The following is a 72,089-nucleotide window of genomic DNA, read 5'->3' on the forward strand; positions in this document are numbered from 1 at the left end:
ATTGTTCATTACCACCTGTGACTTGACTGATTGAACTCTCCAAATTTCTTAGCGCATTAAACACATTCTCCATTGTCTGTCTCTTTTTGGAAAAACTCTGAAACTGTGCATTAATTGGATGATGATATTGCATTGTTGCATACACACTTGAGGATACATTAAACAGAGTGAAGATCAGACTCGACACACTTAAAAAGGTTTGAGGCAGCCACACGTATATTATCCCTGGCTGCAATGGGTTGATTTCTTTGACAGAAATGTCTTGGTTGGAGTCCAGACATGAATTGATTGAGGTTTGGGAAGATGGCGGTTTTAAGTGGAAACACCATAAGTGATGTAGGGGAACTGGAAGTGACCTTCTTCTGATGTCATCATAGGGGCTGAAATCTGAAGCAACCGCGGCCTAGGCGCCAGAACCGGAAGTGACTTCATCTCGGACGCCAGAACTGGAAGTGACTTCATCTCGGACGCCAGAACTGGAAGTGACTTCGTCTTGGATGCCAGAACTGGAAGTGACTTCGTCTCGGACGCCAGAACTGGAAGTGACTTCGTCTCAGGCGCCAGAACCGGAAGTGACATCTTCATGGATGGGTCAGACAGGTTTTCCTACAGCTGGTCTGCTAAGACAACAGAAGAAGGTTTAGTGCACCCCGCCACACCCTGGCCTGGCATGGAATTACCTTCACTTGGTCCATACAATGTCCTCGTACTCGCATATCCGTGACAACAGTTATCATGGGTCTGGGTTTAAAGATAATAATTTTTCTTCAATTTCATTGGATTTTGTGATAAATTAGGAAAGACCTTTTATTTCAGGGTCATAAATTTACTTCATATATTTATGGGGCTGTGTGGTAACATTATAATTCTATTATTACATTCATCATAATCTACCTGATAGGCTGACAGGTTAAATAGAAAGCTATCCTTTGTAAGGCTTGGTTATGCTGCTTTTAAATGGTAAATTTCTTTTCAGTTGTGTGACTAAAATAAAAACTTTTTAGAGAAATGAGGAAGGCAAAAATGAAGGAAAGCCTGCCAATGGAGAGCAAATACTGTGTGTTTTGTGAAATGTTCTGTTTCTCCAAGACACTCTTGCCAAGTGACTCCTCTTTCATGACCATAGGTTTCTACACACAGATCCAGCAGTGAGGATTCCACTCCGAGCATCTTTGAGCAGTTTGTGAGCTGGCAAATTCACAGATGGACTTCACTTATATGTGTGTGTGTGTGTGTGTGTGTGTGCAGTCTGTCATATTTACATTTTATATATAGATATTGTCACACAAGCGCGCTTAGGAGACTGTCAACAAGCCCAGAGGTGAGTGAAGTTATAACAGACGAAGGGTTGTTTGATGGTATTGATACCTCTCTCTCTAAATTTCCAGAACCAAAGAAGACAAATAATCACTCACCAACAACAGTTCACATTCCAGAAAATGGCTGTCCATCTACTACCTCATCTTCCCCGTCACATCCGTCTTTTCTTGATGACATCACATCTGGTTACCCATTGATGACGTCACTTCTGGCTCCCGATGATGACGTCACTTTCCGGTCCTCCATTGATGATGTCACTTCCGGCTCCTGATGATGACGTCACTTTCCGGTCCTCTATTGATGACGTCACTTCCCTTTTGATCATTAACAGCAGCCATGTTCTTGTATAAAAGCAACCCTTAATCCTCTGTATTGGGTCAACTGTTTTGAATTTTTTGTACATTTTGACCAAAATTGCTAACCACCACAGCAACATACGGGGCCAATCCCTAACTCTTTATAGTTGTTTTGTGACATCTTATCACAATATATACTGTATAATGTAAATATGTTCTGAGATTTTTCAGGTAGGAGGAGAGATGTTTCGAGAGAAGGTATTTTAAAATTTAAGGTAAGGTAAAATAAAAGGTAAGGTAGTTCTAGTCAAGAGTCATGGTATCTGAGGGTGGCAACATGTTGCATGTTGATTAGCACAAACAAGTTGGAATTTCACTGCACTCCCTACACATCCATCCATTATCCAACCCGCTATATCCTAACTACAGGGTCACGAGGGTCTGCTGGAGCCAATCCCAACCAAGACAGGGCGCAAGGCAGGAAACAATCCCTGGGCAGGGTGCCAGTCCACCGCAGGGCGTGCACACACACACACACACACACATACACACACACACCAAGCACAGACTAGGGACCATTTAGGATCACCAATGCACCTAACCTGCATGTCTTTGGACTGTGGGAGGAAACCCACGCAGACACGGGGAGAACATGCAAACTCCACGCCTGGAGGACCCGGAAAGTGAACCCAGGTCTCCTAACTGCGAGGCAGCAGCACTACCCACTGTGCCACCGTGCGCACCCTCCCTACACATGGTAGTATTAATCCTATAAAAAAATAAAATTCCAATGAAATTCTAAATTATGTTACTGAGAAACACAATTCAAAGATGTGCCTCCAAGTCATCAAAACCCCCTAAAGTGTGGTATATAAAGTAATAGAGAAAATTATGGTGTGTGAAATAAGACATTTTCCAAAACTGAAATATCAGGGCGAGAAGGTCCTTAGTGAATGAGGTCATCACTGGGGCTATTCCTGCTACTGGAGATTCTATAAAATGAATTTGTGTCACCTTTATACTTAAAGAATGTCAAGGAAGTGGATGAAGAAGACCGGGTAGCTAAAGGCAGACACAATCTGTACAGACTGGAATTTGTTTTCTCTTTTATAATGGCAGCATGATGGAGATTAGGGTTGGTCAGCGCTTTTCACACCAAATTTGCTAGGCTTGTTGGTAACCTTGTTTGCCAAATATTTTCCTGAAAATTTTTCTGTGCATTCAGCTTAAACAAACTTTTTTTTTTCCAGTAGCCCATGATGCTTTGTGAGGCTAGCATGACATCACAGAGCTAAAGTAACTGATGTTGGATGAGACTGTCCCAAGTATATAACGCTTATCATACTAGTGAGCTAAAAATTACCAGATAACTTGCAAAAACACTTAAGTATAAAATGCACACCCTCTAAGAAACTGGAATCGTGTCAGTGTTTTCATGTCTTAATGTCTTTTTGTATGGACTTTAATGTGACCTGTGCATAATACATAAGCCTACCCCTTGGACAGCATTACCCAGAGTGCTGTGCAGCTGATTCAAACAGGAAGGAGTGAAAAGTCTATACGCTTTAGCATTGTGAGTATTTGGTTGCTGCAGCGTCAGGGGAAAAATAAAAATAAACTTTCTTCTTGGTTCAAGTGATCAAATCTGTGAAGGACAGGTCTTAATGAATTTGTGTTTCCTGATCCTGTTGCCAGTGTCCACAAAAAATGCATTCTTCTGATATTTAATTCTATTCATTTAACCTCATTGGGATGCAGTGGTTAGTACTGCTGCTGCACAACTTGGGTCACACTTTTGGCCACAGTAATTGGCCCAGCATAGTTGACAGATGCTTTCCAAGCCCTTGGGGCACTTAAAAGGCCATTGCAGCAGTACAATCCGTGTTAAAACTATTTCAGTTTCTCCATCCTCACCAGCTTCAGCAAATTTCAACGAACATTTCTGTATTTTTGCCAATATCAAGGTGAAGCAAAGAGATGTCTCTTAGATTTAGGTAATGGAAGATTTAGAGAACGTAAAATGTGTTTATTGAGGTGGTAAAGAACGTGAAATGTATTTACTGAGATGGAGTGCAGCTAAATTCTAGATGAAAACCAGACTGAAATGTTTAGAGATATAATTCTTACTCCACACTACAGGCGTATTTGTCTGCCTTTAGCAATAGCCAGTTGAACCTTCAATAGCTGACGCTGCCACCAGCTTTTATTTAGACATAATTGTGCCCCAAGCTCTGAGGACATCTCAATCAATAAAACGACTGTGGAAGGATAAGATGTGGCACTGACTCAGCGCCCTGTAACTGCAAAGCCAGACTTTTATCTAAGAGATACCAAAGGCAAATACCCTTTGGAATGTGCAGGAAACTGGACTTCAGACTGATTCTACTGGGCTGAGTGTTAGTATACAGGACTGAGGGATTAATGCAGTGGGGTTAACGGACTACCAGCCTGCCATCATGTCAGCCACTTGTTTGTCCGTGGGCTTAGTTTAACATTGATTTGAACTCTCTATCAGGAACTTCTTGCAAAGTTTAATTTTAACAAAAATGAACTACATTTAGCTACAGACTCCCTCCAGAACTACAACTAATAATAGTATATCAAGTGATGCAAGTTTTACATCATTTAAAAATGTTTGTGCTTTTGAAACAGTTAATTCTCTGAAGCCATATAATTGCTACTCCATGTGTGCATTTTTAAAACCTGCTTTTTCCATTTTTGTTTTATCAAACCCCTGTTCACTTCGCTTGCCCACAAACCCCCGGGGCGCCAGCCGCTCACGTTGAGAAGGGCGGGGGAGGAGGAGGGAGGGCTGAACACACGCTAAGGAGATGCGGTCTGATCACCTGCTGGCTTTCTTCTGCTGCTGCTGAGCTGCGTTTTCTGCTTGTCATGCTGCGCGTCGATCGTTTAAAAGCCTATACAGCAGCTGTCCTTTTGTCTCACTGCCTTGTCTTGCGGGACGTCAAAGTGTCTTCCGAGAAGATCACATATTTTTTATTAGAATAGAGAGATTTTTTTAACAGTGAGTCATGTTCAAATATAATATACTGTAATTCCATGTATTTGTTGAGTACATTAAAAACAGAGCCTCAGTATGCTTGTGGTGGTTCATATACAAGAGTGTCCAACTCAACACATGTACAAATTGCACCATTTGATGTCTTATTCTTAGTTGCTAGTTGTGGGAGCTCTGGGCCTAAATTTACTTTTTATTTCTTAAAAGCAACATTTTTGAAGGATGTGCCTGATGGAGAATTAAAATCTTGTCATGTACACACAAGCAGCTAACTTGATGGTGAGTTTGTGGTCATATGTGAGTTGGCATTAAAGTAACTTATATTGGGAATACGTTTTGCGATCAGGAGTGGCCATCAGATGTCTAAAAAACTAAAATATACAGGGTGAGTCAAAATTATATTAAAATTTGAATGGCGGGAAGAATTTATTCACAAAACATACTTCATATGTGCAAGATGATTTACAGGAATGTCTCAACCTGCTCACCAACATGTTCAACACAAGTACCATATGTGGCACATAAATTGTATTTAAGCATTGTGGACGAAAAAGGCACACTGACAGCAGGCAGATAATATTTCTTTAGTTCTCTTTATTATTCATTCGGAGTCACAGTAAGTAGAGATTCAAAGAGCATAACTTATTGCCGCAAAGCTCAGTTTGAACCCTGATCAAAAGTCAGGAGGGGTTTTTTATACTTCAGCATCTCATGATTAATAAGACAGAAAAACATCCTTATCATCTAAGAAGAGTTAAACAATATGTCTGTTGAGCTAAGCATTATCTGTGTTCTCAAAGCTAAGCACGGGAGAGACGCCTTTGCATAAACTTCATGTACTTTCTGCAGCCTTGTGACCTTGTCCCTGAGACATTTCACTCTGAGAAAGGGAAAACAAGAAACAGCTTACATTTTATTCATGTGGACACTATTTCTCCTGAACCCTGGAATAACATATTTTTGTTAGTTCATAAGCCAAAGCATCTCTCACTGGCAAGTTACAAAATAGTTATTATAAAAATTCTAATTTACTAAACACACAAAATACATGGTGCTGAGGAGAACATTCTTCTTCTACAGCATATACAGTACATTGCAGTACCATTAGTGTTAACATAATTTTCACTCACTCTGTGTAAGATGAAGTAATATTTATCAAGGTCAAATTGCAAACCTTCGACTTTGACTCCCCAAATTATAGTACCACTGACTCTGATTCTGACTCCTGAATTTACTATATCGCCAACTCTGACTCCTCTGTTTGTAATAAGACTAAATGCTATGTTGATTAAAAGCACACAACATATGAGAAACAAGGCAGTTCCTCACTGCCGGCGTGAATCATCAGGCTACTTTTTAGCACCCTAACCTGTTAGGGCCAGTTTATACTTCGCGTTCAGAATGCTTACACTCATGCATCATGGCTGCCACGCATTCCCAGCGTTCTTTTGACGCGTGTTCTGAGCACATCATCAGAAATTAACATGATGGGTGTGCGTGTGTGTGTTTTGGTACGTGACATCAGCATCATTGTTTGCTATCAACATAATTTTTTTGCGCCTTTGCTACAACTTCATAACGCTAAGAATTTTTATTTTTAACATCTCTCTCCCCTCAACTCACAACACTGCAAAACCAGATGTTGTTTTCTCCCAGTGATGATTTCTCACACCGACTCCTGGTGGAGTCCTCCAGATTTACTTAAAGTACAAGTGCAAGTATAGACGTACGCCGGTACACATGCATCGCACAGGGTTAAGTTTATACTCGGCCTTAAAGTTTGGATTTAAATGCTGTAATGATGTCACTGTGACTTTTTTTAATATTATTTATTAAATAGTACTTAAAAATTGAAGATGCTTTATTTTTACCAAAAGGCTGAAAGAAAAATTAGTTTCATTGAATTGATATAAGTAAAACTGGAGATTTTAACACATTACTTTACAGCTGTCTTCTTGTTGGTGTTGGTACATTTTTATCGACTCCGACTCCAGTAACTCAATAACTGCTTCTGACTCTAATTAGGACCCCACAGCCATGCCAATCGGTATTTGTGGCTGCACGGATCGTTTTCGTTTTACGAAAGATGATCTTGCAAATTCCAAGAATTTTTCTAAAATTTGTATAATGAGCTCTTGCCAAGTGGTCTCAATGAAACCTGAACTTTCCAGACAAATTTTCTTGAAGAATAACTGTGCCAAAAATCAATAAAATTGGTTCACTTGAAGTCCAGTTGCATTCATGTAGACAAAAATAGGAATTCATTTGCTTAAAGTTTCTTCGAGCCATCAAACAAACAAAGGGTAACAAGGCCTTCAGCCCTAACGGTTTCCTATTGAGATATTCAAATGGTGAAGGACCTTTATAGTACATGTTTAATATCACTAGTAAAATCAGGAATGATGAAGCCCCACTAGACCTTAGAAATGGCAAAACTATTATCTTCAATAAAGAGAACAAGTCAAAGTGTGGAAATTATTACGGCATCACCATGCCTGCCCTCCATCACTGGGGAAGAGCCCAACATGTTGATATGAATCAAACTAACCTGAAACTCTTTTGGATGTGGATGACACCACTGTCCCCAAAGAGACATCCAAACGTACAAACTTTACAAAAACCGTGACTGGACCTGGACTTGACCCGATTTTTTTTTTTTTATAATAACATATAAAACCAAACGTGAAACTGCTGGACACATTTATTGCATAGAAAACAACCTATAAAGTGCCTTCAGGAAGTATTTAGATTCCTTCACTTCTTTCACTTGTTATGTGGCATGCAGCCTTCTGCTAAAACCACATTTATTTTGACCTCCTCAGCAACACTCAATACTACCAGAAAGATAAAGCAAAATCAGAATTTTAAGAATTTTTTATTTAAATATCCATCCATCCATCCATCCATTATCCAACCCGCTGAATCCGAACACAGGGTCACGGGGGTCTGCTGGAGCCAATCCCAGCCAACACAGGGCACAAGGCAGGAACCAATCCCGGGCAGGGTGCCAACCCACCGCAGGACACACACAAACACACCAAGCACACACTAGGGCCAATTTAGAATCACCAATCCACCTAACCTGCATGTCTTTGGACTGTGGGAGGAAACCGGAGCGCCCGGAGGAAACCCACGCAGACACGGGGAGAACATGCAAACTCCACGCAGGGAAGACCTGGGAAGCGAACCCAGGTCTTCTAACTGTGAGGCAGCAGCGCTACCCACTGTGCCACCCCTATTTAAATATAAAAAGCTGAAATATCACATTGATTCAAGTATTTAGACCTTTTGCTATTTCACATGAAAATTGGCTCAGGTGTATCTCATTCCATTGATCATCATTGAGATGTTTCAGCACCTTGTTTGATTTCCACCAGTGGTCATTTCACTGGATTAGGAAAGGCAAACACCTGTCTATAATGTCCCAATTAGTGACAATGTGTATCAAGAGCAAAAGTCAAGCCATGAAGTTGAAGGAACTGCCTACAGAGATCTGGGAGACACAGATCTGGGAAACGCTACAAAAAATTCAGCTGCATTGAACGTTCCCAAGAATACAATGGTCTCCAAAATACTTAAAATGGAAGAAATTTAAACCACAATGTTTCAACTATGACCCCGCCAAACTTATCAATCTAGGGAGAACAGCACTGGTAAGAGTGGTGACCAAAAACTTGATCATTATTCCAGCTGAGCTCCAGAGAACCAGCGTGAAGATGGGAGAAAATTCCAGAAGAACAACAGTCACTGCAAAACCCTACCAACCTGAGCTTTATGGCACAGTGGCAAGTTGACACATGCAAACCTGCTTGGAGCTTACAAAAGGGCACCTAAAAGATTCTCAGAATGAACAAACAAGACTCCCTGGTTTGATTACACCATGACTGAATTTTTTGTCTTCAGTTCTAAGTATCATGTCTGGAGGAAACCAGGCACCGCTCATCACCTGAGCAATACCATTCCAACAGTGAAGCATAACGGTGGCAGCATTACGCTGTGGGGTTGTTTATCAGTGGCAGAGACTGTGAGACTAATCAGGGTTGAAGGAAATCTGAATGAACAAAAGTTTACAGATACAGTGCATCCGGAAAGTATTCACAGCGCATCACTTTTTCCACATTTTGTTATGTTACAGCCTTATTCCAAAATGGATTAAATTCATTTTTTTTCTCAGAATTCTACACACAACACCCCATAATGACAACATGAAAAAAGTTTACTTGAGGTTTTTACAAATTTATTAAAAATAAAAAAACTGAGAAATCCCATGTACATAAGTATTCACAGCCTTTGCTCAATACTTTGTCGATGCACCTTTGGCAGCAATTACAGCCTCAAGTCTTGTTGAATATGATGCCACAAGCTTGGCACACCTATCCTTGGCCAGTTTCACCCATTCCTCTTTGCAGCACCTCTCAAGCTCCATCAGGTTGGATGGGAAGCGTCGGTGCACAGCCATTTTAAGATCTCTCCAGAGATGTTCAATCGGATTCAAGTCTGAGCTCTGGCTGGGCCACTCAAGGACATTCACAGAGTTGTCCTGAAGCCACTCCTTTGATATCTTGGCTGTGTGCTTAGGGTCGTTGTCCTGCTGAAAGATGAACCGTCGCCCCAGTCTGAGGTCAAGAGCACTCTGGAGCAGGTTTTCATCCAGAATGTCTCTGTACATTGCTGCAGTCATCTTTCCCTTTATCCTGACTAGTCTCCCAGTCCCTGCCGCTGAAAAACATCCCCACAGCATGATGCTGCCACCACCATGCTTCACTGTAGGGATGGTATTGGACTGGTGATGAGCGGTGTCTAGTTTCCTCCAAACGTGACACCTGGCTTTCACACCAAAGAGTTTAATCTTTGTCTCATCAGAGAATTTTCTTTCTCATGGTCTGAGAGTCCTTCAGGTGCCTTTTGGCAAACTCCAGGCGGGCTGCCATGTGCCTTTTACTAAGGAGTGGCTTCCGTCTGGACCTCTGGAGCTCTGACAGAGTGGCCATCGGGTTCTTGGTCACCTCCCTGACTAAGGCCCTTCTCCCCTGATCGCTCAGTTTAGATGGCCGGACAGCTCTATGAAGAGTCCTGGTGGTTTCGAAATTCTTCCACTTATGGATGATGGAGGCCACTGTGCTTATTGGGACCTTCAAAGCAGCAGAAATTTTTCTGTAACCTTCTGCAGATTTGTGCCTCAAGACAATCCTTTCTGGAGGGGGGGTGGGGGGGGGGTCTACAGACAATACCTTTGACTTCATGCTTGGTTTGGGCTCTAACATGAACTGTCAACTGTGGGACCTTATATAGACAGGTGTGTGCCTTTCCAAATCATGTCCAATCAACTGAATTTACCACAGGTGGACTCCAATTAAGCTGCAGAAACATCTCAAGGATGATCAGGGGAAACAGGATGCACCTGAGCTCAATTTTGAGCTTCGTGGCAAAGGCTGTGAATACTTATGTACATGTGCTTTCTCAATTTTTTTATTTTTAATAAATTTGCAAAAATCTCAAGTAAACTTTTTTCACACTTTTTTGACATTATGGGGTGTTGTGTGTAGAATTCTGAGGAAAAAAATGAATTTAATCCATTTTTGAATAAGGCTGTAACATAACAAAATGTGGAAAAAGTGATGAGCTGTGAATACTTTCCGGATGCACTGTATACTGAATGAAAACCTTCTGCAGAGTGGCGTGGACACACAAACTAGGCTGAAGGTTCACCTTCCCACAAGACAATGACCCTATGTACAAGGCAAAGTACCCACATAAATGGTTTAGAGTCAACATTGTGAATGTTCTTGAATGGTTTAGCCAGAGCTTTGATTTGAACATCTCTGGAAAGAGCTGCAAATAGCCATCCACTGACTGTCTCCATCCAACCTAAAGGAGCTTATAAGGATCTGCTGAGAAGAATGGCTGAAAATTTCCAAATCTAGGTGCGTGAAGTTTGTTGCAACATACCCAAGAAGACTCCAGGCTGGAATGACTGCCAAAGTTCTTCAAGTAATTACTGAGTAAAGGGTCTGAATACTTGTGTCAATGTGATATTTTAATAAATGTGCAAAAGTTATAAAACCCTGTTTAATTTTCTGTCATTCTGGGGTATTATGTGTTGCCTGATGGGAAGATGAATTTAAATAATGTTAAAAATAAGGTTGCAACATAACAATGTGTAAAAAGTGAAGGGATCTGAATACTTTTTGAAGGCACTATATATACCAATAGTTTATTAACAAGCAAAAAGTAGCTGCCATTAAACTTGTTAGCAGTAATAACACTGAAGGGGAATACCAGCAACTCCATTCATTGACTCCTATCCATGCAGATGTACCTTGGTGATCTCAGCCCCGTTTACAAATGTAGCTCCATCACAGTTAGGAACTCAGATTGCGCAGTGGGCAATTCATCATCGATCACCAATACCAAAGATATGATTAACGTTTAAAAAAAAGAGAGAAAAGAAAAACACGTACTACGATTTAATTCTTACTAAATCCGCAGAAACTAAGAATTTCTAGACGGCACTGCTAAATCATTAACTTTGTTACATACTTTGTTAGCGTGACAATATATTAAAGGAAATCTAATTACATTTACGCTTTTTAAGCTCACTTCCACGAGTCCAGCGTCATATGTAATAAATACGAATACGACATGAAAGCTGAAGTACGACAAACACAAAATATACTGCTGGCCATCTATTTATTTGACACTGTACCGTCATGAAATCGATTGCATTTTACTAAACGTTTGCCTTCAACCCCATTGAGTTAAAACTAAATCTTTAAAAAGAAATCCAAGTGATCTCTTTATCGAAACAAAAGACTCATAGGCATCCAAAACTTTGTCTCACCACTCAACCTATCGCCCTACAAGAGATAAATCGAATACAGAAAATTGATATTTAGAACTCTGTTCAACTATTCCGCACGAGCTGGCACGTCGCAATAACCCGTCACCAACCATTACCTAATCATTTCAAGCCAACTCGGCTCTGAGGCCACGGCCTGATCATATAAGGAAAATAGTCGCGGATCACTGGGGTCACAGATAGCGAACGTGCTGCCCGGCATCCCTAGTAAATCATTTCTGATTTTCCTCTTTTTGTCCCCGTATCTAAACGAGAAGCTTCCAACCAATCAGCTTTCCTTCAAAAAAAAAAAAAAAAAAAAACAGCGGCAAGTATACCAAAAACGTGATTGGAGTCTGCACTTTCCATCGTGTACAATGAGGATCTATTTCTTCCCTTCGCGTTCAGTATACATTCTAAAATTAAATTCATATTATATTCCTAGTGGATGTGTATGAATATCTGCGCACGTTAACTAATTAAAGATAAAAAACTGGACAGATAAAGTACTAAAGAGATTTGTCGAATGTGCTGCCCTTAATAAGACAACACTATTTCAGGCAGTTTGAACTATTTAGGTAAAAGGTTAAAAAAAAAAAAAATATGTAGGTGAAAGGTCGTCGAGAAGGCAGAAGGCGCCGCCACCTCTGAGCTGGTGACTACTGAATTGCACACGCGAGTGTCATCTGTATGTAGCACTGATGACAGCTTCATTTTTAATTGCAACATGTCCCTTGCGTCAAATTACGTTTTCTTTTTGTAGTTTCATTATGTAAGTATAAACCTTTATTGATAAGATATTCAGCATGACATGTCCGGAAAACTTCGATCAGTTAAGAAAATTAAACACAATACATAAAAACCTTACATACGAGTATTTTCTTCACATTATACACTAACAGCATTAAAAATACACCAAATAGATTCCAGGCTTTATAATAGTAGTTTTGTTGTTTTGCTTTACTTTTTGTTTTTGCCTTAGCATTTGTCACTTTTTCCGATGTATTGCTATAATGAGCAATTTCAATGGACCATTTATATTTATGACTGTGGAATTTACCATAAATCATAAATACACTTAGGATATACAAACTTTTATATTCCATATTACCATTATAAAAAAATAAAACATCTTTATCCTTTAAGGAAATAGCAACACCAGTAGTCATCTTAAAGACAGATTTGTGTTCACGCCAAAAAAAATTGGCCAAATACAACCAGAAAAATACATGAATAATTTTTTCTCCTTCAAAGTTACAAAAGGCACAGATTAAATCAATGTTCCAAACCTTACTAGCAACTGGTTAGTAGGGTAAATACAATTAATAATTTCAAAAGAAACTGCTTTGAATTTTATCAGTAATAAAGGACCTTCTTGAGATATTATACACTTATTTCCATTTAAAATTTTCTTAATAAGAAAACCAGAAGCTTTTTGCTGATGGAATTGTGTATTTCTGGCAAATGTTCTTAAGATACGTGTTGTTTCAATTTTTGTCTTTTATGTTTACACCTTCCAACGTCTTCTTCTTTCGACTGCTCCCGTTTGAGGTTGCCACAGAGGATCTTCCTGTTCCATAATGTTTACACCTTCAAACATTAGATTTACATCAACTTTAGATTTAAACCTACGATGTTTGTTATTGTTTGTTTAGCAAATGCAGTTATCTCATCTCAGCCAGTCAACAGCAGATGCCGATGCTGTATGCTGCCTGGTAAGTCCACTGCTGAACTTTAGGATGGGACAGTCATTGACAATTTGAGCCATGGTTTGCTGTTGTCCGCAGGAACAGACCGGTTGTCACGATACCTCCATCTATGTAGGTTTGCAGCACATCTGCCAACCCCAGTTCAGTTAGCAGTTCAGCGTGACCCAGTCCCACCTGAGAAGGTCAAAACCTAGCACGTGTTTTGTCAAGTCGCTGATCCGGAAAGAGTTTGCAGGAGGGTCTATCTCCCATAGCTCTTTGCATGCGTCAGCAACAATTACTTTCCTAGGCATCCACCAAATATCACAACTTTTTTGAATTTTATCATTTTGGGAAAGGTAATTCAGATTAGTCATTTCTATTTGATCCTTGCCTGTTTTAATCCCAAGATAAGAAAATCAATCTTTAATTGGAACACTGTAAAGGTACTTAAATCATTAGGCCTGTCTTAGAGCAAAAACTCTTTTTAGGTGCATTCACATATACTGTGTCCCGCTCCTATTGCGATAGCCATGTCTGTCGGCCAGCAGGAAACAACTCGGCCCCCAATGGATGAGTTTTGTGGAAATGTGGCACACTTTTTCTTTAAGGAAATTTGTCATGGCAGTTAATTGAGCTTATCTTATTCAAATTGTGTTGTACACAGTTTTAAAATTTCTGAATCTCCCATTGAAAAGAACTGGTGAATTTGCAAACTACTGTGTCAATTTCACCTTGACATAAGTTACACTAACTTGTTTTTGAATAGTTTCCTAACTTTCACATCTGATAGCTGCTACTGACAGCAAACAGATCCCCAGTACAAGTTAATGAAACACCAGCACATGGAATTCACTGTAATTAGTTGCATACATGCACATGGGATGGCAATCCTGTCTTGGCAAGTCCAGCTGGGTATGTGTGAAAACCTCTGCATCAGCAAACTGGTTCTGCTTTATGAAGTCTTCCCAGCAGCTTCACCACAAGTAGAACAGAACCAGTACATCCGTATCTCACTCCTACCGATGCTTTAACTCATACACAACAGGCAAGGTTAACAATCTTCCTAATTGTAAATTTATTAAATGCAAGCAAGGAAAAGAAAAGATTATCTAAGTATAAATGAAGAACCGTAAGGCAGGTTAGCTGTTGTGCACAGAGCAAATAAACAATTATTCACCTTTAACCTTACTGTAAACCATGCTTTTTTCTGCAGATTATAATGATTCACTATCTCCCTGCCTTTTTAATTGGCAAGGATGACCAGACATCCTGGTGACAGGGACAGTCCAGATTTCACACTGTGTCCCGATAAATAACTGAAGAATATCAAATGTCCAGGTTTTAAAAGGCTGTCCATCTAATAAAACATTACTTTGCAGAAACAAATATCGTCCTAATATATTTAGAACAGTGCATACAGAACTCCAAGTGGGACTGAAATACCCAAACTATAAATGCCCCCTATCCCCCCAACCCTAATGTAATATAAATATAATAGTGCAGTTAAAACTCAACCAGGGAAAGCTTGATTAAGAACTTGTTTAAAATTTAAACAGCATCGTGAGGAAAACCAAGAAGCAGACATAAACAGACTGTACTGCCACTTTTTGCTTCCAAATTAAACACTGTATGGAATCCTCTGTGTTCATTTGTGAAAATGTTTTTTGTCCCGTGCCATGATTCCTTTCTAATGATGATGAGATAAAGCAGACATTGAACAAGTAAGGATGGGTTTTATGCATGAGCTTACATGTGACACAAGTGTCCCAGTTTGAGACTTTGAAAATCTTTTCACTGAATCATTTACAACAGGGTGAGGCAGAAAGGATGGACGTCTTTGAAATGGCTAGAACTCACCACTAGGTGGAGTGACAGATGTGCGGTAGGTGGCGTTAGGTTCGCAAAGTCTTACCATTTTTTTATTTCCTTTTTAGTTGAAGCCATGGAGCCGTGGACAATAGAACAGTACGTTTTTGCGTACGACTGTTTTGTCAAGAACAACCAATCTATTACCGCAGTTCAGCGTGAGTTTCGTTGCCATTTCAATATCCACAGAAATAAAGCTGTTCTCGCTCGCAACACTGTCCTACGTTGGGTTAAAGCACTTCGTACACGAGGTACACTAATGAACAAAAGACCGCCGGGGGCTACACGAACGGCACGTACCCCTGAAAATGTGGAAAGCATACGACTAGCCCTGCTGCGCAGTCCAAGTCGATCTGCTCGGAAGCATAATCGTTCAGAGCACTATATCGAGATGATAAACAACTTCTTTTTACCTGAATTACGACAAAAATATATTCCCATCCGGCGTGTGTGGTTTCAACAGGATGGAGCGACAGCCCACACAGCTAGAGCATCAATGGATGTTATTCACCCTGTCTTCCCTGGTCACCTCATTTCCAGGTTTGGTGACATTCATTGGCCTCCTCAGTCCTCTGACTTATCCATGTGCGATTATTCACATGTATACAAGCATAAGCCCTGTTCATTGGAGGAACTGAAGGAAGCCATTCGCGTGGAAGTCGCCCAAATTGACAGAGCGATGTTGAAAAGAGTGGAGGCCAACTTCCATGAAACGCCTTCAGAAATGCATTAGTGATAACGGAAACCACATGGGAGATGTTGTTTTCCACACTTGATTTTGTCAAATGCTTTCAATAAATTTCTTTGTAAGAAAAAATTAACAATTTTGTGATTTTGTAAAAAACGTTCGCTCTTTCTGCTTCACCCTGTATTAGAGTGCCATATTCACCTGATATCCACAATGGTCAGTCGCTGTAATGAATTTTGCCTTTCACTTATGTTGTTCCCTAACATTTGTCATAACTTAATAGTTTTGCAAGTCCCATTTTATGAAAATTACTATGGCCAGAAATGTTCAAGCAAAGAAAGAATTAATTACAAAAAGGTTTTGTTTAGGTTATGTTAATTGTCAATTGCAAATTGTGACTGTGCCTGAGTATGAGGTGTGTAGAGGGCCAGAACCACCATTATGGAGAATTAGACATGCATGTAGGGTGCAGATCATAAGGGGGGAAAAACCCAGCCGCAAGGGTTAGCTACTGAACACTTGGTTGACACACTAATAAGCTTGGCCTAGGGTGCAAAATAATTGAGCACCTGCACTGGGTGTGTGTATGTGAGAGTGGACACTGTGATGGACTAGAGTCCTGTCCAGGCCTTTTTTCAATTGCTCAATTCTGCTGAGATAGTCTATGACTCCTTCAACCCTGAAATTAATTAAGAAAGTTTTAGAACCGACCTACTGAAGTCCATTGAAGGCTACAGTGCCTGCACAGACTTCAAACACACCTGAGAACTGGGTTTGTTTCAGTTTCTACTTTAGTCCACTCACTTTTTTATATATTTTTATTGATTTTAATTAGAAACAGATAACATTCCATACAGTCAAGTCAAATTTAACAAATCAAAGCAAAATGCAACCACCACCCAAGAGAAAGAGTTAGTAACCAGCAACTGAAGCTACTCTATAAAGTGAACAAGAAAAGAATGGTATCCTCTTCCCCTGAGACAGAAGCTTATCCTAAGATTATATTGATTAGATCCTGCCATATCTTTAAAAAGTATTGAACAGATCCTCTAAGTGAGAATATTGGTTACCCACTGACTTAATAGTGGTGGGGTGAGATTCTTCCAGTTGAGCAAGATAAGTCTACATGCTAGTATTACAGTACAATAAAGGAAATTTACATCCAACGTCTATATTTTATTTTTTTTTTAGTGTTCGTTTGGATCTGACCGAGTGTTCCAGTGGAATGTATCTCTCGTACATTCAGTGGCATTCACTCTTCACAGCGGCTTTCAATATTTACAGGTAATGTAACCTACCATGCTGTCTGTTCATGCATAATTTTCCCAACCTTGATTAAATAAAATCTTTCAGTTCCCAGGCACTTAACCTTCAAAGATAAACCATTCAACAGCATAGACCTTTTATTACTATAGTCAGAAATGCATTAATCATATGGAAAAAGCAGTTTAATTAAAGCCAAAGAGTAGACACCCATATATTTTGTTAAATAAGCTAAATAAAAAGCAATCCATAATAAACAGATCACTTAGTGGGGACTATTCAAAATAGTTCCATTAGTACTGCTAACTACAGCTAAGTAAAGACAAAATGCTGTGATATTACTTTATGTTAATTAATTTAGTTCATTCTACTAAACATTAATTGGTCCAGCAAAGTAAAACGATGTTGAGATTGTGTTAGTTAATTTAATTTGTTGAACATAAAAAAAATCACTTAATCTCACTTGACCACATTATGTTGACTGAGTGTAAGTCGTTTAAGGAGATAATACTACAAAATATTATTCTCAGTTTACACAACTCAGTTGTGTGGAAATTGTTGACATAACTCAGTTAAGTAAATTCAGCAAGAAATGTTTTTGAGTGTAGAATGGCTTTATAATTTTACAGGTTTATTGGTTGAAGAGCTAAAATAACAGTATTCTTGTAAAGCACTTTATAGTGCAGTAACTTTCTGACAAAGAATAACCCCAGCAGGTTAAAACGTTACATGTCGCCTGCCTGTCCTCTTAACTGGGCGGGTCAGCGCTGTTTGAGAGCAACCTAAGATCGACACGAAAGCTTCTGTACAGAATACAGCAGTCAGTGGTTAGTAATAAGTTCGTGTTTGTTTTTTATTAGTTAGCACCACTTGATCTTTGCAGTCGTCACGTGCAAAGTTTTGGTGTACAATTTTAGACTCTTTTGAGTTTAAGTTGCAAATCTAATGGAGTTAACTGTTTTATTGAAGCAAGATTATAAACGTAAGATAATGAAGATGCCCATATAAATGTATTAAACTAGTTTGTTTAAGGGAGGACAATTTTCTTTAGCTTTATTGTTTGGCGTAATAAAGTAAAAGTACAGAATTGGTTTACGAGGCGGCTGTTTTCATGCCACGTCCAGTAGCTGGCAGGACTTCGTAACTCGCAGTCTCTCGAGTCTCCGCCCACTCAGACCAACTACCCGTCACCTTCCGGTTTAGGAAGTCTGTGTAAAATCGTCACATTCTTGATAGAGCGGCGTGACCTCCAGTTGTCGAGCAGAGTACGGTGCTGTGGTGCATAATGTCACTCGTAAGAGGTAATTATGTATTTGCCTTTTTCACTGTGCTGTCTGGTGTGGTTTGTTACAGCGCAACTTAGGAAAGATCGGTCCGTGATGGAAGGGCTACGCACATTCAGCTCAGCTGTTGTTCTCCGTGAAGCGGGGACATCATCTGAAGGAAAGTGCCAAGAGGAGCCTGTCCGCGTTTCTCTTTCTGTGTGTTCAAAAATAAAATTCTCTGTAAGGATGCAAAATAATTAATTAGTGTAATGTGACGTTGGCATAAGTTGTCTTGGAAACACAGGATCAGAAAATAAATGGCAAGGTAAAGAACGTGCTTCCATTAAGTACATTCGTTTCAACTTTGTGGAACTGGGCTAATTATATTTCGCAGGAGTAAGAATTGTTTTTAAAAGATCAGATCGCTTGTATAAGGAATGGTAGATTATTTTAATTGCAAGCAAGAACATTTGGCAGGCCGTTAAGCACATATGAAAATATATTAGGATTCTTCCCTGTTGCATCCAAAGGTAATTATTATGTAGGACATCTTAACATTTTTCCTCTTTTTCTTTTCGTTAAATCAGGTTCCATGTTTTTTTTTATTCACTGCAAAATCTGACATGTCAGCAAAATGAAACTTGACAGTACACATTTCACGACTTCAAAGTTGTAGGGTGTTCCAAAGCACTGACTTCAGTTGCTGATGCCATTGCTGGATCATGCCAATTTAAATGACTGAAAATCGCTGGGTATGCTAAATTGAGTGACCGTGTGCTGAGTTTCCAGCACAGTAATGGTCAGCCCTTCGTCTGACATCCAATAACATGCTTCCTGATAGAGCCGGTACTCTACAAAGGGTTAACAAGTATGGCGAGTTCAGTCACAATCTCTGCCCCCTTTTTTTCTTTTGTGGTACATAAAACATGATACATCTGTTTGTGAGGTGCAAAACACCCACATTCTTTATTCCTCATCATTGCATTTGGTGTGACGAGGATGGACAGGATTAGAAATAAGTGCATTAGAGGGTCAGCACAGGTTGGACGGTTTGGAGGCAAAGCTAGAGAGGTGAGATTGTGTTGGTTTGGACATGTGCAGAGAAGCGATGCTGAGTATATTGGGAAAAGGATGCTAAGGATAGAGCTGCCAGAAAAGAGGAGAAGGTTTATGGATGTGGTGAGAGAGGACCTGCAGGTGATGGGTGTAACCGAGCAAGATGCAGAGGCCAGGAAGAGATGGAAAAAGATGATCCACTGCGACAACCCCTAATGGGAGCAGCCGAAAGAAGAAGATTGCATTACATGCATTGTACTTCTGGCTGAGCAGTCTTTGGTTAGCAGCTCTCATGCGTACAGACCCTGCCCATACAACTAAAGACAAAATTAAACCTGATTGATTTTGTCAGGGTGAGTGTCAGACTAGTTGGACTATGTTGCTGGGTATGTCAGGCTGTGTGACCGGCCTTCAGAGCAGCGTGCCACTGACTGCTTACAACTCAGTAAAATTTTGTTAGAAGAAGACTGTGACTGAGAAATGCTAGAAAAGTTCTCTAATATGACATGTCTTCTAGATGAAACTTAAAAGCACACCTCAAGAGAATGACACAGAAGTTGTGGACTCTTCACTATTGAGACCCAGACAGTGTATGAAAGTGATCAAGAAAGGTAATAGGATGTTAGGTTAAATATCATAATATGTGGCTTTGAAGGTGGGTTACACTTAAGTTATATTGCACACTAGTGAAGCCTCACCTGGAGTTCTATGTTCAGTTTTGGTCACCAAATTGACAAAATGAAAATCCAGAAGAGAGCAACTAAGCTGATTCCAGGACTAAGAGATATGATCTTTGAGTATAGATTAATGGAGCTGAACCATTTCAGTTTAAGCAAACTGAGGTTAAGAGGGATCATGGCTGAAGTTTTTAAAATAATAAAAGAATTAGTAGTGCAGATCCCAGCTGTTACATTAAAATAATTATGCAACAAGAACAAGGGACACAATTGGAAAGTGATTAAGGATAGATTTTGCACAATTGTTAGGATTTTTTTCTTCATGCAAAGAACAACAAACACATGGAAAAAATTACCAGGTAAGACAAACTCTTGGTCTGTCTTGGTGAAAAAGGAGCTGAGCCGCAAGGCGAAGCTCTCAATTTACCAGTCGATCTATGTTCCTACCCTCACCTATGGTCATGAGCTATGGGTAGTGACCGAAAGAACGAGATCGCGAATACAAGCAGCTGAAATGAGTTTCCTCCGCAGGGTGTCTGGGCTTTCCCTTAAAGATAGTGTGAGAAACTCAGTCATCCGGGAGGGTCTCAGAGTAGAGCCGCTGCTCCTCCGCATCGAGAGGAGTCAGATGAGGTGGCTCGGGCATCTGATCAGGATGCCTCCTGGACGCCTCCCTGGTGCGGTGTTCCGGGCACGTCTAAACGGGAGGAGGCCCCAGGGAAGACCCAGGACACGCTGGAGGGACTATGTCTCTCGGCTGGCCTAGGAATGCCTTGGGATTCCCCCGGAAGAGCTAGAAGAAGTGGCCGGGGAGGAGGAAGTCTGGGCATTTCTGCTCAAGCTGCTGCCCCCGCGACCCGACCTTGGATAAGCGGAAGATGATAGATGGATGGATGGATGGAATTTAGTGGAGTGTAGGACTTTAGGTACCTTCAAACTTGAACTTCCTGTTATTCAGGACAATCTTGGTGAATAGGATGGATGCACTTGTTGGGCTAAAATGCATGATCTCATCGCATATTTTCTAATGTCCTAATGGATATTTTATTTATATTCTTCCTTTTCAATCACCTCCCATTAGTCTACAAATTTTATTTTTTCATTTGTCTTTGCTGAATATTAGATAAATGGCTCATTAATGGTGTTTCTATAGAGTAATATTGAAATGCTGTGTGTGTTTTTTATAGAGATATGCTCTTTTCTTTTCATCTGGATTTTGTTGCACAAAACTTTGCATTCTTTGTACATAAATCCACAGACATTTAGGCACATTTAGATATTATTTTAAAGAGCTATAGGTGATGCAGTGGGTAGTGTTGCTACCTCACAGAATCCGTACCTAAGGTTCAAGTCCTGCACATAGGAATTCTCACATGAAAACGTGTGAAATCTGCACATTCTTCCTCTGTCTTCATGCACTTTCCTTCTACAATTCTGAAAGTGGGTTTGCAGTTCTAAATCAAGCCATTAGTGGTCTAGGGATCAGCAGGCATGCTTGATTGGTTCTCTGTTCAGAGATGTTTCCTTGCTTTGTGTGCAGTGCTGCAGTGCTAGTCTGTGACTCCCCTGACCATAAATTGAATTGAGCTGGGTTAAGAATATTATGGTAGCTTTGTTATGAAAATGAGGTATCTTAGCTCTTCTGCTGTAAGATTTGATATTTCTTCCACCTTTCTTTCATTTTCCCATGTTACTGACCTTTCTGTCATAAAGTTTTGCCTTTTTTAAGCAGGTTGTATTTTGTTGTCTGCGGATTCCTTTTTTGTCTGCATAGATGCATAAAGACCAGTAGTGGGCCTTCCTTGTCCATTCTTCTTTATTGCATTGGAGCCAGTGTCAAGATTATTTCCTACTATATATACTGGACTTGGCGGCACGGTGGCGCAGTGGTAGCGCTGCTGCCTCGCAGTTAGGAGACCCGGGTTCGCGTCCCGGGTCCACCCTGCGTGGAGTTTGCATGTTCTCCCCGTGTCTGCGTGGGTTTCCTCCGGGCGCTCCGGTTTCCTCCCACAGTCCAAAGACATGCAGGTTAGGTGGATTGGCATTTCTAAATTGGCCCTAGTGTGTGCTTGGTGTGTTTGTGTGTGTCCTGTGGTGGGTTGGCACCCTGCCCGGGATTGTTTCCTGCCTTGTGCCCTGTGTTGGCTGGGATTGGCTCCAGCAGACCCCCGTGACCCTGTGTTCGGATTCAGCGGGTTAGAAAATGGATGGATGGATGGATGTACTGGACTTTTATGAATAAATGTGAATTATACAACAGAGAAGCAGTTTGCTGATTTTGTTTAAATTTTTCACTAGGTGTACCAATAATAACCAATTATGTGCTCAATTTGGCATTAGTAAGGTAACAAATTATGAAGCAAGTTTAGTCATTTTAAAGGACACCATCTGCACAAGTATACAGCCTACCTCAAAGCTTAAGGGTGAAAACATGTGTAAGCGCTTGCTGCTTTGGTGTTATTTGTGCTATTAATTGAATCATTGTGATAATCATTACTAGTGTACCGGTAATTGCCATTTTTCCGGGTTTATCCTGGTTGGTTGGTTGTCCCCACATCTTTTCCTCCATGGGCCTGGGCATCTTTTGGTGTAAGATCAATTCTTCTCATAATATCTGACACTGCCTTCAACTATGTCTGCTTTGGCCTCCCTCTTGGCCTAATACTCTTTACTCTAATCACAGCACGCTCTTTCACCCAGTTATCCTCTGCCTTTTGCTTTACCTTCCAGAACCACATAAGTTTGTTTCTTTTCAGCATCGCGACTTGGGCTTTTATTTGAAAACATAAATATTTTAGTCAGGCTGTCTGAAAACAGATTCCTCTGATGTTCACGATTGCAGCACACCACATTTCCATTTAAAACAAGTGAAAAATATTCATCCAGTAAATAGTGGGTGTTGACACAGCATTTGTGGTGACAGTGCAAGCTGAATACATAAAGCGTGCAACAAAGAAAACGATTTACTGTATGATAACAGTGATAGTTCTTCAGGAGCTGATGGTGACAGCATGATAGATTATGGTTCAAGTGTTAGTGAAGCATACCAAGGTGATGGTTTTACTTTGAATCTGCTCAGCAATTTTCAAAGCTGCCGTTCACTGTATCTCCAAGGCTCAAGAGAGAAGTGTTAGATACAGATAATCGTTTGCAGAATTTCAGTCTTTTCATAAATAATGGCATGTTAGCTGTAATTCTGACTGAGCCCAAGATACAGTATGTATACATCAACTAATACAGCAGCACACACTAAGCCAAATTCCAGGCTGCATGAGTCTGATGTCCATTATGATGAGCTGTCACATTTCTTGATGCTTCTTGTATATCAATATGTAATTCAGACAACAATTCACCTGCCACTTTGCACAGGAGAAATCCTTTTTGAAAATAAAACAGCACTGATCAAGAGACTGACTAGGTCAACATGCAAGATTAGCATACTGTTGCTGACCAATCACTTTTGCTTTAAAAAGCAATACAAACCTTATAAAATTCCTGAGTTGGTAATGTCTTTACTACAGGTAGGTAGGTGAAGAGAGTCTGCCAACTGGTGAAAAACTAAACCTACTAACGTGTTTTTGTATTTATTAATTTATTTAGTTTTTAGTGTTACATTTACAGCTTAAAATACCAGATGTTGTGAAAATAATCCATTGGCATAATTATTTTTTAAAATATTTGTCTCCCTCCTTTCAATCTTTCTCTCTCTCTCTCAAAATAGATAGTTGAAATATCATACGCTTTTTGTTATGTATTGTTTTGTTATGTTTTGTTATGTATGACATCAGCCATGTCATACATATTGCATATATATAGCATTGTTGCAGTAGGCTAGCACCCTGTCCAGGGATTTTTCCTGCCTTACATTCAGAGCTGCTGGGATAGGCTCCAGGTTTCTTGAGATCCGGCTCTGGATAAGCAAGAATATATATGTAGCTGCTAATCTCAGATGCTGACTCTGTCATTTTGTGACTGCCCTTACTCCTATTACCTGCTCTTACTCTACTCATTAAGGGTTTACTGGGTTGGGCTATTCAAGTTTCACAGCTCTTACTTTGACACTGCATGCTTGTTTTTCTTTGTTTCTCTCAATACAGCTAGGAGGGGTCTGCACACTGATTCAAGCCTAAGAGTCCTGTTCTTCCTAATCCCCCATGATTTTCATGATCACACCTGTCAGAACACATTAGAATTTAATTTTATGATTTTTTTTTTATCATTTTCAGGGTTAGGATTAGGGTTAGGGTCAGGTGGCAAAATTATGTCTATAAATTGTATGTGCCTGAGATGGAATCAGAGATCAATATGGCTGGTAGAAAATAACAAAGCCCAGTATGGGAGACTACTGACATTTATATTCCATTAGAGAAATGCTGTGCTTTTAAGAAAAAGAAAAGAATTTAAAGGAATACCCACCCAAAAATATTTATTTTTGTCCAAACACACGTATTTTATTATTTTATATTTAGTCTTGCATGTCTCTCAGTGCATGGTTTTTTATTATATAATGTCAAGTACAGTGATAACCAATAAATAAGCTTTTACTGGGCTGGATTCCTGAACAATGAATGTGATGGGGAGGCGCGTCTACAATTCAAATGCTCGTTTGTACTTGTTCGATCGTTCCATTTTCCAGAAGTGATTTATTTAACAATAATAAAATACATGTGGTTGAGATTTTGTAGGCACAAGATGTTAAGATATTAGGATCGGATGACTTGACATGTGGCTTATGCAATGCAAGTAATGTTTCATCAACATTTTGATGTTGATAGCTGTTGTCCAGCATTGATCATGTTAGACCTCTGTTCTATCAGAAAATTTTTTATCTCTGTCCCGCATGATTTACATTTTTTCTCAGCCATCAGTTCAAACTACGTGGGGCAAGTGACCTAAAGTATCATTTTTGGATTCTGAAAGTGGTGATTATATTAGCACATTAACTTGAAGGTGATTACAATCACTTTAAAACTTTAGCCTGCTTTTAAATAATAATAAAATCAAAATTATGATGTTACCTATAATCCCTGTAATGCTTTAAATAATTGCTTATCAATCAAGCAGCAAACAAAAACTTTGTGTTTTATTATCCGGATAAATGGTTGTGAAATAATAAAAAAAAAAAAGCAATTCTTTTATTTCAGTGAGATTTTGGTTCTTCTGTTTACCAGTAATTCTTAATACTAATCTTTTATTAATGCATGTTTTTTTTTCTTTCATTTTTACTTGGGAAATAATGGGTTACATGAAGACAAACAGATATCATGTGTTACTTTGCTGCTTATTGGAGACTTAAAAATCTGTTATTAAAGGTTTTTGAATGGGCTCTCTGCTGCACTAGCACTATTAGTTTGATGTATTTTTACTAAGGAAATTACAGTTTTTTGACATCAATATTTGTATTTCATTGTTGTTTAATTAATGACACCTTTTTTAAAATTCACATAAATAATCTCTTGAGGAATAAGAATAAATACAGTGTTTGGTAGAATTTATAACCTGAAATACAGAAGGCTTTTTACTTTTTTTGAACAGTTGGATGTAGACATTAGGCAATGTAACATGGAAGGTTGGCATTCTTACCTTGTAAATGGCATGTTCGTTTTCCATGTTTTATCAGTCAACATTTACTAAAGTATATGACTAAAAGAAGTAAAATTAATCCAAAAATTATTTTTCTTCTTTCAGGAGTGTTTATTGTTGCCGCCAAGCGGATTCCCTTTGGTACATATGGCGGTGTGCTAAAGGCTCATAGTGCAACAGATATGGCTGCACATGCTGCCAAAGCTGCTCTGACTGCTGGAAGTGTGGCTCCAGAGATTGTGGACAGCGTTATAGTTGGCAATGTCATGCAGGTATGTATTTACACATAATGCTTAATGATTTACTGGCACATGTATATGTACTTGGCAATTTGCCTTTTACTGTCTTCTTTTTGTTGTATTTTATAAGTCTGTAATATTTAAATAGAACTTATTTATTATTGTAACCAATGACAGTGCTCTTTAAAATTTTATGGGATGCACCATGCTAACTGCTGTGTGATCCTGCTTTTATCTCCACAATACTGCAGTGTTAGAGGTCAATTCTAGTTCCATTTGTTGCTTATGAATAAGTTTATAGTTAGAAGATGGTGAAACTACTTCCTAGTCAGAATAGCATAATTTCTGAAGTTTAGGTCTATTGTTGTATGTGCTAATGCATATACTTTCACAATCTCTTTAGTGCGATGGCTAAAAGAAAATTTAGCACACTTGTTGCTCTGTTTTGCATTGTCCTCCAACCAGAATTTGTCTTTTTGCACACAGTAGTCACTCAATCAAACCTTTCTGTATTCTCAGCACAGCCCATCTAGATAAGATGCAAAGTGCCCTGAGCCCCAAATGAGCTAGAGATGGACATGAGTGTACAGCTAATTACATAAATTTTCATAAAATGGAAAAAGTGTTTAAGTAAAAGTTGTAACTTTAAATTAAAAATCAAATTAAAAGAGACAGGAATTCAGAGAGTTGTATTGTAATGGTTGTAAGAAAGCTTTAGGCACAAAGTGCAGTGGGGTATGATATAAGATTTTCTGAATGAAGAGATATCAGACATCTTGTGACCAGTGCTAAATTTGAGATACATTTTAATTTCTAGAGATTATTTAGATAGAAATTAATTAAATAAATCTGAACTTGACACTTAATTAATGTCAATAAAAGATACCCTATAGCAGGAGCCCTCCATCACAGTCCTGTAGGGCAGCAGTGGCAGCAGGTTTTTGTTCCAACCAACCATTGCTGTTAAAGAAACAGTACAGCCTGTTAGTACTTTCACTATTCCACAACTTTCAAATATTATAGATTTTCATTTTTTGTGGACCAGAAAGGATATGTACTTCTTTGCCTTTTTGTTTTCTCTCTCAATTATTTCAATATTTTATTAAAACAGAAATGTCATGATGCATATACACAGTGTTAAATAGATTTAGTTTATCTGTAGTGTTGATGGTTCCTTGATTGTTTGCATCTCATCATTAACTAGTGGCTTATTAAGAAAATAGTAAACAATCAAAACTCAAATTCAGCTATTTAAAACTGAAAAAAGCAATTAAGGGCTTTGGATTGTAATAAGTAGGTTAATTAAAATTAAACCCAAAATATATTGTTTTAGTAGCAGACAAATAGCTTCTAATTAGGAAACTGGTTGAAACAATACATGAAGCCAGTGTGTAGGACCCCTGCCTTTGATTTGCCAAATTATCTTCGGTTAGGCAGATTTAAATTCAGGTTTGGCAGTTATGTGCCAAATGAAGCTTTAAGACCAATAAATGAAAAGTGTTATGCACTGAAATTATCCATAATGTAAAAGACCTTAGGATTTCTTGTGGAAACATCACTGTCCATAGGCAAACAGTGCATAAGAATGATCAAAACGTCAGTGCCCTATATTATGTAGTATGGTATATAGCAGGGGTAGGCAACGTCGGTCCTGGAGTGCCACAGTATGTGCAGGTTTTTGTTCCAACCCAGTTCCTTAACGAGAACTCAATTATTACTGATGAAGCACATATTGCTTAAGTGACATTTTAATGCTTCATTTTAGTGGTCTCGCTTGTTAAGGTTCTCCAACCTTAATTGCTTATTTCAATCTTAAACTGCTGCATTCAGTGTTTTAATTGCTCCTAATAAGCAATTAAGGTTGGAGAACCTTAACAAGCGAGACCACTAAAATGAAGCATTAAAATGTCACTTAAGCAATATGTGCTTCATCAGTAATAATTGAGTTCTCGTTAAGGAACTGGGTTGGAACAAAAACCTGCACATACTGTGGCACTCCAGGACCGACGTTGCCTACCCCTGGTATATAGAGTACAAGTCAAAAGAGATTATGCTTTACAACAAAGTTGTGGTGCCACTAGTAGAATACTATGTGCTGTATTGGTGTCCGTAGTATAATAACATTATAAACCTTTAAAAAAAAAAAAAAAAACACAGTCTGTCAAATGTTCATAAGGTGTTTATCAAGAAGATGCAAAGATAACATACTTAACAAGTTTACTAGTTTTGTTTACAAGTGAAATAGGTTCACAGCGAAAAAAGACATGCACTAGCACAACTACTATAGTATCTTGCGTAAAGGAGAACTACAACTAAATTACTGTAAAGCTTAGAAAAGCAAATGTTGAAAAAAATGTTTTTTTGTGATCAGTCAATTTGGCGATCACCAATCGAATCTTTTGTGGTGAAATTCAGCCAATTTGGATTGGTTTACCAATCGCTTGGAGCATGACTATCTCCTCTGCATGGTACTTTCTTGGATTTACCAGATGATGAAAAAATAGCTCATTCAGTGTTTGCATCTTTCATTTTATTCTTGATTGTTTAAAAGACTTACAAATACTTTTAATTTTATGGATGCATGTTTATTATTCCTACTTATGTCTTGTAAATATATATACCTTTAATTATATTACCGCTCTCCATTTTTCTTTTTCAGAGCTCTTCAGATGTACCTTATATTGCCAGGCATGTAGGTTTACGTGTTGGCATACCAATTCCAGTGCCAGCTCTCACAGTTAATCGTCTCTGTGGATCTGGTTTTCAATCTATTATCAACGGAGCACAGGTAAAATATTTGAAGAAATTAAGATGTAACATAATTTTAACGAGGTTTCAGTCACATGTTAATTGCTGTTAAGGAAGAAGAGGAAGGGCAGTCTGGTGGTAATTAACTGTGGCCCAAGAAATCTTCTGTATGGTCATTACATTTATGACTGTTTATTGTACGTTGTGGTTTTTGGCTTTATTTTTACATTCCATTTCTCTACATTGCTTACCTATCTTCCATACAAGCTCTCTTTTTAAAGCAGTTGACAGCTGTCACAAGTATGTCCATGGTTGTGTAACTTCAGAACAGGAATGAAGCTACAAGTAAGAGGGGTATTCGACTAAAAAGAAGATTTAGTGCTGAAAAAAAACTGTATATATGTCAGTGTTTTGGTTTCAGGACAGATATGGACATTTACAGATCTTCTTCAGTGTTGTAGCTCCAACCCAGGGTGACACACTGTTTTATCATGTAATTAGATCACCTATTAGCATGCATCTAACATGAAGCTACCAACTTACCTCTTAGGTTCTTTTCTAGATGGGGAATAGGAAGAAATTTCAAAACTAACTATATAACTGTTACCTGTAAACTCTTACCTGTCTCACTGTCCATTCTGCACTCTGCTTGTGTAACTGTTGGGATACAATGGCAGACTACTCTCTAAGTGGGGCTTTCTTTTACTGTCAGACCTTTATTTCAACCCAGTTGTGCCCTTACGAGACCACAGTTAGGCAAGGAAGGAACAGTCTAACCTCCCAGCCCAGTAGTAGCAGTCAGAAAAAGAATGACTGGCTTTAAGCTTTGACTCACACATTAAAACCAATAACAGCAAGTACAAAGCGATAGAATCCTAAAACCTTTTTCTAAGTTGCAGATGCTTTCTCCATCAAAAACGAAGAGGACAGTTACTTTTTGAGGGAGAAATGTGGCTGTCTAAAAAGTGTCAGGTTTTTAAAAGATAGCAGCTCACATTCTCATCCTTTCCAATGAGCATATAAGCAAGACACCTTGGCTCACTTATTAAGAGGTCCTTAACTCTGCTAGTAAAGTATGCTGACATTTTACAGTTTCTCAAAACTCACTGAAGGTATCGGCAAAAACAAAATTAAGAAAATGTTACAAAACATTATCACTCAAGTTCATAAACCGTGAACACATCCCACATCCAGCTCCAGGTTAGTTCCCTGGGACTCGAAGCTCACAAATAACCTGACTATGCAATTCCACTTTTCATTTCAACTTTCCCAGCATATACTGTACTCCTGTTCATCTTGACTAAACTCTAGGTAAATATCTATCACTTGACATCTGTCAGCTGAAAAGTGTAAATTATCCCATATACACTCATCATTTAAAGTACTGCTTCAGACTGGAACAGTCCATCATTGCTAATCCAGCTGGGATTAAGAACATGGCAAAAAAACAGAATACCAGTATACCAGTCCATCATAGGGAAGACTATTGCATAATAAGCATTTTTTAGTGAGGACTTTTTCAAAAATAAATCTCATGGATAATCTCATTTTTTACAGACCACAATCACAAATGCATTTACAGATTGCAAACTATACAAGAAAAACTTCCTTTAGGTACAAATGTATAAATTAATAATATCATCACTTTCCTTTTAATCATGAAGGATGTCCCATTAGCTGTATCCACTCCAGATAAAACATATTTTGATGGATGGACTGGTACCCTAATGAGAGTGAGTGGTGTTTCCAGTCCTGGGGCCTCATGTATAACGCCATGCTTAGAACTCACAGTATAACATGGCGTAAGCACAAAAGCGGGATTGTGCGTACACACAGAAAAATCCAGATGTAGGAATCTGTGCGCACGCAAACTTTCATGTTCTTCCACTACATAAATCCCGATCAGCGTGAAAAGTAACGCACGTGCACGCGCCTTCTGTCCCGCCCCAACTCCTCCCAGAATTACTCCTCTTTGAATATGCAAATCAATATAAATAGCCTTCTGTGAAAAGACAATGGGAAAAGCACAGGGGAAAATATAAGAATTTCAGCAAATACCAAGTGGAGGCAAAGGAAAAACGTACTATTTGTTGGTTTAAACAGTGGTACAATCAACAAAAGAAAGTTGATCGAGTGACAGAGTGTCGGAGAAACTAGAAAGATCAAGTTCACAAAGTCGCATAGTGCCCGAAATAAAAAAGAAATCACATATCAAAGTCGCCATGAAAAGGCAAGTCGTAGCCCACCGTCTGAGTGTCATATGAAAGCTTATTAGGGTACAGACAAAAAAAATAGGCACACAGTGGGAAAAAAGCACGAAATGTCAACTTTAATCTTGAAATTTCCACTTTAATCACGTAGTTTATTTTGCTATTAAAGTAGAACATCATAAACTTCATCTTAAAATTGTTTATTTTACTAGTTTCTCAAGTAGCACGTTAAATGCTTTGTTCTGTATTTGATCTTCTATGTGCTCTATGTGTGTGAATCACTCCGTGCTTCCGTTCTTTCTCTTTCTCCGACAGGACACAGAATCCATTACATTCGTGATATTACAGCTCTCTGAATAATTAAAATACTGAGATAGATAGATAGAGAGATATGTATACGTGATATCATTTTCATGATGATAGGAATGAAAGCATGTTATTAAACATGGGAACACAGTGGCGCAGTGATTGTTCATATCTCACGCAAGAGGCTTGTTGCGCCATGTGCGACCTTCGATGAAATAATTTATTACAGAAGTACTGTCTCTTTCAAATGTACTAACCTCCAATTCCGGTACTTACATTTCTTTCTCCAAATACCCAATCGCCACACAATCAGCTCTGTAATAGACGTTAAGCCATCTGTAAGCTTAGAACGACGATTCTTCAAAACTTTTAAGGAACATTGAAATATCTTCGTAGTACATGTTTAATTATTCTATCCGTCTATCCTTCCAGTGTCGCATCAGCACCAGCAGTAATACAGCGCAAGGCAGGAGCTATCCGTGAACTAGATAGCGCTGCGGCACCGTGTCCTCACATGTTTAATTATTAACAATACAGATTATTTAAATGAAGTTAAAGTTTTATCTGTATACTATAAGCAACATATTTTACTGCATTTCATCTTAAAATTGATATTGTCATCATACACGCTTTATAAAGTAGCACAGGTTGTGCAATATTATAACTGTAGTGTAAGTTTACAGTGAGGTAATTGTACTTCTAAGTACAAACAGTTCTACAAGGAGCACTTGATGGACTGATTGAGTGCGTTTATAGTTCTTGGGATGAAACTGTTGCTGAAACGCGAGGTCCGTACAGGAAAGGCTTTGACGCTTTTTGCCGCGGTTGAGGTAGCATGTACTTGAAACTGTATACCGATAATTCTCTTTCCGATCAGCTGCTGCTGTGATTCCCCACTCAGATACAGTGATATAAATACTCCGAGTGGTGCAGTGAGAGTAATATGGAAAAAGATGATCCGCAGCGGCAACCCTTAATGGGAGCAGCAGAAAGAACAAGATGCAGTGAGCGCAACAACGCTAAAGCAGTTATAGTATTTGGAATACTATGGCTATTCCCTGAACCATTATATTGCTACAGGTTAATTACAATCAGATGCATTACACTAATAAACAATATGCAGTTAATTTCAGTGTATTTATAAAGCCGCGTCAGGAACGTGGGTCTAAGAAAGAAAGGGTGACCATACAGGAACAGTAGCACTGCTTTGACGCTGGGTGCCGCCAGTCTGCAAAACCGAGCGGAGAAATTGCGTACGCCAAGGTATGAGCTACCATGGAAATGTGCGTGGCTTTACGGCAAGTTTAGGTTTTATACATCGTGATTTGAGCGTGGAAACGTTCGTACGCAACATTTCTGTGCGTACGCACTGTTTATACATGAGGCCCCTGGCCAGTAGGCCATCATGGATAGACAGTGTGGATAAATGTGCATTCCAGCCAGAATGGTTCCTATTCCTTTTCTAAGTTGGGAGGAACATATAAGGGGTGAACAGAGGGAGACTGCTTCCTGTGAACAACTGCTCAACCATGTGATAAGTGGCAGTGCTGCTCTAACAAGGCTGCATAGGAATTTTAGCCCTGAAGGGCAGCACTGCTTGGTTTCACAGGTGCCTGACAATGTAGTCCAGTCCAGTACTCTAAACGATATGAAGGTAGTTAGGTCACAGGTGATTAGCTCTCTTTCAGTGACCTTAGTGTTTTGAAAGGGCAAAATTACAGTTAACTATTCAACATTTGATTAAGTATACTTGGAGCTATCGAACTCTGCTTTGAAGTCACTTAAATGCTGAATTTTACAAATACAAATATGTTTGATAGTGTTGCTTTTTCAGTGTAATTTATTTGTATGGCTTTAAAAATGTGTAACAATGTGGACTCCCATCAGCTGGTGTGACTTTTTTCAGAAATATTTTAGCAATAGCAACAAGTAATGAAGTTATACAGTCAGTGTGGTGTATTGGCTAAGGCACTGGGGCTTTAAACTTCCCTCACTGTGACCCTGATTAAGTCACTTCCCATGCCTGTATTTCAGTTTAGAACATACATGGGAGTGTTGTGGAAGAAACACACTGCTCAAAGGAGGCACTTGGAGATCTTGTGATGTGCAAGCAGAATCAAGCTTTATTGTGTGATGTACACACGGTCTCAATTCAAATGAAATGAGCAATTACCTTACATTGGGCGGCACGGTGGCGCAGTGGGTAGCGCGGCTGCCACGCTGTTAGGAGACCCGGGTTCACTTCCTGGGTCCTCCCTGCGTGGGGTTTCCATGTTCTCCCCGTGTTTGTGTACACTGAGGGTACTCCGGTTCCCTCCCACAGTCCAGAGACATGCAGGTTAGGTGCATTGGCAATCCTAAATTGTCCCTAGTGTGTGCTTGGTGTGTGTGTGTGCGCCCTGTGGGTATAGCGGGTTGGATAATGGATGGATGGTACCTTACATTTATTACAGTCTTTATCAAAAGTTTACCTCACTCAGCTCATTTGACACTCCTCTCTGACTCTCAACATCCCGTTGCCTTTGTCCTGCCTCTAATTAGTTCCACCAATATTTCCAAGCCTAATGTGCGTCGTACTCTTATTTTATCCATCATGGCTACTTGGCAGGCCCTCTCCCCACCATGAACCCGTCCAGTTCCTGCCACCTTTAGCTGTAGTCCTCCGCTCATGTTTGCCACCTGGAAAAAAGTGGGGCTTGCCTGTCAGCCTCCCTATACGTACTTTACATTGACACTTGAAATATTGGTGGTTTCCAGTATGCTAAGAAAAATAAAAAATATACAGGCGCAAGCCTTTTTATGAATTAACCCTTACTATACTAATGTGCACTAGGATATAATGCTTATTTTCATATATGCTCATGATTCTCTTTGAATATATGCAAATCATCAACTGTAAGAATATACTTTTCTATAGCAGCAATATGTTAATTCTGCTTAATTCAATTGTAAGTCACAGGGACCAGGGGCCTCGTTTATAAAACTTTTGTGGAATGGAGCATGAAAATATGCACACACCAATTAACAGGAAATTGCATACACCAAAAAATCATTTATGAAGCCTGGTGTACAGTATACATTTCTACACAGTTTACCCTTTGTAAATCACAATCACTTTGTAAATGTGCATATGTGAACGCGCCTTGAACACCACACTGAAACATCCACTTATGGAGTATGCTATTTAACCTCATACACATGCAGTCACAATGTTGCAGACCTTCACTTTTCTGGTTAATCCAGCCTCCCATCTGATGCATCACAACACCACTACCTGCATTCAAGAGTATTTGGCTGCACTCAACAACTGAGAGAGTAAAATCATGTGCGGCATTATAGCACCTCTCCTCTGCGCTCTGGCGTCAGGGAGAGACACAAGGTTACCTGGCACATGTAATGACATGATTGCCGTTACAAAGAATAGTACAGGCCATTTGAAAAGCTGAGGGTTTATCCAGTTATCTTACTAATAAGCCAGCCAACACATACAGCGCCATTACATCTATCAGAACTACATTACTTCAAAATCGTGGGTTAATCCAGGCCACTGAGCCATGTTTGTCAGTCTGATCTTGACTTCACAGATGTCTTGTGCATTAATGAAATGTCAATGCTCACACTTAACAAAAGCAGCATCATTCTTACTGGGTCTCGTTATTGCAATATGAGTGCAGTAAATAGCTCCATTACAGTATGTTAGTAGAACCAAACGCTGCTGCAAATTGCCTTTTTATATTGGCAAAAACAGGTTATGCTTTATGTATGTGCACCTACACCATAAGAAAACTGTATGTAGCACCTGTTGATTAATGGCTTCCAGCATAGCAGGCATTATGGAGTAAAGCTTGGCTGAGATATTCCTGACTTTTCAGCCAGTTCTCCAAAAAGTGACAGCAGGTAACTGAAACTGACGTAAAACCAAAAAAGTTCTTTAGTACAAATCTGCAGCATTGGCATATTTACTGACTGATTTAAAATACAGTCTGTACATCATATTCTTCACTTTTGAGGTATGTCTGTCACATCAATGCAAATTATAATAATGGCTTGATGATATGTAGTATTATACATGCATGGTTTAGAGTTGCCGTAAAAATACTAGTGTTCCAATGTCAAGTTATCTTTTATAAACCCTGACATATGCACAAACCATCCCTCCTTCATGCCAGTGAAACCGGAGTAATGTGCAACTGAAAAATACCATTTCATTTATAGGCAAATAAAGTGTTTATTGCAATTACACATTTTGCTTTGAATGTTGGTACTAGAAGAATCAGCTTGTTGACTGAATAAACTAAAATGTTTATATATGTGAGATTTCTTTGAGGCTGGAAAAGCTGTAAATGTTGACTCCAAATAAAATTTTGGCTTGTGGTGTACAGCAGCTAGATTTTGATTCAAGTATAGCACATTAGTATATATGTTGCTACAATTATGTTTCATTTTATATGTTTCTTTTAAGGAAATATGTCTGAAGGAATCAGAAGTTGTGCTTTGTGGTGGATCAGAGAGCATGAGCCAGTCTCCATATTCTGTACGAAATATTAGATTTGGTACAAAATTTGGAGAAGATCTTAAGGTATGAATTTATTAATGAATTAAAAGTCTATAGTGGAAATAAACTCCACTTACCTCTCAAATATGTTATGAGAGTTAATATCTGAGGGACCATTTTGAAGTTTTGTCATATCTGTGTATGAATGAACCCTACTGGTGACTGTTTAATGTTTTGCTTTTAGCTAGAAGACACATTATGGGCAGGTTTGACAGATCAGCATATTAAGACCCCAATGGGCATGACTGCAGAAAACCTGGCTGTGAAGTACGAATTGAGTAGAGAGCAGTGTGACCAGTATGCTTTCAGATCGCAGCAAAGATGGAAAGCAGGTAAGTGACAAAGTAAAGTGGACAGGGCTAAGTCTTATAGTCCAAGAAATTCGAATACTTCTGTGTGTCATATTATTCTTTTTTGTATTTTATCAATTTTGTGAATCACATTACAATGAGTGAGACACAGAGGAATTAGAGATTCACTCAATTCTTCTTCCCATACATTTATTTTCCACATCTATTCAAGTCAGTGTCAGCATCCCCCCCCCATACCCAGTTCAAAGAGCTATGTGAACAAAAAACTCAATAAATTGTAGTTGCGATTATATGTAGCTTGCTTATTTTAATACTTGCCAAATTCTGAAAAAGTTTTGGATCTTTCTTTGAAAAGAAAATGTTATATATATTTTTTTCAATAAGATAACATGTAAGACGTTTAGTGTAGGACATTGCAAAAAATAGTGTTCCTCTAAAAAATGTTGTCACAGGATTTGGAGTAATTTTAAATCCATTCATTATCTAAAGTTCTAATGATAAGTGCCTGTTCCTAGTGTTGATTTAGGTATTTTAATTCTCCATTTGAGTGCCTGGGGTTCCACTCTGGCTGTAGGTTTTTGTCTCAACCAATTTCAGCTTTTTATTGGACTTCTATGTAAGTCAAACTATCTGTTATTTCCCAAATTCAGTTATTTTGGTATCAATTCAGAAATCAACAAAATAGTTTTATGGGATTTTCTTGGTATGTAGCAAGCATCTGTATACATTACACGGGTGCAGTTTTAGAGTGTCTTTTTTTAAATTGGCTTTTAATATTTTCATCATTTTCATTTTTCTTTTCCAGGGGTTTAAGTTATTTACTTTACTAATGAGTGCACTAGATGGCATAGCACTCTAGTACCAGCAGAATTTCAGCATTCATTGTTGTTTGTCTAGAGTGTCAATTTCTCCTATTAGTAATTTTAGGATAGAATTTAAGGAGCACTCTCGATAAAAAGGGATGAATTAATTGTAAAACGACGAAAGTGAATTAGGAATTTAAAATTATGGCAAAATACCAATATATCTAAATGTCTTATAAATCACATACTGTTGTGGTTTTCTTAATGAGGAATAAGAGAAGGATAAAAAACCAGCTAATTACAAAACAATATCACTTAGAGGTAAAGTGACACCCTGATAGAGAAACTGATTGGGATAAAAACCTGCAATCACAGTGGGCTCCTAGAAATGAACTCAAGAATCACCACCTTAGATCATCTAGGAGTCTACTCTTCGAAAATAATCTTTAAGAGTTTGCAAGTGTTTGAAATTCTTCTTCAGTATTAGATTTCAAAAGTGTACATTGCTGTGATATGACAAAAAATGGGCAAGCCTGTTTTAACAGGGTTTCTCCTTTGTATAGAGTCAAATTGGTTTTCTTTAGAAAAATGTTTGCTTGCTTAGCTGTTGAGAGGATGCTAATGTTGTCAGAATAGAGGGCTGCAAGGCTCTGAATACCAAGTACCAAGTAAATGGTAAGTGTACATGGGAGCAGTTGACAATAGTGCCTTGGTATTAAAATGTCTCCTACATTGTCTCTATATTTTGAGTGAATGTTATTCTACTGCATGGCTGGTAAATTGGCAAAGAGTCTGAAACAGAATTTCCTTTTCATGGGTAACCTAGCAGCTGCACTTTTTATTACTTTCAGCTTAGTTTCACTGTTTTAGATTATATAATGTACACTTTACCTATATATTTGCATACCTGACCTAAATGCTGATCTAACATGTCTTGAATATAATGCCTATCACATTGAAAGTTTTTGTACATGTTTATTTTGTTTACAGCTCAGGATGCAGGCTACTTTACAGCTGAAATGGCACCTATTGAAGTTCAGACAAAGAAAGGAAAACAACCCATGACACAAGATGAGCACCCGAGACCTCAGACCACAATGGAGCAAATGGCTAAACTTCAGGCAGTATTCAAGAAAGGTGGCACTGTAACTGCTGGAAATGCTTCAGTAGGTATCCATTCCTAACTTGATGAATGTTTAGGTGCTTTGCTGTTAGATTTGTTTTAAAAAAAAGTGCTGCAGTTCCCTCTCTTATTTAGAATTGCCAATCATAGTTTAATGCCTTCCTGGCAATACTTGCTGGCTACAAGACAGAAACAAACCTGAAACCACACCAGCAGATGAAGTTGTAATATGTTCAAGTCCTGTTTAGAGTACTTTGTAGCTTTTATTTTCATGCTGCAAGAATCTTACATTGTACTTCTTAGAAATTTTTTTTTTCATTTGCACTGTTTTGTTTTTCTGATGTTTTGATAAATTTATATTGTATTTAGTTGAATTTTGCCTCATGTTAAATGGTATATTTGTTATGGCAATGCTTTGTTTCTAACAGGGTGTTTCTGATGGGGCTGGTGCAGTTATTGTGGCAAGTGAGGAAGCAGTCAGAAAGCATGGGCTCAAACCTCTGGCTAGAATTGTAGCTTACCATGTCTCTGGCTGTGATCCCAGTATTATGGGAATTGGTAAGTTAATTTATGGCTTATTTATGTAAGCATGTGTGAAAATGTTTATCCACAAAATTGCAATTTTAAGCAGTGATAGCTGCAGTTCATTTGGCTACTACTTTGTTTTCCTGTCTGCTTAAACAAATCTGTCTTTATCTGTATTAATGATGTAGTTAGTAATTTGTAAACTTTGTAATTTCATTTACCTGTGAACCTGGTAAAGTGGTTTGAGCCTGCACTGAGTAAAGAGCACATACACAAATAAACTGAAAAAATCTGGCTAAGCTTAAAATAAAAAATTTGAGTGTGGTGACTCTGTCCTGCATATATCAAGACTGTAATTTCTGCATTTTCAACCAATATTTTAGATTCATGAAAGTAACAAATTAATTTTTTTGCTCCTTTACAAATTATTTTTATTTTTAATTTTGTTGACTGAATCATTTTACAATGTCAATGAATTTACTGCAGATTAACTGAACATACTGTACAGTATTAAATTTAGCTTTGGCTAACAAGCTATATTCTTCATTGAATATAATTTTTGTGAATATTGTCATACTTTCACATAAGAAATGTGTATGTAATGGCCAAATATCCAAGTTTATATAAATCTTCTCATAAGTGCACTATTTATAATCTATGAAATGTATATGTATTGTAGGTCCTGTACCAGCTATTACTGAAGCTCTAAAGAAAGCTGGACTCTATCTGAAGGATATGGATTTGGTGGAGGTAAGTAGATTTGATCAGCTCTATTATGTTTGTATCCCTCTGAAATTTTCTGTGAAACACTAAGCAAAATAAAAAGCTACCATACATACAGTAGAAAGGTAGTCCTTTCTCTATAACTCATTGTTTCTTGTTTAACTACCCTTTTCACTAGAAAGCACAAAGGTATCCTTTCATTTTTGTATTGATGCATTTTCTGATTTATCACCTTTCTCTCACTATGTGGTTGCAAGGCAGGGAACAATCCAGGACAGGGTACCTGTCTACTCCTGCTTCCCTAATTCATTATATCATGTTAAATTGTTTCATGGAATAGAAAACAAGATGTCTTTCTCAGCCATCCAATCGGTTTTCTATACATTAATTTTCTGTTGCCGTTTTTTTAAAATAACAGTGTAACTTGAGCATGTAGCAGCCCTTTACACAGATAATTAAGTAGTACTAGGGTGTTGTACCGTGTTAGCCATTATGAATGTAGAGAAAAGCCAAGCAAAATGACACCTTTTATTGGCTAACTAGAAAGATTACAATATGCAAGCTTTCGAGGCAACTCAGGCCCCTTCTTCAGGCAAGATGTAATACAGAAACTGAAGTTTCCTATGTTTATATACAAATGTATATAAACATAGGAAACTTCAGTTTCTGTATTACATCTTGCCTGAAGAAGGGGCCTGAGTTGCCTCGAAAGCTTGCATATTGTAATCTTTCTAGTTAGCCAATAAAAGGTGTCATTTTGCTTGGCTTTTCTCTACACAGATAATTAAGATAATTATTTGTCACCAGGGGGGAAATTTGGCTTTTTACGGACGTTCAGTAAATAAATAAATAGATGTTCTCAGCTGTTCACAGTTAAATGTGAATGTTTTTTCACAGAATTGTCAAAAATTGCGTTGGATTCAAATTGCGTTATTTTTGAATATACAGAGAAAATTAAAGTGCATACCGTATTTCTAAATTTAGAATTTTTGCTTAACATCCAAAATATTCTGCCCATTCTCAAAATTATCAGAAAAAGATGACAGTGCAAAAAACTACAAATTTGTTATATTAAAGTTGAGTATATTCTAAATGGGGTTGAACATCTCCTGATAGCTCATCTTCTTGAGATCTGATAATCAAACTCTCTTATTGGAACAAATTATATTACTTTACAAACTTGAAATTCTGTGAACATCATTTGACAACCTCTTATAAATTGGTGGCAAGTGCTAAGCATTTTCCATTATTGGTGGTATCTGCAAGAAAAAAATGGTTGGACCTGGCTGATGTGCCAGTAATGTTCCTGTATTTCTTAGCAAGCTGCGAAAAATATTGATACAACTCATATCTAGAGGTTTGATTTCTTTGTATGGAGGACTTTGCTCAGCTTGTTGTAGTCCTTCATTTTTATACATCATTCTTTCCAGCTGAAAGACACAGGGTGATTCACTCGAAAGAGGCCCGAATATTCTATAATAACTCTTGCTAGGATGAAGCAATCTGAAGGAAACAATGTGCAATGTGCACCTCAATATATGGAGCTTCTAACAAGCCGGGATGCCCCTGCGTTGGAGGGATCAGGCAGGCGCTAGACAGCCGTTGCGACGTTTAACCTCCATTTGCAACTTCTGGGTGCATAACGCCCATGCCCCTTCACTCAGTCACTCGACTTCTCATCAGGATGGTGGTGTACAGTATTGAGCAGTGTGTCTTCATGGTGTGAACCTATTGGGTATCCAGTTCATTTAAGTGATGTCAGAATCAACTGGATGATCGTGATTTAACGGAAGGTTACTTCCAACAAGATGGAGCCACGTGTCACACATCGGCAAGGAGCATGGCAGAAATTGAGTCCTTCTTTGGCAACAGGATCATTTCAAAGGGGCTTTGGCCACCACGGTCGCTGGATCTGACACCACCAGACTTCTTCCTTTAAGGTATGCTCAAAGGAAAAGTCTATAGGAACAAGATTTGAAGGAAAACATCCAACCTGAAATTGCTGCTATTCCCTCCCAAGATGCTTGCTGATACATTCAGGAACATGGAGCGCCACATCTGTGTCTGGCAGAAAATGGAAACCACTTCCAGCATTGCATGTAATGCAATTGATTACACATACGTCAAGGTATATAGCATATTATTTTTAGTTCATATTACTTCATCCTAACAGGAGTTACAACAGAATATTTGGGGCCTCTTTCGAGTGAATCTCCCTGTATTATAGCTAGGTTCCTCTGAATTGTCCTAGCAGTATATGTCATCAAATAATTAACAATTGCAGGCAAACATTTTCATGCCACAATTTCCTAATTCCTAATTTGTCTTCTTTAAGTCACCCTCTCTGCTAGAAATTATGTCCATACCTGTTTTTATTAATTTTAAAACTGCAGCAGCAGACAACATCGAGAATAAAAGTGGAGTTAGATAGCATAATTTCTTCAATATCACCAGGGTACTGCTTCTTGATCCCAGACAGATATTAGAGCTTTCATTGTATTTAACAATGTGGATTTAGCAGATGGATGTGTTTCTGTGGGAAAAGAGCTGTTGCCACTTGAATATTTGAATTTCATGTTTTTTGCAGCAGTAATTCTCACTGAGCTACATTATATTGTTTGTGTTTTCTTTTTTAATATACTGGCCGAATTACAGTTAGTAAATTACAAATCAGTAAGACACGTATTGCTGCATATTATTCAGATCATATCAATACCCTTTCCCATCTGTAAGGTAGAGAGAGAAATTATTGAACATAAATCACTTGAATGAACTGAAATAATAATAATAATAATTCATTACATTTATATGACGCTTTTCTCAGTACTCAAAGCGCTATCCATATCCCTAATTACATAAAGACAGTATTAATAAATGACTGTAAGATTCTGAAGACCTTTTGAACTGTTCCCCATAAAATCAGTACAATTTTGTTTCTGAGATTTTAAGTAAAATGCATCCTCATTTTCTCATTGTGAAATGATAGGTTAGCTGAGTAACAGAAGATAGCATTCTAGTAGTGTGGAAGTTATCAAAATAAATAATGGTCATTAAGAAGCAGTTTAGCATTAGATATTACCCAAGCAGTTCTATTAGAAGAGAATGGATTATTGTAAACCTATAAATGTTTGACATTTTGTCTTTTGTTTTTTTTCCTAAATGTTTTGTTTCTTGAAATTTTTTTTGTTATGATAGACAGCTTCAAGCTGAACACCAATATAATTTATAGACTATGTAGGCTGGTAAAGAAACGTGACATTAACCTTTTTGAATTTGGCATGTTTAAACACTCGATGAGATTGTCTCAGTGTATTTGCTCAATTGAGCTAAGAATGTTTCTCGATCGCTGTCATTATCATTAAAATATTCATCTTGCAATAAATGTAGTTGTTTCAAAACAGCACCAGCTTTATACCTTTTTCACAGTGACATTACTATGGACAGCGTATTTATAGCACTATTTTCCAAAAGGTGTTGCAAAAAAAAATTTCAATGGTTATCCAGTAGATGGCAGCACTAGATTAGGTAACTGAGACAAGCTAGCTGCATCTATAGTGGCTGTATACTTGTAAGATGCGACTTCTATCAAAATGTGACAGGCTCAGTGACATACGACTTGTACCTCATGTTCAAAGTGTTAAAGTTGACTAATGTGTATGTGTGTGTAATTATTTTTATTTTTTTGCAAAATCTGTAAATTGTACTGTATGTAAAAATGTTTTGATGAAAATTATAGTTAAGGCACTTCTGTTCAAAAGATGCAGATTTATTGTTAATATACAAATCTCTAAGTTTGTTGTAACTAGCCTTGGTCTTTTAATCCCTAAAGTGTCAGGAATCACCTTTATATCAATGAAGTTATTTTCCTCATAAAGGAGGATTTAATATAATAAGGCATTCAGGTTTATGCTCAAGTGTCTCTTCAGATTTCTCCATGTTATTGAATTTTCCACTTGCATCATCTGAATTTGCTTCTTATCAAATGTGACTCTATCCTGACCTTATTTCAGGTGAATGAAGCTTTTGCACCACAGTATCTGGCAGTAGAAAAGGCCTTAGGACTTGACCCTGAAAAGACCAATGTGAATGGTGGTGCTATTGCTCTGGGACATCCACTGGGTGCTTCTGGCTCTAGAATCACTGCACACCTTGTTCATGAACTGAGGTGAGCTGGCATGCTAATTTGCATTATGTCATAAGATATTCAATTATAAAACATTTAGCTGCATAAGGGATAAAACAATTAGTGTGGATTTGAGCTAATAGTTATTCATTCCTCTGTTAACAGTAAATGGCAATATGTAGACTCATTTTTTTTTTCTAATTAATTATATGCAACAAGTGGATGAAAATGTGGTAGAGATTTATATATATTATATAAAAATGGAGAATTTAGAAAGATACATCTTTCTATTTTAACTAAGCAGGTAACATTTTAGGTTGTCTGATTCCTGTATATAATTGTGGGCAGATCATATCTACCGTAATGGTTAGAATAAAAGACTTGAGTGATTTCAGATGTGGTGCGGGTTTTCCAGCAGCTTCAGCTGCAACTTAAAGAAAACTCAAATTTAATTTCATCAGGAGTCTAAGGTGATAATACTCATCTTTTCAAGCTTCACAGAAATATCAGCAAAGAGATAATGTAGCAAGAACTGCCTTTCATGGATTGTATTGTTCTTACTTGTCAAACACAACAACATTGGACTGGAATTTTCAACCTACGGCATAAACAGGCTGGTGTGTCAAAAGTAGTCTGTTGAGAACTGCATGGAGTGGGGAGTCACATGGTGGTACGTGGCACAGGCAGCTCATCAAGCAGACCACTCTCTCAAAGTGTTCAAATTGTGTTCTGAGATTCATAAAGCTTGTAAATTGGTGATTTCCGTATATTTTTGTGTATATATAAAATTTATGGAAAATTATACTAAATGGTCAATATTTCAATTTCAGGTGTTTAGCATATTATATTCTTTTTTAAGTCTGAATTGCAATCTGATTATTAGGTGGTTACCTACCAGATAATACTTGTGGTTGGTCGGCCAGTCGGCAAACATCTGCCACATCCTCTTGAGTTGCGAGAAGCAGCTCATAGATATGTGATACAGTATCTAACAAATAATACAAAGAGTACACAACACATGTTTTGTGATTCAGACTTAACAAAGAATGTAATACTCCTATGATCACCCTGCCAAAAAAGCAAACTAACCGCTGTGACGCGACACCACTGGCGCTTACGTCTGAGGTTCAATCCCTGTAAAGGGATGCAAAAGTGCATATACCTGGCGAGCCCATAATGAGGGCGAAACACGTGTCGCATATTCTTTTTTATCTATTTGGCAGATACTGTACCACACTCTGTATATAGCACCAAGATGGCATTGCAGCATCTGAAAAATGTATTCATGGTCTTGTTTAATATTGTGTCGCAGTACACCATGGTTCCAATTCATCTGGCCACAGAAACTCTACAAACAAAGCTAAACAACACCCCACCATAACGACATGTCAACAACAAAGCCGGCCACAAGCAATATAATGCATCTAGTTTCACTTGCTTTCATTTTAATAGGAATTACTACAGACAGAAAGAAGGTATGCCAATGGGATCTCCATTATTAGTACTCTTTCCTGAACTGGTAATGCAGTGATTTGTAAGGTATCTAACTCAATACACACACCTAAACGTTGAATACGCTATGTTGACAACACATTTGTCATATTAAAAAGTGACCAGCTGAATGATTTCCATAACCACATCAATGCAGTATTCCCTGTGATCCAGTTTACTATGGACAAAGAAATAAACCGACATGTCAATTTCCTGGACTTATCCATTTAAAGAGGTAGTGAAACCACCCTGACTACAGGTGTTTATCATAAGGAATGTTATGCAGACAAAATATTACACTTTGCTAGCAATCACCCATCAGCGTATAAATGGAGCTGTGTTAAGACACTATTCAGAAGAGTTCACCCCCATTGTAATACCAAGGACACTAAAAACAATGAAAGGTGCTATCTTTTCTAACTGTTCACTTAAAATGGCTACCCAAAGACATTCATTAGACAATGCTTACATAGGAGACACCAAAGCAAGCAAACCATCAACTCTAGCACACACTTCTTTATCATCACGGGGTATTAAAGGTTCAACACGTATCCTGTCCAGATCAGGCATTAAATTAGCGCACAAGCCTAGAAACATTCTGCACATAGTCCTTTTAAATGCTAAAAGCAAGAAATCGGCAGGAGAGACTCAGAACGCAGTTTAAGGCATACCATGGGATTCACACCCGGCTGTATACGTGGGGCAGACATCAAAAACACTCACAACACGTATACAGGCACATTGCAATGCTATCAGAGGGAAGAACCCTAGGTCTCTGATTTATACACATACAATTTCGACTGGACACACATTTAAATTGGCCTCAGTGCAAGTAAAATTCAAGGCTAATGCTAAAGATGCCAGAGAACTTGCTGAAACGTGGCTATCAAATGAAAAAGCCATTAATAGACATTTGAACATATGCACGCTTAAAAAGAAGAATATGCACATAATACATAAGACTTTATTACCAACACCCTTCAAGCCCCACCTCATCAGTTCCCCCCAAACAGCCACCTACCCTCCCCTCCTTATTTGCTATACATTGCCTTGCATTCTTGTTAAGTCTAATCATTGTCTCTGATGATGACTCCTGATAGGAGGTGAAAGCTTAGGAATAAAACAGTATTTTAAGATATGTGATGCATTTTCTCCCTTTGTGGATTTGCAGCTACTCATATGGAAACCATATATATATATATATATATATATATATATATATACAGTGGAACCTCGAGATACGATCACCTCTGTATACGAGAAATTCAAAATACGAGGAAAGTATGAGCGAAAAATTCAGATCTAAATACGAGCATTGGCTCACGTAACGAGCCACGAGCCAGGCTGTGGGTATAGCTCGCGGCTTAGGGAGGGGGCGTGGTAGCTGTAGCGAGCCGCAGGGCGATCTGCGGTGTCTGCGTTTCTCACCTAAGTGCACAGGTGGGAAACTGCCCACATCCATGATTTGTCCTGTGGCTGATGGGCTGGGCAGGGTTGCCACCCGTCCTTTAAAATACGGAATCGTCCCGTATTTGAGAATGAAATTGCGCGTCCCATTTTGAATCAATACGTATGCGTCCCTTATTTTTTTGTATTAAAAGTGGTAACCCTAGCAGCTGCCATGTCTTCCCCGCATATATAGAGAAGCGCGAGCCAGTTAAGGGGGGAGAAGAAGTAAAAGAAAAGAGAGGAGAGGAGAGAGAACGGAGGTTGCAGGAGGAGGCAGGAATCCGAAGCAGTAGGAAGTCGGTGCGAGAGAGCGAGCGAGTACAGGCTCGCGTGTAGCTGAACAGGCGAGCCAAACAGCTGAAGCAGGACAGTGTAGAGAAGGTCAGCTGCATTAAGTGTCTTGCCTATTGCAGAGCCCGCATGGGAGAAGCAGGTGAGACACTAACAGAGAAGAAGCACCGGGGATTGTCATCTGTTTTTTGAAGACTGCTTCCTGTTGACGTTTTAACCTCGTGTTAAAGGATTGTTATTCTTATGTACTTTAAACCTCCACTTCACAACTGTTTTAAGGATTATTTATTTAAAGATTTATTGAATGCTCTACTGCACTTTGGACACCTGTTTTGATTCTTTTAATAATCAGTTATATTATTTACCAGTGTTATTTATTAAAGGTAGACTACAGTATATATAATTTATCAGTGTTATTTGTTAGGAAAATTGATTTTTATGTTAATATATTTGGGATGCGGAACGGATTAACTGGATTTCCATTATTTTCAATGGGGACGTTTGTTCTAGATACGAGAAATTCGCTATACAAGCTCAGTGCTGGAACGAATTAAACTCGTATCTAGAGGTTCCACTGTATATATATATATATATATATATATATATATATAATCATTGTGCTTCCACTTTATTCATGTCTTTATTATTTATGTTATTAATGAACTTGTGCATTTTTTTTTTTCCAAGGCGACGAAATGGCAAGTATGCTGTTGGCTCTGCTTGCATCGGTGGTGGGCAGGGTATTGCTGTCATCCTTGAGAACTCACAGTGAACAACTGCATGAACAGAACTAGGACACTGAGACCGAGGGTAAATCTGGGGTTTTGTGTTTTTTGAAAAACTAAGCCATTTTTTTGGTATGTTAGGCAAATCAATACTTTTTATTTTTTCAAAATGCATTTTGTAGTCCGTTCTACTGTATCATTGATTGGGCAACACGGTATATGAATCTTTCTCAAGATCCTTTTGCTATCTGAACATTTGATGGCACAGCCACCTGAGGCAGACATATTCTGTTGATGTTTGGCAGTACTGAAGGCACTAGATGTAAAAAAAAACCTTTGATTTGTTGCAATTTTATTAACAAACCATCTATTTTCATTACCCTAACATATGTGAAATGTAAATAAAGCAATTCTTGAAAATAATGGCACCAACAATTGACTTTAAGTTATAAATACTTGAGACCCATCTTGTGCCTTGCCATTTTTTTCCGGTTGTTTTATTGAATGTTACACTTTACTGCTGCTGTACATTTGACAGTGTTCTGTTAATTTGCTAATAAAATAACAAAAAAAAATGTAAAGTCTGTTTTTTACCAAACTTACAAAGTGTACTTAATTGTGCAGATGTGTAACATTTTATTTATATATACATCGATCAGCTACAATGCTAAAAGCACTGATGATGTGAAGTGAATAACATCAATTATCTCATTACAGTGACATCTTTCTAGGGGTTGGATGTTTTAGGCAGAAAGTGAACAAACAGTTCTCTAAGTTTAAGTGTTGGAATCAGGAAAAAGTGGGCCAGGGTAAAGGATCTGATTGACTTTGAGAAGTACCAAATTGTGATGGCTAGATGACTTGGTTAGAGAATATCCAAAATAGCAAGTCTTGTGAGGTGTTCACTGTATGTAATGGTTAGCACTTACCAAAAGCAGTCCAAGGATAGGCAACTGGTGAACCAGCAACAGGATCAGGGGCACCCAAAGCTCAATGATGCTGTGGGGAGCACAAATGTAGCACAAAATACTGAAGAACTTCATGCTGGCCATGAGAGAAAGGTGTCAGAACACACAGTGCATCACAGCTTGCTTTGTAGCTGCAGACCGGTAAGAGTGCCCATGCTGATCCCTGTCAACTGCTTTGAGCTTTAGAACTGGACAGTAAACTGGTCTGTCAAATCACGTTTTATTTTAGATCATATGGATGGCTCGGTGTTTGTGTTGTTTACCTGGGGAAGAGATGGCAGCAGGAGGTTATATTGCAAGAATGTCAGTTGGTGGAGGCAGTGTGATGCTGAGGGCAGTGTTCTGCTAGGAAACCATAGATCTTGGCATTCAAGTGGATATTACTTTGACACGCACTATCTACCTAAATATTTTTGCAGTTCACGTACATGCCTTCATGGCAACAGTATTCCCTGATGGCAGTAGCCTCTTTCAGCAGGATAATACGCCCTGCCACACTGCAAAAAAAATGTTCAGGCATGGTTTGAGGAACATGACAGAGTTCAAGGTGTTGACTTGGCCTTCGAATTTGCCAGATTACAGTCCAACTGAGCATCTGTGGGATGTGTTGAAAAAACGAGTCCAATCTATAGAGGCTCCACTTCACAACTTTCAGGATTTAAAGGATCTGCTGCTAATGTATTGGTGCCAGATACCACAGGACACCTTGTTAAAGTCCATGCCTCAACAGATCAAAGCTATATTGGTGGCACGAGGGGGACCTACACAATATTAGGCAGGTGGTTTTAATGTTGTGGCTAAACAGTGTATGTTTACATGTACAGTGTGTATAGAAAAGGATGACTCCTCTTCATAATAATCACCTTTTGTTGCTTTGCAGTCTGATATGAAGATGTACACCCTAAAAATACTTCATCAGCTGTATTTATTCAATACAAATTATAACAGCCCAGTGAAAGATGCAATAGCAAAAGTTCAAAAAAAAAATAAACAGAATCACTAAGATGGTTAAAGGATTACCTCCCTGTGTCAGTACTTTGTAGAACCACCTTTTGCTTTGATTACAGTCATGGATCTGTTGGGATACGTCTCTACCAACTTTACACATCTGAACTGTTTAATATTTGCCCGCTCTTCTTTACAGAAATGTTCAAGGTCAGTCAGATTGGATGGTGACTGTTGATGGATAGCAATCTTCAAGTTATTCCATAGATTTTCTTTGGTTCAAGTCTGGGCTCTGACTAGGCCACATAAGGACATTCACCTTTTTCTCCTTCAGCCACTGTGGGGTCAACTTTGATGTGTGCTTCGAGTCAATGTCATTTTGAAAGGTGAACCTTTTTCTCACTGACAGCTTTCTAGCAAAGGGCGGCAGGTTTTCCTGAAAAATTTGATGGTGTCCTTTTTTCCTTCTACCCCCACAACAGGATGCTACCAATTCCATGCTTTACTGTAAGTATGGTGTTGTTTGGATGGTAAGATGCATTGGCTTTCTGCCACGTGTACTGTTTGGCATTGAGGTCAAATAGTTCGATTTTAGTCTCATCTGACCATAACACCTTTTTCCATTTAGCCCCGAAATTTTCAAGGTACATTTTGGCAAAGTTCAAATGAGACTTAATGTCATTTTTCTTAAGGAGTGGGATTTATCTTGCAACCCTCCCATACAAACCACATTTGTGGTGCACTTATGATGTTGTTTTCAAATGCACAAAATGACCACACTCACAAATTTTCCTGTAACTACTTCAAAGTTAGCATAGGTCTCGTGGTAGCCTCTCTGACCAGTTTCCTCCTCGCTCTTCCATTCCAGTTTGGATGGACGGCCTGATCCAGTTAGGGTCCTAGTAGTACCAAACACTTTTCCACGTGTTAATTATGGACTTTAATGAGCTTCTAGGAATTGATAAAGTTTTTGAGAATTTTTATATCCATCTCCTGACTTGTGCTATTTCACAACTTTATCTCCAAGATCTTTTGTCACTGCTTTGCCACCCATCGTTGATTGTTTGTTTTCATTTCTACTTTGAAGCACTGGAATTCTCTGTAAATAGCTGAACAAATCAAAATGATTACAGTGGATCGTAGGTAGAAAGCCAGTTAGCTTAGTGTGCGGTGGAGAAGGTGATTAGTTGCACATGATTGAGTTTCCAAATATTTTTAGGAGGGAGTGATCCTTTAACCATCTTAGTGATTCTTGTTTTTTATTTTTTTCTGAACTGTTGCTATTGTATCTTTCATTTTGGCTGCATTGAGTAAATACAGCTGGAGAAACTTTTTGGTGTGTGTCTTCATTTCAGGCTGCAAAGCAGAAAAATTTGAATATTTTGAAGGAAATGATGCTTTTCAATACACGCTGTATATATGATATATAAAGTCATAGGTCTGAATCACAATCTGATTATTTCATGGTTACCTACCAGGTAATGCTTGTGTTTGGTCAGAGTGTCGGGGAACATCCGCTACTTCCTCTCAGTTGCGAGAAGCAGATCATAGATATGTGATGCAGTATCTGCTAAATAATGCAAAGAGTACACGACACATGTTACGCCCTGATTTGATCTCTTCAGGTGTACAATGATCTGCTTCTCACAACTGAGAGAACGTGGCAGATGTTTGCCAACTGGCTGAACATCCACAAGTGTTACCTGGTAGGTAACCATCCAAATAATCAGATTACGTTTCAGACCTATGAAAGTAATAATCTGATGTTCACCCTGTCAAGTAAACAAAACCAGCCAACCATGGTGCAACGTCAGAAGTTTCACATCAAGCGCTAATGTCCGAGATATGATCCTCGTAATGGGTAGGAAAAGGTACATATACCTGATGAGCCCCAATTAGGGCGAAATGCATGTCGTGTGCTGTTTGCATTATTTTGCAGATACTGTACCAGATATACAGGTGCTGGTCATAAAATTAGAATATCATGACAAAGTTGATTTATTTCAGTAATTCCATTCAAAAAGTGAAACTTGTATATTAGATTCATTCATTACACACAGACTGATGTATTTCAAATGTTTATTTCTTTTAATTTTGATGATTATAACTGACAACTAATGAAAGTCCCAAATTCAGTATCTCGGAAAATTAGAATATTGTGAAAAGGTTCAATATTGAAGACACCTGGTGCCACACTCTAATCAGCTAATTAACTCAAAACACCTGCAAAAGCCTTTAAATGGTCTCTCAGTCTAGTTCTGTAGGCTACACAATCATGGGGAAGACTACTGACTTGACAGTTGTCCAAAAGGCGACCATTGACACCTTGCACAAGGAGGGTAAGACACAAAAGGTCACTGCTAAAGAGGCTGGCTGTTCACAGAGCTCTGTGTCCAAGCGCATTAATAGAGAGGCGAAGGGAAGGACAAGATGTGGTAGAAAAAAGTGTACAAGCAGTAGGGATAACCGCACCCTGGAGAGGATTGTGAAACAAAACCCATTCAAAAATGTGGGGGAGATTCACAAAGAGTGGACTGCAGCTGGAGTCAGTGCTTCAAGAACCACCACGCACAGACGTATGCAAGACATGGGTTTCAGCTGTCGCATTCCTTGTGTCAAGCCACTCTTGAACAAGAAACAACGTCAGAAGCATCTCGCCTGGGCTAAAGGCAAAAAGGACTGGGCTGCTGCTTTCTGATGAAAGTAAATTTTGCATTTCCTTTGGAAATCAAGGTCCCAGAGTCTGGAGGAAGAGAGGAGAGGCACAGAATCCACGTTGAGTGAGGTCCAGTGTAAAGTTCCCACAGTCAGTGATAGTTTGGGGTGCCATGTCATCTGCTGGTATTGGTTCATTGTGTTTTCTGAGGTCCAAGGTCAACACAGCCGTCTACCAGGAAGTTTTAGAGCACTTATTGCTTCTTGCTGCTGCTGAACTTTATGGAGATGCAGATTTCATTTTCCAACAGGACCTGGCACCTGCACACAGTGCCAAAGCTTCCAGTACCTGGTTTAATGACCATGGTATCCCTGTTCTTGATTGGCCAGCAAACTCGCCTGACCTTAACCCCATAGAAAATCTATGGGGTATTGTGAAGAGGAAGATGCAATACGCCAGACCCAACAATTCAGAAGAGCTGAAGGCCACTATCAGAGCAACATGGGCTCTCATAACACCTGAGCAGTGCTACAGACTGATCGACTCCATGCCACGCCGCATTGCTGCAGTAATTCAGGCCAAAGGAGCCCCAACTAAATATTGAGTGCTGTACATGCTCATACGTTTCATGTTCATACCTTTCAGTTGGCCAACATTTCTAAAAATCCTTTTTTTGCATTGGTCTTAATTGATATTCTAATTTTCCGAGATACTGAATTTGGGACTTTCATTAGTTGTCAGTTATAATCATCAACATTAAAAGAAAGAAACATTTGAAATACATCAGTCTGTGTGTAATGAATGAATCTAATATAGAAGTTTCACTTTTTGAATGGAATTACTGAAATAAATCAACTTTGTTATGATATTCTAATTTTATGACCAGCACCTGTATACAGTATACACACTCAGTCCCCTCTGAAAAAGATGAGTTAAAGGGGGGTATAAAACCTGTGTGGTTTTGTTAAAAATAATTATTTCATAATGAGGGTTAATTTTTTTTCTCAGAATAAATGTACTATAGTTAAAGGCTGGATTTCTCTCATTTTTTTAATGTGAGATTAAGGTAATTCACCAAAAGGTATTGTTTTCATCTTTACTAAGGGTACCGATTTATCTGCTGAATCTACTTCGTAGTAACAAGATTTCTATAGACACGTGTCATATGGCCATAAAAATGGTTTGTTGTAAAGATATTCGTTGTAACGGAATTATACCTGTATATATATATATATATATATATATATATATATATATATATATATATATATATATATATATATATATATATATATATATATATTTGTGACGGGCGGCCAGGACGCCCCTGCCGCATATGTTCCTGGGGAGCAACCATGGGCAACTTAATACCTCCCCCGGGACGCTTGGTGGCAGCCTCCCTGGCCGACGGTGATTCCCCAACCTCCCACAGGGCTCCATGGGAGATGGAGTCCTCCTCAGCCTGGTTGGGAGCTGGGGTGGGCACTAGGGGGTGCTGTCTGGATTCAACAGCCCCGCTGAATGAGTCTTCAGCCCCACCCGGAAGTGCAATTGGAACCCGGAGGTCAAGCACCTAGAACACTTCCGGATTGGGCTATAAAAGGGGCCAGCCACCACCACTCCACAGCCAGAATTGGGAGGGAGGATGAGGTTGCCTGGGAGGAGTGCTGGTGCCAGAGAAAGAGTGTTTTGTTGGTCAGTGTTCAGTGCTTTTGGGACTGTGTTGGGCCTGTGGGACACAGGGAAGACGTGCCCCATAGCCGAAGAGAAAATAAAACTCTGTGATTTTACACGTGCCTCTGCGTCAGTCTGTGCCAGGTCGGGCGCTATATAGTGCCTTATTACTATATATATATATATATATATATATATATATATATATATATATATATACATACATATATTCTGATATTGTGATTTGTGGGTCACAGACTTGCACCAGTCCAGGTTTCCAAAAAAAAAAGCAGCTTTATTGTTGTTGAGACAGGAATATTATCAGAGCATTTATCCAAACGGGAGCTATCATCTCAGCACACACAAACAACAACAACAAGATTTATTTATATAGCACATTTTCATACAAAAAGTAGCTCAAAGTGCTTTACATAATGAAGAAAAGAAGAATAAAAGACAAATAAGAAATTAAAATAAGACAACATTAGTTAACATAGAAAGGAGTAAGGTCCGATGGCCAGGGTGGACAGAAAAAACAAAAAAAAACTCCAGAAGGCTGGAGAAAAAAATAAAATCTGTAGGGGTTCCAGGCCACGAGACCGCCCAGTCCCCTTTGGGCATTCTACCTAACATAAATGAAATAGTCCTCTTTGTAGTTAGGGTTCTCACGGAGTCACTTGATGCTGATGGTTATACAGACTTCTGGCTTTTAATCCATCCATCATTGTTGGAACATCATGGTGCTTTGGGTAGATGGTGGTGGCACAAGCCACCACCAATAGGACACCGGAAAAGAAAACAGAAGAGAGAGTAGGGGTTAGTACAAATTTTGAATGAATAGTTATTATAATGAATTGGATATACAGAGTGTCAGGATTAAATTACAGTGAAGTTATGAGAAGGCCATGTTAAAGTAATGTGTTTTCAGTAGTTTTTTAAAGTGCTCCACTGTATTAGCCTGGCGAATTCCTACTGGCAGGCTATTCCAGATTTTAGGTGCATAACAGCAGAAGGCCGCCTCACCACTTCTTTTAAGTTTTGCTCTTGGAATTCTAAGGAGACACTCAGTTGAGGATCTGAGGTTGCGATTTGGAATATAAGGTGTCAGACATTCCGATATATAAGACGGGGCGAGATTATTTAAAGCTTTATAAACCATAAGCAGAATTTTAAAGTCAATTCTGAATGACACAGGTAACCAGTGTAGTGACATCAAAACTGGAGAAATGTGTTCGGATTTTCTTTTCCTGGTAAGGATTCTAGCAGCTGCATTCTGCACTAACTGCAAACGATTGATGTCTTTTTTGGGTAGTCCTGAGAGGAGTGCATTACAGTAATCTAGCCGACTAAAGACAAACGCATGAACTAATTTCTCTGCATCTTTCGATGATATAAGAGGTCTAACTTTTGCTATGTTTCTTAGGTGAAAAAATGCTGTCCTAGTGATCTGATTAATATGCGATTTAAAATTCAGATTACAATCAACGGTTACCCCTAAGCTTTTTACCTCCGATTTGACTTTTAATCCTAATGCATCCAGTTTATTTCTAATAGCCTCATTGTATCCATTATTGCCAATCACTAAGATTTCGGTTTTTTCTTTATTTAATTTGAGAAAGTTAATTTTCATCCATTCTGAGATACAGGTTAGACATTGTGTTAGCGAATCAAGAGATTTGGGGTCATCAGGTGCTATTGATAAATACAGCTGTGTGTCATCAGCATAGCTGTGGTAGCTCACGTTATGTCCCGAGATAATCTGACCTAATGGAAGCATGTAGATTGAGAAGAGCAGCGGACCCAGGATAGAGCCTTGTGGAACACCATATAGAATATCATGTGTCTTTGAGTTATAATTACCACAACTAACAAAGAATTTTCTCCCTGCCAGGTAGGATTCAAACCAGTTTAAGACACTGCCAGAGAGGCCCACCCATTGACTAAGGCGATTCTTAAGAATATTATGATCAATAGTGTCAAATGCGGCACTCAAATCTAAGAGGATGAGAACAGATAAATGGCCTCTGTCTGCATTTACCCGCAAGTCATTTACTACTTTAACGAGTGCAGTTTCTGTGCTGTGATTTGTTCTAAAACCCGACTGAAATTTATCAAGAATAGCATGTTTATTGAGGTGCTCATTTAACTGCATAATGACTGCCTTCTCTAGAATTTTACTTAAGAAAGGCAGGTTAGAGATGGGTCTATAATTTTCAAGAGAAGAGGGGTCGAGATTATTTTTCTTAAGTAGGGGTTTAACTACCGCAGTACAAACACGGCAAGCACGTAGTGGTGGTGTTGACGTCACCCCACATGAGCTCCTTTCTTCAGGTTAAAGAACAGAGAGCCTTCCTCGGAGAGAAGACAGAAATTGAGCCCATGGTCAGGTGAGCAACTGCTTTTAAATGTTCCCTGCATCAACCAGTGGGTGACAGACGTGTTACATGGGAAGTTGATGAACTTGCTGTTGCAACAGTGGCAGACAACCAGTCCCTGCCTGTGTTATTACTCATCATTTGATAGATACTTCAGTCATCATAATGCACCATGTCACAAAGCAGAATTTGTCACGGACTGGGTTCATGAACATAATGAATTCAGGGTTCCTCAGCAACCTTCTCAGTCACCAGATCTGAATCCAGTAGAACACCTTTGGGATGTGTTGGAACAGGAGATTCACAACATGAATGTGAAGCCGACTAAACTGCAGAAACTGCACGATGCAATCAACATGGACCAGAATCTCAAAGGATTATTTGCAGCATCTTGTGGAATCCATGCCATGAGGACATGAGGAATTGAGTTTGTTCTGAGAGCAAAAGGAGGTCCTACCCAGTGTGCCTAAAAATTTGCTGTGTGAGTGTATATGTACTGTATATGTATGTGTATATAGTGACATCTTTAGGTGCTAACTTGGAACAAAGAGTGCCAATAAGTCAAAAATGAATCAGAAATTAAGAATTATTAGCACAAATGGTAAAATGAAGGGATGCTCACTATCTCCCTGCCAACTTTGTCTTTGCTATAACATACCAACTAAATCGACGTCCAGTGAGTTTTGGGCAAGGTATGACCTTTGCACTCCATGTGCTCAAATCTGCCTCATGCGCACCCTGCACATTCACACCATTGGCTCTGCCTCACACTGCTCATATGGGGTCTGTGGCAACATCATCTGCCAGAGCCGATCTATGCCAGGTTCTTTCCTGAGGCTTGCAGCCACTACTGTGAGTCGCTCTACGGCAACAGTTTTATGTGTGTGTGTAACTATTTATAGATTTTCCACTGTGTTTAAATAGTTACACAAGGGTACTTACCTTGACCATTGGATTGAAATGGCAGGGAAACTGTGCAAATGTGTGCATTCAGGGCAGTGAGTCAGGGGCTCGTGGAGTACTACATGAGTTGTTTGAGCCTTGATGTGATTAGGTATCCCATTTGGGGTTGCAAGATACATTGTCTTCTCACCATGCTGGGCCGTTTTTGAAACTGTTGTTTGGGAAAAAAAATGATTTTGTAGTGTGCAGGTTTTTGTGCAGTTTTTGAAGGTTAGATGCAGCCGCCCAAACAGCAAAACTCCCAACAGGTACTTAGACATCAACAACAGCAAAACTCCAAGGGGAGCTCAACTAGGACATCTACGTCTCTAAAATTCTCACCAATCATGAGCAGCCCCATTCATTGGGCTGGTCCTCAGTGCCATTATGCATGCTTTCAGCTGGTAATATTTCAATGGCCTGGTAACCCTGATCTTGATGCAAAGTACTAAGCTGTGAGAAAGAGGAAAATTTTGCAAAGTGGGTTCAGTGTGAGTAAAGGGCCCAACAGAGAGAGAAAAATTATTTACTTACCTCAGGATAATTGAAGGTTTGAATATTCGTGGCCATGCATGTGCACATGAGCGTGGGTCGCGGATCTGAAGGCCAACTTCCGGGTTACGCTGCATAGACCAGACTACATGAAGGCGTGCTAGGTAATTGGAATCGGAGGAGAGGATCCCGGGGGCATATAAAAATGGGAAGATGGGTGTCAGAGATTGTTTTTGTTTAGCAGCATTCACGAGTGTGTCACTAGTACAGGGCACACCATAGGACTCCTCAGCAGCCTGAATAAGGAGAGGAGGAGGGACTAAAGTACTCTTCATTGTCCCCTACAGCAATGTTTCTCTCAACCTATTTGGTGTTGTAACCCATTTTCCCCCCCACAGCAGATCAGTGCGAGGGCGACCTACTTCCATTATAAATAGCAACTTGTGACCCACCGATGGCAGCCCATGACCCCAGTGTTTGAGAAAACATGGCCTCAGAACACTGAGAAGTGGGGATAATTTGGTAGGTTGGGACATTTTTGAAATATCTTTATTTTAAAAAGTCCTTTGTTCCCTTGAATAGCCTGGAAAAAGAGACTGGAAAAGGACCGGGACTCTTGTTGTGTTTTTTCTTGAATTAGAAGGTCCTAGAGGTCCCTCTGACCAGCCTGAAGATGAGTGATGCAAAAGTTTTTGTGTGTTTGACTGTTTCTGGAATGTTTATTTCATCATATGTAGTCATACGCAAGAACTGCGATGGACTTTGATGGACTTGCTAGTGTAAATTTCTTCTTTCACTGAATTAACTTCAACTTTTGATTTTGATGATATTATTGACATCGCCTGATTTTAATTAAGGACTGTATATTTTTGCGCCATCTTGTCTGTGTCTCTCTCACTCACCCTGCTTTATCCTTGGTATGACAGCTAAATGGCCAATGCTTTGACCACTGTGTGGTATGTGGTGGTTATGGGGCATCACAGCCACGCACCCAGGCATAGGGACATTAGCAGTGGAGAAGCGTCTCCAACATGTTTCCAGACAAGGGCTTGCATTCAAAACAAAACCACCAACTGCCAAGAACAGCACCATCTTGGCTTATTTTTATACCTGAATTCTGAAGTTGGTTCTGCACCTTATGATAGACCCTTGGATCTCTGATCCGCATTAATCTCTCAGTCAGGCCCACAATAATTTGAAATTTGCTTGAATGTCCTCCTGTCAAATACTAAATTGTAGCAGTGCTACTTAAGAACTGCATCTCCCTGGGGTCAAAGGTAGCCACAGGCAGTTAAAAGGAGGGCAGAGGGCAAAGAGAAAAAAAGTTTTGTTTTGGTTTGTTGCGGTTATTTGTCATCTCTGCCTGCTGTTATTGGAACTCTAATCATTTTGTCTTGGACTGTATTCGTTTGTTGGGGTCTGGATTGTCTGTCTACCTGTACACTGAGAACTGTGTTGGATTATTTGGTTTTCCGGAAGATTGGAGCGCTCCTGAATCAACCATCAACATCATCAGTAACTACCGGTAGGAATGTATTTTTCCTTCTCCATTTCAACATACAGATCGCTGGACTTAACTTGGTCACTTTTCGTCTTCATCCTGTTTGGTATATATGGACTTTGCTGTGTGGTGTTTGTGTATTGTGTTTATATGTAATATCGCCGAAGGGGTCAGGGGTGGTATTACTGTTTCATTAATTATTTCAGGTCATTATATTGGTAATTGTTTGCCTTTCCCAGCGTGCTTTATTGTCTCTGTTGTGAGTGTGTGTGGGTCGATCCAAGGCTGGGGACGTTCCTGGGATCTCTTCAATTCAAATAAATAAATCACCGTCATATTTGACGGTGTGAGTCTTAGCGGCCCCTGACCACTACAAAATTATGAGGCAGTGAACTTCTTTGTAGAAAACACAAGTGGTGATGAAAAAATGTACTTTTAATTAGTGACTTTAACATTACATACTTTAACCATGGGGAAAAAACTGCGGAATGGAAAGATCTGTAGCACATTCTGTAAATATAGGAAGAAGTGGCTGAAGTAAATATGAGGGCAATCACCACAGCTTTGCATGAACCCAAAGCCCCAGGTTGACATTCTAGTGAGTACACGTTCTTCCTCCATTTCCATTTGCGGTGTAGTAGCCGAAGTCAGCTCTGTCACCGCCAAGGGCTTTTTAGCTGCTTGTGCTATCAGTTTATTTTTTCTTCTGCTCATACGCAATTAGATATTTGAAGGTTTACTTCACCAACTCACATGATGCATACATTCCTTGATAAGGTTAACTTGAAACAAGTGTGGAATATGTCCTCTCTGCGCACGTCAAAGATCTAATGGAAAAACAAATGACAGTCACGAGGAGTGAGAGTAACAAAATCCTGAAGGGCAACATTAAAGGTAACATTATGAAGAGCAACGTGCTCTTAAAGAATTACCTGATTGATGGTATTCAGTTATGCAGCTGCCTACAGGCTAGCACAGTGTCTAGGGCGCCAAAATGTAAAGCTCAAGGCTGCTGGTTCAGTTCCAACCTCCTCCTCCTCTCTGTGTGACCCTGTAAAAGTCAGATAACCTGCCTGTGTGACTGGTGTGAAGATAAAAAGAACATGGAGGCAATGGTAATGAATGCTGAACACGCAAGTTGCTTTGCCAAACATTTAATAATCACAAACAACATAGGCAAGTCATTTTTGTTTTCTTATTTAATGGTGTTCCAAAATTGAAACAAGTAAGAAAATGTTAATCATGGTGTAACATTCAGGTACATTCAGGAACTTGGTTAGCTGGTTTCTAAATTGGAGCATTTTAAAAATTTCTAGTCACTTCATGTAGTAGTAGGGTGTTGTGCTGTGTTAGCTATTATGAAGGCAATGAGAAGTGAAGCAAAATGACACCTTTTATTGGCTCACTGAATAGATTACAATATACAAACTTTAAAGGCAGTTCAGGAAAGTTGTAGTACCGTCAAAGAGTTTATTTCTTATTTTAAATTAAAAACATTGAATAACACTGAGAAAACCTTGAACAACAGAGAAAACTATTATCAAAAATAACAGTGATAATAGTAATAATAATAACATTGCAACAATGCACGCTACGAACCGATCGCTGTAAACTGAAGTGAAAACAAAATCAAACCCAGTGCATTCTTTAACTGCCTTCCTACCTTATGTGTCCAGCTCTCTCTGGCGCTGCCAGTGTGTGTGCTTCTGTATCTCTCTGGCGCTGCCTGTGTGTGTGCGCGGCTCTCTCTCACGCTGCCTGTGTGTGTGTGTCTGTCGCTCTCTCGCACTGCCTGTGTGTGTGCGTCTGTCTCTCTCTCGCGCTGCCTCTGTGTGTATGTGTGTGTCGCACGCTCTCTCGCTCTCTCTCTTACTCGCTGCACAGGAAATGCACAGGGAGAGACTGAACATGTACAAACTGAAAGGGAAACTGGCTTGTTCGTATACCAAGTGTGTGGTCGTGAACCAAGGCAAAAGTTTCGCGAACCTTTTGGTCGTAAACCGATTTGTACGTGTACCAAGACGTTCGTGAACCGAGGATCCACTGTATTAGTAATGTGCTATGGCCGGGTGCAGGAATGACAGCTCTACTGCTTGGGAAAATTTGGGGCACCAACCAGGTTGTCCCATTTATTGTCCCGGAGACCAAACAGAACATAAACAAAAGAAAACGCACTTTGGCGTACTTCCCATTATGCAGGTTAATCAAGGCAACAATAACAAGGTTGTTGGGCTGGATAGCCAAGGCCAGATTGCTAGCGGAGCTCCGTCTGGTGGGTTGCTTGAGCCAGCAATAATAATTATAATAATAATTCTTTATATTTATATAGCACTTGTCTCACTACTCAAAGCACTTTACATAGTGAATGGGGAGCCACTTCAATCACCACCAATGTGCAGCGATGGCAGCCATTTTGTGCCAGTGTGCTCACCACAGATTAGCTATCTGGTGGTGAGGCATAAAGTTAGCCAATTAGAGACAGGGGATGATTATGGGGTCTGAATGACTTGGCCGTGGTGGGCAATTTAGCCAGGACATCGGGATACACCTTACTCTTTGCGAAGGATGCTCCGGGATCTTTTATGACCACAGAGTCAGGATCTCGTTTTTACATGTCATCCGAAGGACAACGCCATTTTTACAGCACACTGTATCTCTCCCTGCACTGGGGCAATGGGATCCACATTCACACAAGAGGTTAAGTGCCCTCTGCTGATTTTTAAATCAGCCTAAACTTAGCTAGATAGTTTTATCTTAGTTAGGTAGCTACCCAATTAGAGGCAGAGGAGGATTAAGGGGCTAGAATGGAAAAGGTCATAGTGGGCAGTTTAGCCAGGACATAAGTGTACATCTTGCTCTATTCAAAGGAACCTCCAGAGATCTTTTATGACCACAGAGATTCAGGACCTCTGTTTTATGTCTCATCTAAAGGCTGGCATCAATTTTTACAGTACTTGGTTCCTATCACAGACCACAGTGTAAGCGCCTCCCGTTGGCCTCACCAACACCTCTTCCAGCAGCAACCCAAGCATGCTTAGCTTCAGGTGGACAACCTATTCTGAAGTGCATTGTTACTGGATGATGCTTCCTTCAGGGATATCCAGGTTTTTATGCTGACAGATGCGTGGTAAGTTGCCCTCACTGGGTGGCTTCTCTGCACTGTGGAGAAAGAAGGAGATGATAGTATTAGTTATACTGCCCCCTCTCATCTGAATGGGTTATTACATACCTCACAGATGAGGAGGTCCTCTGATGTGCTTGCGTGACAGTACATAAATGATGTTTTCTAATACAATAGCATGAGGCTGAAACTCCCTTCATAGACAGCAGAGTCCAGCTCAAGTAATGGAAAGATTCATGTGCTATTGTTAGTTGTTGGATATGGAGGGTTTGTAGTTAACAAATAAAATAAATGTTAATTGGCATTCAAATTTCTTAAACATAACATTTTTCAATAAAGTACCCAAAGGAGATTTAAAATCTTTGTGGAGGGAGCTAATATCTTTCTGGTCCTTCCACTTAATTGCAGTCATTTTGCCTTGTTGCCACACTCCGGTCCTGGTGGGCCGCAGTGGCTGCAGGGTTTCATTCTAACCATTTTCTTAATTAGTGGCCTGTTGTTGCTGATAATTAACTCCTTTTACATTCATTTTAATTGACTTGCTCTTGAAGACTCAGACCCCTTAATTGTTTCTTTTTCCTTAATTAGCAGCCAAACAATAACGGGATACAAAATGAGCCAAACAACTGGTGTCCATCATACAATATCTGAAAATAAAGAAAGGTGAAGGTCACAGGGATGCTGAACTGCTCAGGTCCCCAAAACATTTTACCAGTGCTCTTAGAACAGAGAAAATCAACAATTTGAGAAATGTCTGCTAATGCAGAATGAGAGCAGCAACAAGTCATGGAATTAAAGAACGACAAGACTCGGCACCTACTTAAGCAACTGGATGGAGTTTGAGGTCCTGACTTGGTTGGTCTTCTGTTGGCTCCCTCACTTCACATTTCATTTCTGTTTGGGTGCCATTTAAGGAAAGAAATGAAGCAAATCAGAGGAATGAGGAAGACATTTTAAAAGAACAAGTCAATTAAAATTAATTCAAGAGAAGTTAATTAGCAGCAAAAATGCGTCACCAATTAACAAGAGGGTTAGAATGAAAACCTGCGGTCACTGCAACCCTCCAGGACCGGAGCTGGGGACCCCTGCCTTAGAGTGGCAAATCACATAGTAATTGTCATGATTTTTGCAGCATGTTATTTTATCCACTAGATGGCAGTAGAGTGATATTTGGGCTTAACACTTTCAAACAGACCATTACATGTCACCTCAAGTCTGATTTGGGTTTAACCGCAAGGATTCCAAGCCCGAGCCACACTCAGGGTTAACGGCATGGAGGTTAATAACCTCCAACTTTCTGAAATGTTTCATGTTTTATGAAAATCTATGCATTTCTGAAGCTGCCTTTCTTTTTAAACTTATTTTTTCATCAGTTTTTACCTGCTTTTGTTAATATATTATAAGACTTGCAGTGATTTGTTCCTTTGTTCACTCATTAATTTATTAATTAACTAAACCCTACAATTTGGTATTCTAGTTTTTGGGTCACCAAGGGCCAGAATGTATCCTTATAGCACAAAGTGCAAGGCAGAAACCACACTGGATAGGATGTGTGTCCATTGGAGGACGTATTCAAGAACAGTTTAGTTTAGTCTTGCCTGTCAAGCTAACCAACACATTTTTGGAATGCTGAATGAAACTGAGAACACAAAGAAAACACAAACACAAGGAAGACATACAAACTTCACACACTCCATCTATGTATGTCTCCATTCATGTCTTTTCTATCTTTTTCTGTACCAGAGTTTGTGGAGTGCCTGGTAGCATCAAACAGTGTGCTGAAACCAACCATACGGAATATCAGTCTACCAAAGGGTGTACTCATTTACTCTTCTGCTTTGTGTCAGTTTAATTGTCTACACCAGTGAGTACATTTTCAGCCTGACTCTGTTCCAACTCTGCTGATTCCAAAATGAATTTCGGTAGTCAACTTCCTTTAGTCCCTCTTTGCTTGTAAAAGTTTATTTTTATTTCCTTGTAGTTTATTACACATTAAATTATACTCTGTGTTATCTTGTTTCTTTGAAGTGTACTTGTTGTGGTATATTCTTTAAAAGGCACACTACTGTTATAAAAGATTTACTTAGCATTCAGTGTGTACTACTACTATGCTATCACTAGCATATGTTACCATCTGAAGCCACTGGGTGGCGTTGTAGTCTCTTATGAGTTTAGCTGTGCTGATCTCTCCTGTGTAGTCTTTGAACTGAATGCCTCTTTCAAACACATTATTTTATTTTTCTTCCCATACATAAGTGCATTCAGACTCCTTTACTTTTTACACATTTTATTATGTTGCAGCCTTATGCTAAAATCATTTAAATGTATTTTTCTCCCATTAAACAACACTCAATATTTCAGAATGACAGGGCAAAACCAAAATTTTTGCAAATGTATTAAAAAATAAACTGAAATATCACACTGACACGAGTATTTATACCCTTTGCTATGACACTTGAAATGTGGCCCAGGTGTATCCCATTCTGTTGATCTCTATTGGGATGTTTCTATACCTTGTTTGGAGTCCACCTGTGGTCAATTCAGTTGATTGGACTGTTTGGGAAAAGCCCACTGCTGTCTATAGGTTAGGAGCACACACTGATACAGCGCATTGTCGCACCCACCACACGACAAACCAACGCAGGATCTCAGATTACACCTCAGCACCATACTAGTTCAGATGGAGTGGAACAGTGTGAGGTTTTTTATAGTGGCTGGAGTGCCAATTCTGCCACCAACCCCCAGGCTTTTCCCTGCAGGTTGGAGGGCCTACATGTTGGGCTGGATGCAGATTAATGTCATACCCAGGACAGAGCAACTGCAGGTTAAGGGCCTTGCTCAAGGGTTTGGCATTTACGGGATTCAAACTGGCAACCTTCCGATTGCCAGTGCAGATCCCTAGCCTCAGAGCCACCACTCCACCATAGAAGGTCTTAAAGTGGAGTAAAAACCAAAGCATGAGGTTGAAGGAATTGCCTGCAGAGCTTAGAGAAAGGATTGTGTTGAGGCACAGAAGATTACAAAAGAGTTCTGAAGCACTGAAGGCTCACAGGACCACAGCAGCCTCCATAATTGTTAATTGGAAGGAGTTTGGTAAACCATGACTCTTCCTGGAGCTAACAACTAAGGAGGGACAAAAATAATATAAAATATTTTGTCAGAAGGCTGCAACCTAAAAAAAATGTGACTCTTCCTAGAGCCTGACTAATCTGAGTAATCGTTGGAAAAGGGCCTTCGCAAGAGTGGCAACCAAAAAACTCATTGTGGTTGAATTCCAGGGAGTTTGTGTGGAGATGGGAGAAACATCCAGAAGGATAACTACCACTACAACACTCCACCAATCTGGATTTTAAGACTAAGTGGCCAGGTGAGACACAAAGTCTGTTGAACTGTTTGGCCTCAATTTAAGATAGATAGATAGATAGATAGATAGATAGATAGATAGATAGATAGATAGATAGATAGATAGATAGATAGATAGATAGATAGAATATAACCATAGATAGATAAATAGACAGATAGATACTTTATTGATTCCAAGGGAAATTTAAGAAGTATCAAAGCATCACGTGTGGTGGAAACCAGGCAACACTCGTCACCTGTGCAATGCCATTCCAGTGTTGAAGCATGGTGGTCGCGTCTTCATGCTGTGGAGTTGTTTTTCATCATCAAGGACTGAAAGACTAGACAGGGTTGAAAGAAAGCTGAACAGAGCAAAGAGCAGAGATATCCATTATGAGAACCTTCTCCAGGGCACTCTGGACCTTAGACTGCACCAAAGGTTCACCTTCTAACAGGATAAGAATCCTAAGTACAAAGCAAAGACAACACAGCATTTGCTAAGGGACGACTCTGTGAATGTCCTGAGTGACTCAGCCAGAGCCTGGACTTGAACTTAATCAAATGACTGTGGAGAGACCTGAAAAACAGAAGTCCACTGACAGTCTCTATCCAACCTGACGGAGCTTGAGAGGATCTGCAGAGTAGAATGGCAGAAAATCCTTAATCCCAGGTGTGTGAAGCTTGTCGTGTTATACTTAAGAAGGCTCCAGGCTGGAATCGCTGATAAAGGGGCTTAAACTAAATAGTGAGTAAAAGTAAAAGGTCTGAATACTTGTGTCAATGTGAAATTTCAGGGTTTTTTTTCTTTTCAATAAATTACATTTTTTATTTAAATAATTTGCAAACATTTCTAAAGTCCTGTTTTCACTTTGTCATTCCAAGGTATTGAGTGCTGCTTCAGGTCTGGTCAAGTCAGGGAGCATGCACTGGTACAGCATGTTGCCCACACCCACCACATGACGAAACAGCTCAGGATCCTGGTTGGCAACCTCCCAGGCAGACACGCAGTCCGGTCCCACCCACTGAAAATGACCATTTAATTACCGTAACCAGGTGTTACATGGGTGTCCCCTTGTCCTGGTCCAGCCACCTGGGTCCTCAACAATTATCCACAAGGAATCGCGCCACATGGCCATAGTGCCGTAACTGACACTCCCTCATATTGCAGGTAATATGCCTGTTTTGGGACTCCATGAGCAACCACTCATTCAACACAAAGTCAAGCCAGTGGTACCCAAGGATTCTCCAAAGAGATGCAGTACTGAAGGAGTCCAGTCTTTGTCTTGCAAGTGTTGCTTGGTCAGGAAAAAATGAATTTAAAAGATTTTACCACAAGGCAGCAACATAACACAATGTGTGAAAAGTGAAGGGCTCTGAATGCTTTCTGAAGGCACTGTGTGTGCTCAGTTAGGGTCAGTGACCTGTGGGAAAGAGAACCTTCTGCCCAGTCTGAGGCCCAGAGCACTCTAGAGCAGATTTACATTAAGTGTTTCTCTGCATTTTGCTCCATTCAGCCTTCCCTCCTCCCTTGCAATCCTCCCAGTCTTTGCCACAGAAAAACAACCCCACAGCATGGTGCTCCCAACACCATAGTTCACTGTTGGAATGGGGCTTCCATGAGTCTTTTATTGAGGACAGGCATCTCTCTGGCCACTCTGTCATAAAGCATAGATTAGTGGAGTGTTGCAGTGATGGTTGTTCTTCTAGAAGTTTCCTCAATCTCCAAACAGGTTCCCTGTAGCTCAACCAGAATGGCCAACAGGTTCTTGGTCATCTACCTTATCAAAGCCCTTCTCCTCTGATTGCTCATTTTGGCTAGACAGCCATCTCTAGCAAGAGATGTGGTTGTTTCAAACTTTTTCCATTTAAGCATTAAAGAGCCTTCACTGCTTCAGGAAAGTTTTGTTGTCTTTGCCAGACCTGGGACTCAGCACAATCCTGTCATTAAGTTCTTCAGGCAATTCCTTAAACTTCATGATTTGATTTTTTGCTCTGATACACATCATCAACCGTGGGACCCTCTACAGACAAATGTGTGCCTCTCCAAATGTTGTGTATATACAGTTAGGTCCATAAATATTTGGACAGAGACAACTTTTTTCTAATTTTGGTTCTGTCCATTACCACAATGAATTTTAAATGAAACAACTCAGATGCAGTTGAAGTGAAGACTTTCAGCTTTAATTCAGTGGGGTGAACAAAACGATTGCATAAAAATGTGAGGCAACTAAAGCATTTTTTTAACACAATCCCTTCATTTCAGGGGCTCAAAAGTAATTGGACAATTGACTCAAAGGCTATTTCATGGGCAGGTGTGGGCAAGTCCGTCATTATGTCCTTATCAATTAAGCAGATAAAAGGCCTGGAGTTGATTTGAGGTGTGGTGCTTGCATGTGGAAGATTTTGCTGTGAACAGACAACATGCGGTCAAAGGAACTCTCCATGCAGGTGAAAGAAGCCATCCTTAAGCTGCAAAAACAGAAAAAAACCATCCAAGAAATTGCTACAATATTACGGGTGGCAAAATCTACAGTTTGGTACATCCTGAGAAAGAAAGCAAGCACTGGTGACCTGAGCAACGCAAAAAGACCTGGACGTCCACGGAAGACAACAGTGGTGGATGATCGCAGAATCATTTCCATGGTGAAGAGAAACCCCTTCACAACAGCCAACCAAGTGAACAACACTCTCCAGGGGGTAGGCATATCGATATCCAAGTCTACCATAAAGAGAAGACTGCATGAAAGTAAATACAGAGGGTGCACTGCTAGGTGCAAGCCACTCGTAAGCCTCAAGAATAGAAAGGCTAGATTGGACTTTGCTAAAGAACATCTAAAAAAGCCAGCACAGTTCTGGAAAAACATTCTTTGGACAGATGAAACCAAGATCAACCTCTACCAGAATGATGGCAAGAAAAAAGTATGGAGAAGGCTTGAAACAGCTCATTATCCAAAGCATACCACATCATCTGTAAAACACGGTGGAGGCAGTGTGATGGTTTGGGCGTGCATGGCTTCCTGTGGCACTGGGACACTAGAGTTTATTGATGATGTGACACAGGACAGAAGCAGCCGAATGAATTCTGAGGTGTTCAGAGACATACTGTCTGCTCAAATCCAGCAGGCAGTAAGGTCAGATTCTCATTCTGTGGTTATTTAATGTGTTTTTAAGAAATAGATCAAATAACTGAAAGGCATTTTGCTGCTGAATTGATCAGTCAGTCTTGATCACGATTTTACTGTCATTTTTGAATAGTTCAGCAGTATTCGTTGATGCAGCCATTTCTGATTTTGAATTTTGCACTTAGCGACTAATTTGTCAGACCTGTTTGGCAGCCTGCTATTGACACTATACATTTTACATACATCTGCCTTTCCCTGCGGCTTCCTCACTACTGAGAAAATGTCCTCTAGTAATTCATTCAAATACTCCTCCAATCCGCCTTTGGCTCTCATTGAGCTCCTTCACACAAAGTTGTTGTTGTTGTTATGTTACAAGTTTTTTTTTCTTCCCCTCTGCCCTTCAAGTATAAAAATATGCAGAACGTGTGAGTTTTTGGAAAATCTCACCACAAAACAGTCTTTATTAGCTTTTGCGCATTTCTTTGTGCAGGTACTGGAAGCTTATAGGAAGTCCAGTTATCTTTTGGAAAAGTTCCAAGGCCGAGCTGGCAGGCGTTCAGCTTCTTTGTTAATCGGAGATTGGTGGGCAGACTACGCTGCATGGCCACACAAATCTAAAGGGCTAGTATAGCAGAAGCATAAAGACTGGGAATATCTGAATGGTATGAAAAAAAGTAAGAAAGCTTCCTCTTTCTTTGTGGGATTTTCACAGGGTTATTAGAGAATGGATTGTATAAATGTGTGGGGGCAGATAAAACAGGAAGAAATCAAAAGAAAACATTTATGGGACAAAAAAGTAAAAAGGTGAGTGAGATAATAATAATAATAATAATAATAATAATAATAATGCATTTTATTTATATAGCACCTTTCCCATGCTCAAGACCATTCAGTGATAGGACCATTCAGTCCAGGCACATTCCACTTGAGCAGATAAATTAAACATTGTGTATATATATATATATATATATATATATATATATATATATATATGTATATATATATATATATATATATATATATATATATATATATAAAAGGTTTATATAATCATTCTGTGCTCCTGCCTAGTGGAGTCTGAGTTCTGGGCCTGTGTGGAATCTGCAGGTTACCCTGTGCTTCTGCGGGTCAACTGGCGAATCTGTGGCCCTAGGATCACATAAACAATTAAAGTGTTAATTTAATTTAAGATTGGCTATTTTACTGTGCAGCTGCCCCTGGTGGGGCCACTTATTCATGCCCACACTGGAGCCAATTACAAGTTGCCAATTAATCTAACTTCTGTGTCTGTGCCACACAGACATGACCACACTAACAATGACCAGACGTAGACTCTGAACACTGAGCCTGTCAACTGGCACTGCTAACCACTGTGCTACTTAACAATGCAAAACAAACAAACAAACAAAAAATGTGATGATACTCCAGTTGGCTTGTTGAGCCAATCAGAACTTGCTTATCTAAACACCTGAGTGTCAAGGACTGCCCCCTGCACTTCATTTGACAGCTGTTGGACTTCTGGCACTTTCCGTCACCATCAACACTAGCTCTAAAGTATCAGCCTATTAGTAGAACAAAAGAAAGCATTACTTGGCAGGTGAGTAATGCTTTCAAGAAAAAGTAGGTCAGTTTCTAAATTAAACAAATTTCTCTTTTTAAAACTTTCTTATCCAAGCACTATTCAACATTTACCTCAGTTGTTGTCCCACATTAGTAAAAATCCTAAAATGGCTGAGTAAAACAGTTACACAACATTGGCACAGTCCTGGGGTATGCGCTGAGCCAAAGAGCCCATCTGGTCAGCTCACACTCGAGTTTCTTGTACTTTGATTGCTTTCCACTTCCTTATATTTGATAATTTAGTAAAGCAGTATTCCTCTGTGCTTCCTCTGTGCATCTTAAAATCTCTTGTTTGGTGTCCTTTCTTTAATTTTAAACACACCTCACCTTATAAGAGGTGTTTGCTTTAGCTGTTTACCTCCTACAAATACTTGTGCTTCCAAGTTTTCTCTTTTAATGATTATCATTATCTTCATTTAATTTTAATTTAATTTTATACCATATTGTTCACTTATACTGGCTACATGCAAGATTAACTACTGAAGTCCATTTGCTCTATCTGCCATAACCACTGTGTCATTTAATAATGCACTCGCCATTAATATTACCATTTCCAACCTAATCTAAAGTGTCCTTGAATACGTCTTTAGAATGAGTATTACAACATGCTGCAGATAAAACAGAACCCTTCAGCACTCCTCTCTTGATTAGGACCTCAGAGGACCCGTCCCTCCACTCTGCTTATTGCTTTTTTGTAGCAGGTATAATTTCTCAATCACTCTAATATTCTTAAGCCATAATCACAAAGAGGTTTAGTCAATGTCATGTACTGTATCTTATCAAAAGACTTCTCACAATAAAGAAAACATGTGTATGCATCACAAACAAAGTCTCTGCACCTTTCTATCAAAACTCGTAAGCAAAACTGTGCTTCCATTCCTCCTCTAAAAAACAATCTAAGTCTCACCCAGCTTTTACTCTGATTTTTGTTAAGTACAACTAGATAGATAGATAGATAAGGCACTATATGATAGATAGATATGAAAGGCACTATGTGATAGATAGATAGATAGATAGATAGATAGATAGATAGATAGATAGATAGATAGATAGATAGATAGATAGATAGAAACAATAAAAACCTTAAAACCAGAAGACCAGCCTTATTGAATCACTTCTGTTAGGAAACTCAGGTCTGTGAAGACATCTCCACAATTGTTGTGTGTTTTATTTTGTTTTCCAGCTCTTAAGCTACTGGGTTAGCTGGCTAACCGGGTTGCCAGGGTGGTACCTCAAGTTGTTATTGTGATCTTGTCTTTTCCTTACAATAGATAGACAGACAGATAGACAGACAGATAGATAGATAGATAGATAGATAGATAGATAGATAGATAGATAGACAGACAGAGATTTGACCCCAAGAAGAAATTAAACATTTCAGAAGCTCAATAGAGGAAATATATATGCATACATATTTATTGTCATGCATGGTCACGCTTTAGCTCTAAGAAGCCACACCCACTGTCAGCTAAACCCCACCTCTTTTGCTTGGGACAATATATATAATCGAGGGCAGTCTGAGGATCACAGTCCCACATGATGGAGCTCCCTGAGTCAGACCTGCTTGCAAAAGCCAAAGAAGCTAAGAAGTCAATTGTTATGGCTGATTTCTGTTGTGCCACCGTGCACTCATTTTTGTTCTATTTTATGGACACTCACAGTAAATGGGGTGGCCCAGTTGGTACACCAACTTTCCTCTGAGTCTCCTCTCCCTCATTTGCACCTTACAATATGTACATAAAGCATCAACACCCGCATCACCCACACACCCAAACACACACAAGAGCCTCTGGCTTAAATAATGGAGAGCTGCTGCTGTGAATAACAGGCTTGTAGGTGGCAGTAAGACGGTGAGACCCATCCAAATATACCACAGGGTTATATTTAAAATCATCAATATCTGAATACAGAAGGTCCAGCTTGCTGTATCCATAAATATTTTTCAGATAGTGATACATTATGCTCTTTCAGAATAGGGACAAATATTCATACCATTTATTCCTCTGGTAACTTGTCAGTATAACATAGGTTAGTTTGTTAAAATTATGATAATTTGGCTAACAAATCTCTGCCTTTTCTTTTCTGAACAAACCCTTGTCATTTTTTTTTCTTCAGGCTGCTATTCAGTTTGATCATCACAAAATCAT

At 39.2% G+C, this 72,089-nt stretch overlaps 1 protein-coding gene and 1 non-coding gene across 2 annotated transcripts; one reads left to right on the forward strand and one right to left on the reverse strand.

Annotated features, from left to right (window-relative positions):
- Positions 1–10,959: 10,959 nt before the first annotated feature.
- Positions 10,960–11,039, reverse strand: LOC114644096 (small Cajal body-specific RNA 18). Its single transcript, XR_003714886.1, has one exon. It is a non-coding gene; the product is annotated as a small Cajal body-specific RNA 18 (non-coding RNA).
- Positions 11,040–18,143: 7,104 nt separating this feature from the next.
- On the forward strand, positions 18,144–47,748 carry acaa2 (acetyl-CoA acyltransferase 2). Its single transcript, XM_028792337.2, has 10 exons — positions 18,144–18,282; positions 25,668–25,834; positions 28,461–28,589; positions 35,528–35,644; positions 35,805–35,952; positions 37,725–37,900; positions 38,286–38,415; positions 39,062–39,132; positions 43,116–43,270; positions 47,147–47,748. Exons 1-10 carry the CDS (start codon positions 18,267–18,269, stop codon positions 47,229–47,231), a joined length of 1,194 nt encoding a protein of 397 aa, XP_028648170.1. The 5' UTR covers positions 18,144–18,266; the 3' UTR covers positions 47,232–47,748.
- Positions 47,749–72,089: the final 24,341 nt, after the last annotated feature.

The sequence above is a fragment of the Erpetoichthys calabaricus genome, chromosome 5, assembly GCF_900747795.2.
Source record: "Erpetoichthys calabaricus chromosome 5, fErpCal1.3, whole genome shotgun sequence".
NCBI lineage: Eukaryota > Metazoa > Chordata > Cladistia > Polypteriformes > Polypteridae > Erpetoichthys > Erpetoichthys calabaricus.

Excerpts from the sequence above, each read along its gene's own strand:
- acaa2 (XM_028792337.2), top strand. Across the intron at positions 28,590-35,527 it reads CTATTATCAACGGAGCACAG|GAAATATGTCTGAAGGAATC; the intron begins GTAAAATATTTG and ends GTTTCTTTTAAG. Across the intron at positions 38,416-39,061 it reads TCCCAGTATTATGGGAATTG|GTCCTGTACCAGCTATTACT; the intron begins GTAAGTTAATTT and ends TATGTATTGTAG.